This window comes from Zingiber officinale, chromosome 6B (assembly GCF_018446385.1).
Source record: "Zingiber officinale cultivar Zhangliang chromosome 6B, Zo_v1.1, whole genome shotgun sequence".
Taxonomy (NCBI): domain Eukaryota; kingdom Viridiplantae; phylum Streptophyta; class Magnoliopsida; order Zingiberales; family Zingiberaceae; genus Zingiber; species Zingiber officinale.
The window spans coordinates 122,703,420-122,775,508 of record NC_055996.1 but is presented as its reverse complement, the minus strand read 5'-3'; the positions used below and the strand labels follow the sequence as shown (position 1 = coordinate 122,775,508).

Here is a 72,089-nt window from a genome sequence, read left to right as displayed (position 1 = left end):
AAGATTGTTTATTTTATAGTCCTAAAGATCATAAGGTCATTGTTAGCACCAATGCCCGATTTTTAGAAGAGGACTATGTAATGAACCACAAGCCCATGAGTAAAATTGTTCTTGAGGAAATAAGAGAAGACACGTCTACTTTAGTACCAATGGTACAAGATGAGATACCACAAGAAACTGCAACACGTGTCACAAATGATACACAATTACAAGTAGTGCCTCGTCGTAGTGGGAGGGTCGTTAGGCAACCTGATAGATTCATATTTTTAGAAGAATCTTCGAACTTGATCCCTGGTGAACATGAATCTGATCCCTGGACATATGATAAAGCACTCCAAGATAAAGATGCAGCATCTTGGCAAAGTGCAATGAACTCTGAAATAGAATCTATGTACTCTAATCAGGTCTGGGAGCTTGTAGAACCATCAAATGGTATAAAAAGCATTGGATGTAAATGGGTCTACAAAAGAAAAAGAGGGACAGACGGGAAGGTGGAAACCTTCAAAGCAAGGCTTGTTGCAAAAGGGCATACTCAGAAAGAGGGAATCGATTATGAGGAAACCTTTTTGCCGGTAACCATGCTTAAGTCTATCCAAATTCTTTTATCTATTTTCGCTCATATGGATTATGAGATTTGGCAAATAGATGTCAAGACAGCTTTCCTTAATGGAAGTCTTAAAGAAGATATCCATATGAAGCAACCAGAGGGATTCATTGCGAAGGGTAAAGAGCATCTTGTATGTAAGCTCAATCAGTCTATCTATGGAATGAAGCAAGCTTCGAGATCTTTGAACATCCGGTTTAATGAAGTGATCCAGTCTTATAGATTTATTCAGTGTCCGGATGAGTCTTGTGTATACAAGAAGAGTGAAGGAAATGTGGTGTTATTTCTTGTACTATACGTAGATGATATTTTGCTCATTGGCAGTAATGTCAAAGTGTTGTCAGACGTAAGTGTATGGTTGTCCAAGCAGTTTGATATGAAGGATTTGGGAGAATGTGGACATATTCTTGGGATCAAAGTAATAAGGGATCGCAAGAAAAGAATGTTGTGCTTATCCCAAGCTTCATACATCGATACTATTCTAATTCGTTTTAGCATGCAAACTCTAAGAAAGGTTTTCTACCTTTTCGGCATGGAGTACCTTTATCCAAAGAGATGTCTCCTAAAACATCAAAGGAAATAGAGGACATGAAGGCAGTTCCTTATGCTTCGGTTGTAGGAAGCCTAATGTATGCGATGTTATGTACGAGACCGGATATCTGTTTTGCCTTGGGCATGGTTAGCAGATATCAAAGTAACCCAGGGCAAGGATATTGGACTATCGTAAAGCATATATTGAAGTACCTAAAAAGAACTAGAGATTATATGCTAGTTTACCAGGCAGATGATTTGCTCCCTGTGGGTTACACGGATTCAGACTTCCAATCAGATAGGGGCAATAGTAAGTCGGCCTCAGGGTATGTGTTTACTTTGGGAGGTGGAGCTATAGCATGGAGGAGTGTTAAGCAGAAATGTGTTTCGGACTCCACCATGGAAGCTGAGTATGTGGCAACCTCTGAGGCAACCAAAGAAGTTGTATGACTCAGAAACCTCTTGATGGACTTAGATGTGATTCCTGGTTTGCCCAAAATTATCATAATTTATTGTGATAATAGTGGTGCAGTAGCAAACTCGAAGGAACCACTAGCCCATAAGGCAAGTAAATACATTGAGCGCAAGTACCACCTGATATGAGACATTGTAAAGCGAGGAGAGGTTGTTATCGCCAATATTACATCAGAAGATAACTTGGCGGTTCCTTTCACTAAGGCTCTTCTAGTGAGAGCTTTTGATGGGCACGTTGAGGGGATGGGGATCAGATGTATGGCAGCATATATGCCAGCATAGTCTTTTAGTATAAGTGGGAGATTGTTAGAATATATAATAAAAGCGTATCTTTTTGTATAAACATTTATTTTAAAATGAGAATCACATTGGTCAAATGCTTGCATTTAGTTAAGTGCAGTTGTCCATTTAATTTATATTGTAGATAACATGGTGTGTGGTGTCACACAAAAGATCATGTTATCAGTTCCTTATAAATTATAAATAGAAGCTCACAACCAAAATGGATTGGGGCAAATCATTGGAATGGTTGTAGTGTAATTTGGTTCTAATTTATCTTGACTATAAAATTACACTAGTACACTATGTGTGCATAAAGCAGGACCATTTGAGGTTGTTCCTTTTATACTGACTGCATAAAAGAACAGAACCTCTGTTATTATGGTTGTACGTACTCTTAATCCCAATATAATAACAAGCATATGTATTTAGTTTTTATTTCTTTAATTTATCAAAGGGTGAGATTTATTCGTTAAATCAATAGGCCCGATAAGTTGGGAAATAATATTATTTATATGGTGTGTTGTTGATTATAAAAGGAAACTGTGTCCTTTTATTAGTTAGAGCCCTAGAGCCAATCATTTGATGATTGTATGGACTCATTGTATCATATTCTTGTATATTAATAAAAGGCATTTGTTTGGTTATTATACTTATTTGTATTAGTGCCAAATAGACTAAGTATAATAGCGTCCTTGAGTAGAAGGTTCATACCTATATCAATCGATTAGTTGAATCGATAGTGAGATGATATAGGGAATACTACTCTAAATCATTCCTAGTCGAGTATTAACATTCAGGGACAATGTTAATACAATAAGACTAGCATGTAGGTCAGCTCGATGACTTGATCTCACAAGTCATGGATATAGAGATATCAAGCTGACACATGGGTATGCATTAGAGAATGTATACTGAATGACCCGCCATGAGAAAGTATCATGGATCGTTATATGAGTGTCATATACTTTCTCATGTAGCTATTAGTATGACTATTAGTCCTTTGACCTGAAGTCACCATGGATCCCTACATAAGGAGTTATGTACTTTGGTTTCGTCAAACGTCACCCGTAACAGGGTGGACTATAAAGGCGATTACTGGGTATATAACGAATTATGCAGAGGGATGTGAGTGATGTAGATGGGATCTATCCCTCCCATATGACGGGAGTAACATCGCTATTCTTGATAGAGTGAGACCACTAAGTGCATGGTCATGCCCAAATGAGTCAACATTAGATGTTGAACTCATTTGATCGAGTGAGTTTACTTGGAGTTCAAGATTTAGATTGATTAGAGGATGACACGGTCTATGCCTCATATTGATCAATCTAGATGTCTAGGATAGAAGGACAATGTCACATGTTGTGAGGAGTCACAATTAGTAGTCACAAGGTGATGTCGGATCTCGACATTCTTGTAACTTGGGTAGTAATGATGTGTTGCTAGATACCGCTCATTACTTATGCTCCTAAATGGGTTTAGGGGCATTGCCAATGTTACAAGAACCTATAGGGTCACACACTAAGGGCAAATAGATGGAGACTAGGTTCATTTGATGAACCTAAATGATTAGGTTCATATGATGAACCAAATTGGATTAAGAGTAATCCAAAGTAGAATAATTGAGTTGGACTCAAGTTGGTTCATGTGTTAAGTGAGTCTAATTTGGACTTAGACTCATTTAATTAATTTAATTCAATGAATAGAGATTCATTAAATTAAAATTGGCTTGAACCAATGGTTAGATTAGATCAACCAAGGGATAGAAGTGGTCAAGTTTGACTTGACTTAAGTAGGAAGATGAAAAGTCATGTTTTTGACTTGACTTTGACTTGACCAATGCCACATCATCAAGGCCTCTTCATTTGGTCAAGTTTGACTTGACCAAATGTCACCTCATGGGAGTTACCAAGAGTTGTGACTCTTGATATTCCATGGGGGTTACAAGGTTTAATGTGGCCGGCCACTTTGAGTGTAAAATGAATGTTTTATTTTTCATTCAAGGCTAATTGATTTTCATCTTCTTCCTCTTGCTCACAATTCTTCTCTCCCTCTTCTCCTTCTTGCCGAGACCTTGCTTGAGTGCTAGCACACTCTAAGGTTTCTTCTCCATCTCTTGCTTGTGTGGATACAAATAGAGAAGTGTCTACTTTGACACTTTTGAGATCCGGCGAACCAAGGACAAGCGGGATTGCGAAGGGCTTCGCTACAAAGGTATAAATGGTTTATCCTTATGTAGATCTACTGTAGATTAAAGTTTTCAAACTCGTACTCGTATTTTCGTTCGGTTTTACCTTGCACGAGATCCGTGGCTTGGCCGATTCGGGGTTTCCGCGACGCGAAAAGCGGTGGTATCGAGCCACGTGCAAGGCTTGTACGAGTTTGTTTTTATTTTATGAAAAATAAAACCTTCTGTGATTTTCTGTAAAAATTAGTTTTTTATGATTTTATGGGTAATTTTTCCGTAGAAGCGAAGCACAAGTGTCTCGGCACTTGTAGGCTTCGGCTACCGGAAAGATCTTTCAAAACCGGCTTCGTTTTGCCCCAAATCCATTTGGGACAGCGGGCTTGGGTGCCATTAGATCGCAAAGGAGCAACTCACGATGGTTAGATCGTGGGTAGGGGTACTCCCCCTAACCCCGCAAGGGGATTTGCTCCGCGATCGCACCCGAAATCGCTAAAAACGAACCCGCCGGGAAGATTTTTCCGAAACGGCAATGTCTCGACCCAAATTGTTTTGGGACAACGGGTTTAGGCGCTGTTGGATCGCAAAGGAACCCTCGCGATGGTTAGATCGCGGGTAAGGGCGATGCCCCTGGGCCCCGCAAGGGGATCCGTTCCGCGATTGCGCCCGAAACCGCTAAACGGGACCGCCGGGAAATTTTATTCGTAAAAATTGTAAAAATTAATTTTAAAATTATAGAAAATTATGAAAAATATATAATTTTGAATTATATATTAATTTGTGATAGTCATGGCCCAAAGCCCAATATGATTGGTTGTGTTGTAATTCATAATACGGCCTGCGTGTCGTTGTTTGTTTGCGAGTGTTGTATTATATTCGCAACCTGCGCGTCGTGCCTTATCTTATTTTCTTGTTGTAAATTAGATCTAGACTCGAATGTAACTCAAGTTTCAAATTGTAATGTACAAATTGGAGCGGTGGAGGGTCCACACCAGACGGAGTTCCGAGGCGGGCACGAGCAACACAAGGTGGTCAAAGGGAGTAGCTTGAAGAAGCTGTTGACCCTAGGTTGACCAATTGATCTTCTCATTGGCTTGAGAAGATCGTAGTAGGGCCATGACTAAATCACAAATAGATTAATTAATTGCTTGTGTATGTGATGCATATTTAATAAGTAGTTAATTAATTAGTGTCTTATGATTAGATTAGATCTAAGTCGTGCACATGATGCACCCTTGCGATTAGATTAGATCTAAGTCGTGCACAAGATGCATCCCTTCTCGATTAGATTAGATCTCAATCGACTCAACTCTAATGCCTAACCGTGCCGTGATACCTATCACTACCTCGATCACATGTATTGTTGAATCTGCCAAAGCAGAGCAATACATATTATCTTGGTAGGGTACGGAGGGACAATCTTGGTCCCGTCTATCAACGCATGGGTGAATACAAACTCAATTAGATTGAGTATTCATAGTTACTCGGTTGGATCGAGTCAACTATAGGCATTCTTTCAATAGTTGAAGAAGATAGGTCAAAATCACATCTATATTAACTCTCGGGCGTATTAGCCAAAGCTAACTCGAGTTTTAATATAAATGCGGATATTGATTCTATAAACAAGAGTTGCATAGAGATGTAATTGGTAATCGTTACCTACCGATCATACTAAGCCTTGGGCGTATTAGCCAAAGCTAACTCAAGGGTTAGTATGATGTGGATCTTGTCCCACAAGAATTATAGAATTTAGTGGGAGCATCATTTAATTAAAGGCCTAATTAAATGATTTTTAAAGAATATGATATTTATTTCTGCAAATTTTCTGTTGTAGATAACCATGACGTCGAACACGAATTCCTTCTCCCTGCGATCTGTCCTTGAGAAGGACAAGCTCAACGGTGGACTGGTACAGGAACTTGAGAATAGTTCTCACCCAGGAGCGTAAGCTGTACGTTCTGGAGCAGCCCATTCCGGAGGCTCCTCCTGCCAATGCCCCGCGAGCCGACAAAGATGCTTACAAGAAGCATCAAGACGACGCATTAGATGTGTCCTGTCTAATGCTCGCGACCATGAACTCAGAGCTTCAGAAGCAACATGAGTTGATGGGCGCTTTTGATATGGTTGAGCATCTTCGCCAACTATATCAGGGACAAGCGAGGCATGAGAGATTTGAGATCTCGAAGGCACTGTTTCAGTGCAAGATGTCAGACGGGTCTCCTGTAGGTCCTTATGTACTCAAGATGATTGGGTACATAGAGAACCTACAAAGACTAGGGTTCCCACTTGGCCAAGAGCTGGCCACTGACTTGATCTTGCAGTCCTTGCCAGATAGCTATAGTCAATTCGTTCTCAACTATAACATGAACGAGATTGACAAGCCACTGCCCGAGCTACTTAGTATGTTACAAGCTGAGATTAACCTTAAGAAGGTTAAGCCCATTCGATGGTCCGAAGCACAAGGGCAAGGGCAAGCCCAAAGGTAAGGAAAGTCCCAAACCAAGGGCAAGGCAAGGCCTGAAGCCTAAAGGAGGGTCGCCAAGGATGCTACGCTTCCATTGCGGTCAGGCAGACCTGGAAGAGGCTGCAAGGTATACTTGGAGGATCTGAAGAAGAAGCAGTGAGACTTCCACTTTAGGTATATATGTTATAGAAGTCAATCTATCTATTTCTACATCATGGGTATTAGATATTGGATGTGCTTGTACTGATGTGCAGACGCTGAGAAATAACAGAGCATTGGCAAAGGGTGAGGTGGACCTACGAGTAGGCAATGGAGCACGGGTTGCTGCTGTTGCTGTAGGAACTTATCAGCTATCTCTGCCCTCTGGGCTTGTACTATATTTAGATGATTGTTGTTATATGCCTGCTCTTACTAAGAACATAGTTTCAGTTTCTTGTTTAGACAAGAAAGGATACTCTTTTATAATAAAAGACAAATGTTGTTCTGTATATTTAAAAGATATGTTCTATTGTAGTGCACCTCTAATAAACGGACTCTATATTCTAGACCTTGAGAGCCCCATCTATAACATTAGTACCAAGAGGTTCAAGTCAAATGACATGAACCAAACCTACCTCTGGCACTGTCGCTTAGGTCATATAAATGACAAGCGCTTATCCCAGCTCCATAAGGATGGTTTGCTGGACTCATTTGATTTTGAATCATATGAGATATGCGAGTCATGCCTACGAGGCAAGATGACCAAGACGCCCTTTAGTAGGCATAGCGAGAGAGCAACTGATTTGTTAGGACTCATACATAGTGATGTATGTGGCCCTTTCAATGTTGCTGCTAGAGGCGGTTATAGGTACTTCATCACATTTACTGATGATTTCAGTAGATACGGTTATGTGTACTTGATGACACATAAGTCTGAATTCTTTGAAAAGTTCAAAGAATTCAAGAATGAAGTACAAAACCAGCTTGGCAAGAGTATTAAGGTACTTCGATCAGATCGAGGTGGTGAATACTTAAGCCATGAGTTTCGTGACTACTTAGCTAAGTGTGGGATTTTATCTCAACTCACTCCTCCTGGAACACCACAGTGGAATGGTGTATCCGAAAGGAGGAATCGTACCTTATTAGATATGGTACGATCTATGATGAGTCACACAGATCTTCCGACATATCTATGGGGATATGCTCTAGACACGGCAGCTTTTATACTCAACCGAGTTCCATCAAAGGCCGTGATAAAGACACCATATAGGATATGGACTGGGAGAGATGCCCAGGTGTCTTTCATGAGGATTTGGGGTTGTGAGGCTTACGTACGACGTCAAGTCTCAGACAAATTAGGACCCAAATCCGACAAGTGCTATTTCATTGGATATCCCAAGGAAACTAAGGGATATTACTTCTACATTCCCAGTCAGCACAAGGTAGTTGTGGCAAGGCGGGGTCTTTCTAGAAAGGGACTTTGTTTCTAGAAAGACTAGTGGGAGCGCGTTCGATCTTGAAGAAATTCAAGATGCGAACAATAGCACTCATGCCACGATGGAAATTGAACTGGAACCACAAAGTGTTGTGGATGATGTTGTTCCACAAGGAGTTGAGGAACAACAACCGGTTCATGTAGACATACCTCTTCGCAGGTCTGATAGGGTACGTCGTCAGCCTGAGAGATACTCATTTCTCTTGTCTGACCATGATGACATTGTGCTCATAGAGGATGAGCCTACCACCTATCAAGAAGCTGTGATGAGACTAGATTCTGAGAAATGGCTAGAAGCCATGAGATCCGAGATAGAATCCATGTACACCAACCAAGTATGGACTTTGGTTGATCCACCTGAAGGGGTAAAACCCATTGGGTGCAAGTGGGTCTTTAAGAGAAAGACTGACATGGATGGACTTATCTATAAGGTTCGCTTGGTAGCTAAAGGTTTCAAGCAGATTCATGGTATTGACTATGATGAAACCTTTTCTCCAGTGGCGATGTTTAAGTCCATTCGGATCATGCTATTGCAGCCTACCATGACTATGAGATATGGCAGATAGATGTCAAAATCGCGTTTCTGAATGGAAATCTACTCGAGGATGTGTACATGACACAACCTGAGGGTTTTGTAGATCCACAGCATACTAGTAGAGTATGCAAGCTGCATAGGTCCATTTATGGACTAAAGCAAGCTTCTCGGAGCTGGAATCTTCGATTCAATGATGCGATCAAACAGTTTGGTTTCATCAAGAACGAAGATGAGCCTTGTGTCTACAAGAAGGTTGTAGGGGACATAGTTGTCTTCCTCATATTATATGTGGATGACATACTACTCATTGGGAAGGACATCCCTATGCTTCAGTCTGTCAAGACCTGGCTAGGGAGTTGCTTCTCAATGAAGGACTTAGGTGAGGCATCCCGCATTCTAGGGATACAGATCTATAGAGATAGATCTAAGAGATTGCTTGGCCTAAGTCAGAGTACATACATTGACAAGGTACTCCTTCGGTTTGCCATGCAGAACTCCAAGAAGGATTTCATCGATGTCACATGGCATGAGTCTTTCGAGACTCAAAGTCCCTCTTCTAGAGAGGAGAGACCGCATGGATCGGATCCCTTATGCCTCGACCATAGGATCGATCATATACGCCATGCTATGTACTCGACCGGATGTCTCGTATGCTTTGAGCATGACGAGAAGATACCAGATCGGTGAAAGTCATCGGATAGCGGTCAAGAATATTCTTAAGTACTTAAGAAGAACTAAAGAATATTTCTTGATATATGGAGACAATGATGAGCTAGCTGTAAAGGGTTACGGTGATGCTAGCTTCCAGACCAGATGTATAGATCATGATCGGGGTTCGTATTTTGCATTAATGGTGGTCTTGTCGGTGGAAGAGTTCAAGCAAGATCGATGGTGATTCTAGCCGAGTACATTCTTTGCATCGAGGCGAAGGAGGCGTTGGATCATGAGTTCATCATCGAACTTGGGGTGGTTCCTAACATCGGCGACCTAGTTGAGCTCTATTGTGACAACAATAGAGCTATATCACAGCAAAGGAACCTCGCTCACACCAGTGGACCAAGCACATACTACGGCGCTTTTATCTCATTCGAGATTATCGATAGAGGAGATGTGAAGATTTGCGAGTACCCATAGAGGCTAACATCGGAGATCCCTTGACCAAGGCTTTGCACGGAGGAAGCATGATGGTCACACTAGGTCATTGGGCCTTAGAGCCTGTACTGATTGGCACTAGTGCTAGGGGGAGATTGTTAGGTGGAGCCCTAGAGCCAATCATTTGATGATTGTATGGACTCATTGTATCATATTCTTGTATATTAATAAAGGCATTTGTTTGGTTATTATACTTATTTGTATTAGTGCCAAATAGACTAAGTATAATAGCGTTCTTGAGTAGAAGGTTCATACCTATATCAATCGATTAGTTGAATCGATAGTGAGATGATATAGGGAACACTACTCTAAATCATTCCTAGTCGAGTATTAACATTCAGGGACAATGTTAATACAATAAGACTAGCATGTAGGTCAGCTCGATGACTTGATCTCACAAGTCATGGATATAGAGATATCAAGCTGACACATGGGTATGCATTAGAGAATGTATACTGAATGACCCGCCATGAGAAAGTATCATGGATCGTTATATGAGTGTCATATACTTTCTCATGTGGCTATTAGTATGACTATTAGTCCTTTGACTGAAGTCACCATGGATCCCTACATAAGGAGTTATGTACTTTGGTTTCATCAAACGTCACCCGTAACAGGGTGGACTATAAAGGCGATTACTGGGTATATAACGAATTATGCAGAGGGATGTGAGTGATGTAGATGGGATCTATCCCTCCCATATGACGGGAGTGACATCGCTATTCTTGATAGAGTGAGACCACTAAGTGCATGGCCATGCCCAAATGAGTCAACATTAGATGTTGAGCTCATTTGATCGAGTGAGTCTACTTGGAGTTCAAGATTTAGATTGATTAGAGGATGACACGGTCTATGTCTCATATTGATCAATCTAGATGTCTAGGATAGAAGGACAATGTCACATGTTGTGAGGAGTCACAATTAGTAGTCACAAGGTGATGTCGGATCTCGACATTCTTGTAACTTGGGTAGTAATGATGTGTTGCTAGATACCGCTCATTACTTATGCTCCTAAATGGGTTTAGGGGCATTGCCAACGTTACAAGAACCTATAGGGTCACACACTAAGGGCAAATAGATGGAGACTAGGTTCATTTGATGAACCTAAATGATTAAGTTCATATGATGAACCAAATTGGATTAAGAGTAATCCAAAGTAGGATAATTGAGTTGGACTCAAGTTGGTTCATGTGTTAAGTGAGTCTAATTTGGACTTAGACTCATTTAATTAATTTAATTCAATGAATAGAGATTCATTAAATTAAAATTGGCTTGAACCAATGGTTAGATTAGATCAACCAAGGGATAGAAGTGGTCAAGTTTGACTTGACTTAAGTAGGAAGATGAAGAGTCATGTTTTTGACTTGACTTTGACTTGACCAATGCCACATCATCAAGGCCTCTTCATTTGGTCAAGTTTGACTTGACCAAATGCCACCTCATGGGAGTTACCAAGGGTTGTGACTCTTGATATTCCATGGGGGTTACAAGGTTTAATGTGGCCGGCCACTTTGAGTGTAAAATGAATGTTTTATTTTTCATTCAAGGCTAATTGATTTTCATCTTCTTCCTCTTGCTCACAATTCTTCTCTCCCTCTTCTCCTTCTTGCCGAGACCTTGCTTGAGTGCTAGCACACTCTAAGGTTTCTTCTCCATCTCTTGCTTGTGTGGATACAAATAGAGAAGTGTCTACTTTGACACTTTTGAGATCCGGCGAACCAAGGACAAGCGGGATTGCGAAGAGCTTCGCTACAAAGGTATAAATGGTTTATCCTTATGTAGATCTACTGTAGATTAAAGTTTTCAAACTCGTACTCGTATTTTCATTCGGTTTTACCTTGCACGAGATTCGTGGCTTGGGCGATTCGGGGTTTCCGTGACGCGAAAAGCGGTTTTCGCGGCCCGAAAAATTCAACACCTATTTATTAGGATGATGATGTCCCCTTGAGGATCTCATAAGGATTGTCATGTAAACCATATAGGTGGACTTAGTTCCGACATGACAATGAAGTTGAGTGGTACTACTCTTGGAGCTAGATGTTAATTAAGTGAGTTGTCAGTAACTCATTTAATTAATGGGCTTTCGATATCTTAAACACAGAGAAATTAAAGCACTCATGATAAGAAGGAGCCCATAATGTAATATGGGATTGGTGCAGTAGTTCAATAATAACTCTTTAGTGGTATGAGTTATTATTGATAAACTTGAGTTGAGTGTTCGGGTCGAACACAGAAAGCTTAAGCACATCAGGAGGCCAAAATCAATTCCTCCTCTAGGTCCCTGTTGTAGCCTCTATGTATAAAGTCTCGCATCCACCCAAGTCATCCTTATGGTCGGCCACATCCTTGCTTGGTGCCCAAGCAAGGGACCAGCCAAGATGGGTTTAAAAGTGAGGCTTTAATTTTTTAAATCTTTCTTTTTGTAACCATCTACAATATTTTAAAAGAGAGATTTTAAATTTTAAAAACTTTTCTTTTTTTGAAGCCATCCACATGGTTTTAAAAGAGAGTTTTAAATTTAAAAAATCTTTCCTTTTGTAGACATCTACAATGGTTTAAAAGAGAGATTTTATTTTTGTTAAAACTTTTCTTTTTTGTAACCATGATTTAAAAAAAAGGTTTTAATTTTAAAAATCTTTCCTTTTTGTAGCCATCTACAATGTTTAAAAGAGGGATTTTTAATTTTAAAACTTTCCTTTTGTAGTCATCTATAATAGGAAATTTAAAAGAGAGATTTTAATTGTTGTTAAAATCTTTCCTTTTTAGCCATTACCAAGGATTATAAAAGAGGATAGATGGTGCCTTAGAGGAAATAGTCATCTACACTATTTCTATTCCTCTTCTATTCTCCTTGTGGCCGGCCCCCTCATATTCTTATTCTCCCTTTTCTTTCTCACCTAAGGCCGGCGGCATCAAGAGGCTTCAACCATCTTGTGGCCGGCGGGTTGCAAGGAAGAAAGAAGAACAAGAGGTGGTGTTCCTAGCTTTGATCCCTTGGTGGACGAAAGTCTTGGAAGATAGAAGGACTTGGGTGGTTTTTACGTCTTGGTAGATCGTCGCCCACACAACATCCAAGAGGAGGAGAGGAATACAGCAGAAGATCAAGAGGTCTTTAAGCTACAAAGAAAGGTATAACTAGTTAATTGTTTCTACTGTGTACTAGTTTATTTTTCCTTTGTATGGATCCTGAAGTACCAACACAAGAGGCTAGCGATCTTGTACTTTGATTGAGGTCTTTGTAGTTTAACCTAGGGTTTACTGTAAGGAGTTTAAATATTCAATTTCTTTGAAAAACTTTGCCTAGGAAGTGGTGGATGATCTCATACCCAAGAAGGTCGAGTGTCTCGCCAACGACCTGGAAACCAATCCTTGAAATAGATATTTAATCAATTTCTATAATATGGTTTAACTTCTGATGAACACATGGGTTGAACTTGAATTAATAATGTTAAGTTTTGTTTGCAATCCAAGTTTAACTTCTGAAAAGCACATGGGTTGCTAGGAAAAGTTCTGTGTTTGTACAAATTTTTGTACAGAGGAAACAGAACGGAATTCCAAGTAGCGCCAACAGGCACTTGGCATATCACTTAGACACAAAAGAGGAAAGGTCAAAGGGTCCTAGATAAGCCTAATAGATATTCAAGTGACACAGCTTGCTAATAGCAGGTCCACTGACACAACATGCACAATAACTACAGTTCCTATATTCATAAGAGGGTTTAGGACATTATGTCAGTATTTCAACAAGAGAAGAAAGCTATAGGATGCTCTAAGTTACTCAAAAATAGGAAAAGCTTCTTTGGAGAGCTCATTGAGCAGGCAGGTATGATCCAAGAAGTCTTCAAGAGGAATTGATCTTAACAGACCCTTTTCTTGCAGTTGGACCAGAGCCCCTTCATCACCATAGCAAAGCATCTGGTCAATTAGGTGACCTACCTTAGCCCTGAAGTCCTTGGAAGCTAAGAAGGAAGTCTTGTAAGCTACAAGGCGAGAGTTTTCCCCTACCCGGTACTCCAACTCTTCCTAGAGTTTGTTCAGATCAGCTCATACCCTGGTTAGCTCCTGGCGTGTAGTCGTTGCCTCAGTCTTGGTCGCCGAAAGTTCCGCTATTAGAGACTTGATGGTGGCCCGAGCCGCATCCATTTGTTTCTAAAGGGCAGCTTCTTGATTGGTGACGACAGATAGGTCAGCTGTTCTAGCAGCTAGGTCTATTCGTAGGGAGGCGTGGGCCACTTGGAGGTCATGTAGTTGCAAGGAGAGCTTCCCAACCTCTATGCCCTTCGCCACCAACTCGGTTAGGATTTTGATGCGCCTTAGGTCCTCAGACTTGAGCTTAGCCGTGTTAGTTTTTAAGGCAGCCTCCAGTGACTTCACCTTGTCGGACTCGACACGAGCCAGGTGCTGGGCGGTGCGAGTTTAGTCCTCCACCATTTGTAGGTGGGATAATAGTAAGCCGTCTGGGGTCGTTAGAACAAAAATCTAACTTGCAGTCACAGGAGACGCCGGTTCTTGAATATGAACTCTTAGAGACTCATTTTCCAGATGAAGACCAGCCACAAACTGAGAGATACTCAACCCCATGACACAGGTCTATAGAGAGGGCAAGGTTAGTAGTGCTTCGAGGATATAAAGAGAGAACAGCTAGGACTTACCGATACCATCTGTTGAGAGAACTTGTCGGGCAGGTCCAACTGAGGGCATTCAATTATTTGAGTGGTCGTGTTCCTCCATGAGTCGGCCAAGGCGCCATGTAGCTAGACTTGGCCACAGTTGGAGGAGGCATTAGATGAAGGGGCCAGACCCAGCACCTAAAGGGACAGTAGTTGAAAAGAAGAAGTGAATGTGTACCATCCCTTGGAGCAGTCCTTAGAGTGAGAAGGAGCATGAGCTTTTGAAGATGGCTGAGCCGAAGATGTGGGAGGCAAAGATGGTGTAGAACTCATGGATTTGTCCTTCGGTCAGGGTGTCTATTCCTTAACCCGGATAGGGGCTGAATTTACTATTCAGTCGATAATTACCGACTGAAATCATGATTCAATCAGTAATTATCGACTGAAATCATGATTTAGTCGATAATTACTGACTAAAATCATGATTCAATCGGTATTTACTCACAGAATTATAATTTTTACCGGTAATTACTGACTGAATCGTGATTTCAGTCGGGATTTTATCAATAAATTACTATACATATTCGATATTTTTCTGACGGAATCATGCTTTTTGTCGAAAATTACCGACGGAAATCACAATTCCGTCGATAAATTTTAATAAAAATTCAACAGCCCTTCTTTTGTTTAGAATCTATTCTGTATACAATTTTCATATCAATAAAACCATCACAAACGATGGCAACACAAACACAAACCACACATAAATCACACTTCGTTACTACCAATTGTGTGCTGGGCTTGCGCCTGCGCCAGTTGGTATTCTCCGACGGAATACAAATTTTCGTCAGTAAAGTTTAACGATAGAAAATTGTCCCGTCGGTATATAGGAGACGGAAGATAACAAAATTTATCGGCTGAATCGAGATTTTCGTCAATAAATATACCGGCTGAATTTACTATTCAATCGACAATTACCGACTGAAATCACGATTTAGTCGGTAATTACCGACTGAAATCATGATTCAATCGGTATTTACTGACAGAATTATAATTTCCGTCGATAATTACTGACTGAATCATGATTTCAATCGGGATTTTATCGATAAATCACTGTACATATTCGATATTTTTCCGACAGAATCGTGCTTTTTGTCGAAAATTACCTACGGAAATCATATTCCGTCGATAAATTTTAATAAAAATTCAGTAGCCCCTCTTTTGTTTAGATCCTATTCTGTGTACAATTTTCATATCAATAAAAATCATCACAAACAATGACAACACAAACACAAACCACACATAAATCACAATTCCTACAACATACTCACAATATACAAACAATCAAAATATCCAAAATTCAATATGAAACACAATCATAACTGTCCAAATCTCTAAAATTCAATACAAAACACAAGCATAAGTATCCAAATACAAAATACTCACAATCATAACTATCCAAAGTGAATAACAAGCAAAAGGCAAATGTAAAATATCTAAAATACTTACCATGATACATCTCCTACATATATCCAAATATAATCTTGTGAAAGTCAAATACAAGAGATTATGATTAGAACGAATCGATACAAATGTAATATATAACTCAAAAATTATAATATATAACTAATTTTACATGTAAAAAAATACCTGGATTATATTTCATATATGCAATGATGGTGATGGTGAATGTATCAATACGGACTCCTGAAAAAATGTAATACAATTTAAGATAAATATCTAATAATATCTAAATAGAAGAAATATATTTTACTTAATGTATGATAAATTTTAAAAAAAAAAATCAAGTTATAGTTGAACATACCTCAAAAAATCTAATCATCAGCAGGGTCTGATGGGTCTCGAGTCTCCTGTGACTCAATATCATGTTGTGACTGGGGTTGTTGTGACTGGTCCCATCTAGCAATGACTGCTCGCATCTGAGCTAATGCCTGCTCCTCAGCAGCCCACCTCTAATCCATCGTAGTCATTTGAGTCTTCAATTCTTGATTTTCTTTTCTTAATGACTCTACCTCAGAAGAAGAAGAAGAAGAAGAAGAACTAGCACAACCCCTAGGAGTCCTCAAGCAATCAAATACCACCTTAGCCTGGGAGCCAAGGTCGTAGAGGGAAGATTTCTTTGTTCTTCCACCCATAACATCATAATAAATATCATTTATTTGCTGGGTGGATAGATTATATGACTCCCCTCCCTCTACTGGTGGCTGAGATGCCTGAGCCACGCTACTCATCATTTCCTCCTGTGTAGAAAAAAAATATACGATTTATATCTTGTACACAATTACTAAACTAATTAATCATTATTAATGATTAAATATAATAAAGTTAATAATTCAAACCCCAATATTCTTGGATCAAACATCAACATATGTGTCATCCTTTCTCTAGTGAGTCTTGAGAAAGATCTCTAGGCAAGTGGGTTGTCTCTCTAAAGAACGCTCCTGCATATACAAATAAGTAGGGCCAAAATTATACAAGTTTGTTAATAAATAAAAATTTGATTTATATAACTTAAAATTAAACTCACTCGATCCATAGCATGCTCAACAATGGATCGAGATCCTGATGTATGCCGAGTGGATCCGGTACTCAGGCTTTTAGAGCCTTTGTCTGTTATCTCTCTACAAATCAAGTGGTCGTCCATGCACCCCCAGATCTCATCGGATATATAAGCTAGCCTTGTGCAATTTTTTCTCATATAATATAAGAGGTATTTGTACAATTTGGCACAATAAATATTCCAAGTCATTGCAAATTCTGCCTCATGTTCATCCTCCACGTATATTTTTTCTGTAATTAAAAATTAAAAATTTAGTATATTAAAGGATAAGTATATTGTACAATTCAATTTGCTTACCACAAATTCATTATAATAAAAATCTTTTATCTCTTGGTCTACATGTCTCCATATAGTACCAAAAATGCAGACTCTTTCTTTAAATTTCCTACTAATATATGTCGCTACTCAATGACCATCAGGAGTAAACCTGCATATAAAAAATATTAAGATATAAGATGTATATTATAAATAAATAACTTGAATTACTAATAATAAAAAAATACTTACGACTCTCCAACAACCCTAAGCATTGTAAATCCATAGAGTGGTGCTGGATGGTCTGCCATGATATATAATATCTACAAAATAACATTACAACACATCATAATAAAGTTTACTAACATGATAATTAAGCAACAAAACATGATTGAAGCATAACTTACTTGATAAACAATAATGCTAAAATTTAATAAATGTTAAACTCTTGAAGCATTTCTACTCAACATTAACAGTTTCTAAGTTGTCGTCGCTAGACTCTGATAGTTCAATAAGATTCTCACTGTTGGATATCTCTCCATCATCTATCTCCTTGTAAGTGGCATTAACATCTACAAGTAATTGTGATGTGATTCGAGTTGTGAATCAATTGAATGTCTCTCTACTTCGTCATTCTGAAATGCATCATGGTTTTGAGCAGTGATGGTTTTCAACATTTCTATAGTCGAACGAGGCTTCATTCGACAACAACCATTCACTAAAGCTTCTTCTCTTCATAGGATATTCAAGATAAAAAAATTGACTCGCTTGTACCCAAAAAATGAAATGTTCAAACTTATTGAATCTTTTCTTTGCATTAACCTCAACTAAATTATAATTTGGATGTATTCTGATACATGTTCTTGGGGTCGGATCATACCATGAACATTTGAACAACACACACCTTTTCATAGGTAATGCAAGATATTCAACCTCTATGATTTCTTCAAGTCTACTATAGTAATCAAACTCAGTGTTATTGTTGTCGATAGATCCTTTAACGCAAATATCATAATTATAAGTTAATCTCTGTGAATCTCGTTGTGTCACATGGAATTTGAGACCATTAACATAGTAACCAGAGTAGACCATTATTTGACAGAGGAATCCTGATGCAAGATTCAATATTCTATCATCTTGCACATTTGATATTCTACGATCTTTCACGTATCAAAATAGTTATGATATAAATTAAGATCGAACTTAATTTAATGAAGAATTATGAAAAAATTTCTGACTACAACATTCTTTAGAAAATTTTTCTTATTTCGCCTAAAAGGGTGACCAACTCGTAAAAATTTATGATGATTATCAAACTAAGATACCTTTCCACTGCAAGGTAATGAAAATGCATCAGACTCTGTCATGCAATGTGGCCATGCTAAGTTACCAGTCGTGCTTCATTCCGACAACATTGAGTATGCTGCAAAATCACTTATCGCCCATAATAAGGCAGCATGCAATGTAAAATTAGTTTTACTTGCAACATCATAAGTCATCGACTCTACATTCCATAATTCATTCAACTCAGCCATCAGAGGTTGCAAGAAAATATCTATCTTATCTTTAAGATTGGTTGGACCAGGAATAAGCACAGTAAGGAACATAAATTCATCTTTCATGCACATCCATGGCGGTAAATTGTACGGTGTTAATATGACTGGCCAAGATGAATATTGTTGTCTTGACTGACCAAATGATTGAAATCCATCTACAGAAAGTCTCAATCTCATATTAAGTGGTTCCATTGCAAAGGAGGAAAATACAGTATCAAGATGTTTCCATGCAGGAGAATCACAAGGATGACACATTATACCTCCTTCGTGCTCATGCTCATGATGCCACATCATGTGGCTTGCTATAGTAGCAGATGCATACAAGCATTAAAGTCTAGCAGTTAATGGAAAATAATACATCACTTTCCAAGCAATATTTTTCTTCTTCTTCTTCCCTGGTATGCGAATACGATGCTTAAAACGAGGGTGAGTACAAATTTTACATTTATTCAAATCGCTGTCTTCATTCCAAAATATCATGCAGTTCTTTATACAACAATCAATCTTCTCTATAGGTAAACTTAAACCTCTTATCAATTTCTTTGTTTCATAGAAGCTATCAATCATTATGTTATCAGTAGGGAGCAACTCTGACATCAATTGACAGATGTTATCATAACATCTTTCAGAAAAATGATGTTCTACTTTCATATTCAATAACCTTGTGGTAGCTGATAGTTGAGAATGACCAGAAGGAATATCTTCCCATACTTCTCTTTCACTTGCCTTTAACATTTCATATAATTGCTTATATTCAGGTGTTAGTATTTCATCTATATTAGAATAATCAACTGCATTCATTGCATCGTGAACCATTGATTGCATTGCAATATCAATATTAGTTGATGCTTTAGGAGCTGTAATAGTTGTCCCAGATGACGAACCACCAAGAGGCCCAATTGGTTCATATAAATAAGGCTCTCCGTGACGGTACCAATTGTAGTAATTTAGCACAAAATCATTTCTACATATATGCATTTTTACAGTATCATCATCACAAAAAAACCCTATTTTGATATTTTTTATGATTGCACGGACACCGTAACTCGACATCATTTATACATTCTGGATGACTTTTAGCAAAGTTCACAAACTGTTCAACTTCAATAATAAAATTATCTCTGATAAATCCATTTTCTAATCAATTATACATCCACACTTTATTTATATATATTGTTACCTAATGAAATATGAAGCATTATTAAACTTGTATCATTTGAAATAAGCTTAAATAAAGCCTCATGAGCTCAATTTCATCTCATGATCTTTGTATCATATTATCGAAAATCCCATCTATACGAAAGCAAATGAATGATAAAGTTAAAATATAATGGTATTGCTTAGGGTATCATTACAAACTTAGAATTTCGTATTATTACTTAGGAAATCATTATAAACTTAGAATTTCTAATAAACCCATGAATTTCATGTTAGGGTATTGCCTCTCACAAGGAATGTAACAGTAGAGTGATAAACCTAGGATCAAATGTTATTGCTTTTGGATTTTTGATATGAAAATGGGAGATTTGGGTTTGAGTACTAAAACTATAAAATGAAATAGCAATGCATGTAATGGAATCAAATCCTAATAAATGAAAGACAATGCAAGATAAGGAAATTTAATCTAACCTAAACTATGATTGTAAGGAAATTAAAGGCAACAAAAAGTAAGGCATTCAACGAAATTAAGCATGGATCAAAACCTATAACATTAAAGAAACCTAATCTAATCTAACCTAATTACATTTGAATAAAGACATAGACATAAAAGAATATAAGCAAAGGGTGAGCAGATTAAATTGATTACAAGCATTCAACATTGCAGTTAACAATTAACAAAAATTAACAATCACACAAGAAGAGACGAACCATGTGTTGGTTGATACTCAGAATATTGTACTGGTTCCCCTGTACAAAAATTTTGTACAAGTCCCGAACCATTCCTAACAACCTATTGTGTTCTTTAGAAATTAAATTTGGAATCACAAACAGAACTTAACATTATTGATTCCAAATTCAACTTATCTATTCTTAGAGGTTTAGACTTAGATCTCAAATAATGCTTAACATTATTAATCCAAATCCACCTATGTTACAAATTTGATTAAATATTTATTTCAGAGATCGGCTTCCAGATTAAACATGGCGAGGCACTAGGCCTTCTTGGGTATGAGCTCATTCACCACTTCCTAGACAAAGCCTTTCAACGAAATTCAATATTTAATCTCCTTATAGTAACCCTAGGTTTAACCATTAAGAACAATCGAATCACAAGATCGAAAAACAAAAGAAACACAAAGTCGAATCATAAATCCGAAACCTAGAATCGCTAGCCTCTTGTGTTTGGTATTTCAAGATCTAAACAAAAGAATAAACTAGTTATGATGCGGAAACTAATAACTAGTTATACCTTTTGTAGCTTATAGACCTCACGATCTTCTATCGTATTCCTCTTCTTATCTCGGACGTCGTGCGGGCAACGATCTACCGAGATGAGAATCCACCCAAGCCTCCTTCTTCTCTTTGCAAGTTTCGGCCACCAACAATCTCCTTGAGATGAAGAACTTTGGCCACCAACCAAGCTCCAAGGGATGCTAAGAAACAAAGCCTCCTTTCTCTACTTCTTCTCCAAGCAAAATCCGGCCACCAACCAAGCTCCAAGGGTTGATGTCGCCGGCCACCAAAGAAGAAGAAAAGGAAGAGAGGAAGGATGAGGGCCGGCCACCACCAAGGAAGAGAGGAGAGGAATAATAGATATGTTGTAAGGTGAGGCACCTCTACCCTCTCTTTTATATTCCTTGGTCTTGGAAAATAGGGAAAGTTTTAATGAAAACTTCCTTAATTTTCTTGCCAATGAAAGGAAATTTTAATAAAAAAAACTTCCTTTTATTCTATTAATGGTCGGCCCCCTCAAATCCTCAAACAAGGAAAGTGTAACGACCCGGCCCTTTGGCCTCTTGGGCGGCCCTTGCGGCGGCCCACTGGCGGCCCCTTATATCGTCGGCCCATTTGGTGACCTCTAATGTCGTCGACCGACGACCCTTTGCCGTGCCATTACTCACTAGGACTTTCCACCCCTGGCAGTGGATTTTTGCCTCCCCCAAGATTCTAACTCTAAACCTCCATGCTTAAGTACTAGAGTTTATGAATCCTGGTAGCCAAGTGAGCGCCGCTCACTTGGCTACCAGGATTCATAAACTCTAGTATTTAAGCCTGAAGGTTTAGAGTTCGAATCGAACAGCCGCCAACATTTCAGAAATTGTATTGATTGCTGCATAGCCAGATTTTAGTTTAAACTCTTGGTCTTCCTTTACTTTTCTCATCTACACTTAGTACTCCTCTCTTGATTAGCTAAAACATACTCCCATATTTTATATTTGAAAATAACAGATTTGATCCCAAGAAATTCTACACCAAACTGTCTCAACCTATTCTTTCAATTTCTTCCTTCACTGTTATGGTATCAAGTATCTGAAAATCATCCTCATTTCTTCAGAACTAATGCCCCAATCTGACTGCTTCATAAATGAAATGGTATTTCAAACTTTGAATTTCGAATTTTGCTCCATAGTAATCAGATTCCAGTTTTCTTGCTATTTGTTTCATGTTTCTGCATTCCCAGTTTTCATGTTCTGCTTTTCTGTTTTCTTTCAATTCAATCATCCTTTAACAATGTTTGAACAACAGCTGAAAATAATGCTTCATAAATGAAATGATGTCCTCCAATTCAATTCAAATTCTTCTTTCCATAGCAGATTTTCTGCTATTACATTCATCATATACAAATAGCTCCCCATTTTCCATTTAAACCTTTTGATACTTTCAAAATTCTATTCAAAGCAATATGGAAAAGCATAAATCAGAGCTAAGAATTACTAACTACATTACAAGAGCCTACAACTATCAGCATTAGTAGCAGAATAAACCTAACAGCACTAAGGTCAATATCAATATCAGTATCAGGTCAATAATCTGGGTTTGAAAGCAAGAATTTGGAATCAAAAACATAAAATCTCAACAGAAATTGAAATTGCAAAGGTAAGTATCAGATCTGAAGATCTGAGCAAAGTTTGAACACAATTCAAAGACAAGATAAAGAAAAACAAAACCTAAACATTCCACAAACCAAATCGAAACAAATCTTCTCCACTTTGCCGAAACAAAGGTGCTCTCGGAAACCTCCCCTCAAACACCCAACAAGCAATCTCCAAGCGCTCTACTATCACCAGATAATGTTCATAGCTATTGGAAACCTCCCCTCAAGCTCGCATCTGACTGGTATCACCATCAACCGAAGAAAACAGAGCTTGACTCTGTGAATGCGCAAATCAGATCGATCGGCCAAATCTATCCAATGTAGTTGCGAAATGAAATGTGGAAAAGGTACAGAAACTCCAAGAAACCTCCCTCGAAGCTCTGGTGGATGCGGAAATCACTGATCGGAAACCTCCCCGATCGGCGCAATCGGGTCTAGTTGCCGCATCTATCTTACTTCTTTTTCCGCTGCACCTCTAGTCCTCAAATAGCACCACGCCTTGCTAGGAAACGATCCGCGATAAAAATAGAATTTTACATTTATCGATCCTATATTCCACGAAGGAATATACATGTAATCTAGATCGAACAAAAATTAAAATCCTAAAACTAATACAGCTCCTGCTGTATTTAATACATACAATCATGCACACACATAAAATGTCCTCGACATGTCCGAGGGTCCAATCACACACAATCACAATAGGCCATAATAGTTGGAGCCTACAACCACAGAGTTAATCTATTTGCACATCTTACTATTATCCTGCCTAAAATATGCATGGCATGTGTATAATTAAACTAAAACCAAACACACAGAGGTTAAAACCTAGCTCTGATACTAATTGTTGGTTGCTACTCGGAATATCATCCTAGTTCCCTGTACAAAAATTTGTATAAGCATAGAACTATCCTAGATACCCATGTGTTCTACTAAAGTTAAATTTGGATTGCAAACGATGCTTAACATTATTAATCCAAATTTTTCCTTTAGAAGTTAAACTTGAATTGGGAATGAAACTTAACATTTTTACTTCAAGTTCAACCGATGTGATCTTCCTAAGTTAAACCATATTACAGAAGTTGATCAAATATCTATTTCAAGGATCGGCTTCCAGGTCAAACATGGCGAGGCACTAGGCCTTCTTGGGTATGAGATCATCCACCACTGCCTAGACAAAGCCTTTCAAAGAAATCAGATATTTAAACTTCTCACAATAAACAAGGTTTAACAATAGAGACCTCAATAGAAACACATTATCGAAACATGAAATCGAAACAAAAATCGATAACAAAAATGATAATTAAAATTGATAACCTCTTGTGTTTGGTTTTCAAGATCTATACAAAAGATGAACTAGTTATGATGCGGAAACTAATAACTAGTTATACCTCTTGTAACTTATAGACCTCTTGATCTTCTATTGTATTCCTCTTCTTATCTCGGATGTCGTGTGAACGACAATCTACCAAGACGAGAATCCACCCAAGCCTTCTTCTTCCTTTCAAGTTTCGACCACCAACTTTCTCTAAGAGATGATGAAGTCCGGCCACCAACTTTCCTCCAAGGGATGCTAGACAAGAGAACCTCCTTCTCTTCTTCTTCTCCTTCAAGCAACTGGCCATCAATGGATCTCCACACCAATATGCCGCCGGCCACCAAGAGGGAAAACAAAGGAGAAGAGAGAAAGAGTAAGGGTCGGCCACCACCAAGGAAGAGAGGAGAGAAATAGAAGATGTATTGTTGTGAGGTGAGGCACCTCTACCCTCTCTTTTATATTCCTTGGTCTTGGTAAATAAGGAAAGTTTTAATATAATTAAAACTTCCTTATATTCCTTGCCAATGACTAAAAAGGAAAGTTTTAAAACAAAAAATTAAAACTTCTTTTTCTTCTTGTCATGGCCGGCCACATGCTTGTTCTCCAAGCAAGAAAAGATTTTAAACAAAAATTAAAATCTCTCTTTTAAAAATCCCTTTTGTGGATAGTTCTAAAAAGAATGTTTTATAAATTAAAATCTCTCTTTTAAATCCTTTTATGGATATCTATAAAAGATAAGAATTAAAATAAAACATGGTTTCAAGAAAGGAAAGTTTTTATCAAAAAATTAAAATCTTTCTTTCACATTATAGATAACTGCAAATAAGGAAAGATTTCAAATCTCTATTTTATTCCTTTGTAGAAAGCTATAAAAGGAAAGATTTTAAAATTTAAAACTCTCTTTTAAAATCAACATAAAAGGAAAGTTTTCAACAAAATAAAAACTTCCTTTTATTTCCTTTTATGACCGATCTAAAAAAGGAAAGTTTTATATTAAAATCATCCTTTTAAATCCTTTTAATAGATCTCTATAAAAGGAAAGATTTTACAAAATAAAACTTCCTTTTGAATTCAATGTGGTCGGCCACCCTTGCTTGGGCTCCAAGCTAGGGTCAACCACAACTTAAACCCATCTAACCTTGGTTTGGCCGGCCCTAACTTGGGCTCCAAGCTTGGCTTGGCCGGCCACCTTAAGGTGGGTAAGAAGTTGGGTTTGGTGGATATAAGATTTTATAAATAAGATGCTACAATAGGGACCGAGAGGAGGAATTGGTTTTGGTCTCCCGATGAGCTTGAGCTTCCCGTGTTCGCCCCAACCACTCAACTCAAGTTCATTAATAATATCTCATTCCACTAAAGAGTTATTATTGCACTACCGCACCAATCTCATATTACAATATGAGCTCATTCTTATCATGAGTATGTTAGTCTCCCTGTGTTTAAGATATTGAATGTCCACTAATTAAATGAGTTACTGACAACTCACTTAATTAATATCTAGCTCCAAGAGTAGTACCACTTAACCTTATCGTCATGTCGGACTAAGTCCACCTGTAGGATTTACATGGCAATCCTTATGAGCTCCTCAAGGGGACATCATCAACCTAGATTACTAGGACATAGTTTCATTCTATAATCAACAACACACCATATAAATATTATCATTTCCCAACTTATCAGGCCTATTGATTTAACGAGTTAAATCGCACCCTTTGATAAATCAAAGAACTAAATACTAAGTATATGTGCTTGTTATTATATCATGATTAAGAGTACACACTTCCATAATAACAGAGGTATTGTTCTTTTATATAGTCAGTATAAAAAGATACTACCTCAATTGGTCCTGCTCAATACACTCATAGTGTACTAGTGTAATTTATTAGTTAAGATAAACTAATACCTTATTACACTATAACCACTCCAATGGTTTGTCTCATTCCATCTTGGTTGTGAGCAAATGTTTATAATTTATAAGGATCTGATAACATGATCTTCTGTGTGTCTCCTCACACCATGTTATCTACAATATAAATTAAATGGACTGTTAGGACCAAAAGTAGCTAGAGGGGGGGTGAATAGCTCGTCGCGTTCGCTCGGTGCTCGGCGTTGCTTGTTTCTTCAAAGATATGGCAGCGGAAAATACACAAACAATCACACAACGCTAACACGGTTGGTTTACTTGGTATCCACCTCACAAGAGGTGACTAATCCAAGGATCCACACCAACACACACACCCTCCACTAATAAAACTCTCCTTTATGGTAACTACCAAGGGCGGAGAAGCCCTACAAGACTCAATACAAGAAGAGAGGGAAAAGATACAAGAAATACAAGCTTACAAGCTTACAATGAGTATAAACCCTAACCCTAGCTTCTCTTCTTGGCTTTGATCCGCCTCTTGACTTGGAGAACTTCCAAGATCCTTCAAGAACTGGCGATCTGAGCTTTGTGAATGCTGTGGAGGAGCTGGCGAGAGATCTGGAGTGAATCGGTGAAGAGATGTCGAAGGAATCGTGCGCCTGCGGCCTTTATCGATGTTAACGGTCGGATCCCGATCGATTCGAATGTTCCCAATCGATCGGGGAGGCTTTGGATCGATCCACGGATCGATCCAGAGCGCCTCTGTGCTCTGGAGTAACGCCTGGATCGATCCACGGATCGATCCAGCGCTTATCGCGCGAAGCAGCATCGTCCCGATCGATTCACTGATCGATTGGGACATCTGGATCGATCCACGGATCGATCCAGAGGCTCTCTGTTCGCTAGAAAAGGCCTGGATCGATCCACTGATCGATCCAGCTCCTGGATCGATCCACTGATCGATCCAACACTTGGTTTTTGCCCAAAACCAAGTTCCAAGCCTCTCAAACCAACATCCGGTCAACCTTGACCTGTTGGTACATCATGCCTAGCATCTGGTCACTCCTTTGACCTGCTAGGACTTCCCACCAAGTGTCTGGTCAATCCCTTTGACCCACTTGGACTTTTCTATTCATGCCAAGTATCTGGTCACTCCCTTGACCTACTTGGACTTCCACCAGATGTCCGGTCAATCCCTTTGACCTATCTGTATTTCCTCGTGCCAAGTATCCAGTCAATCCTTTGACCTACTTGGACTTCCCAACACCAGATGTCCGATCATCCTTGATCCATCTGGATTTTCCCTTGCCTGGCTTCACTCACCAGGACTTTCACCTAGCTTCACTCACTAGGGTTTTCAATCTGCCTAGCTTCACTCACTAGGACTTTCCTTCTGCCTGGCTTCACTCACCAGGACTTCCATTCTACCTAACATCCCAGTTAGGACTTCCCAGTCAAGTATCCGGTCAACCTTGACCTACTTGACTCTTCTTCAATCAATTTCTTATTGTCAAACATCTAAACTCAAACCAAGACTCAGCTTGGTCAACCAGGTCAACCTTGACCTGAGGGATGTTGCACCAACAATCTCCCCCTTTTTGATGTTTGACAATACCACAATAACACTTACAATACCACATGTAAGTTAGGCTAATCCTATAGCCTCAATCTTCATGCCACTAGGTAATGAACACATAAATTAAGCTCTTCATTCTCCCCCTAAGAGGGCACACTCCCTCTAGGTAATGAAAGCCTAACTTACACTCATTCACAGGTCCTTTCATTCTCCCCCTATTGGCACACATCAACCCATCTTTGGGCACACATCAACCCATGCCCCAATTTTGGGTACACATCAACAAATCCATTTGTTGACGACTCTCCCCCTGAAGAGTTGCTCATCGTTGTTCACAACATCACTCGTTGTGATCAATACGATAATGACGGTCTCATACCCTTCATTCATCCTTAACTTCTCCCTCAATGTAGACAAATACCCAACCTTGAGCATTTTCTAACCACTTGAGTTCCCACTTGAAATAATGAGAATATCCACTCCCCATTTCAAGTTCAAAAACTCATACATGAGCATTTTCTTTAAAGAAGGTTAACCACCTTCCAAGGTTCATGAAAAATAATTTTTCATGTCTTTAAAGAGTCTCTCCCCCTAAAGACATGGTGGTAACTTCTGTCATTGCACCAACAATGACTTGGAATCCCTAAACCTTTAGGAAACCCAAATTTAGAAGTTTTGAGGTTCAAATACTCAAAATTTGAAACAAACCTCAACAAAAACTTCAATGAAGCCTTCCTTAACCAATCTATCCTTGTTTTCACATGAAAACACCCTTTGTATGTATACAAATATATTTTAGGCGTTTGGAATGGTTACCTAGACTCAAGGAGGTTCAAAGATGCTGAAATCAGGCCTTCCCAGCCAAAATCAGCAACTTGGATCGATTGGAGTTGGGTTCCAATCGATTGAACCTTTCTGAATCGATCTACTGATCGATTCAGACTACCTGGATCGATCGGCTGATCGATCCAGCGAGCTTCTGCTCGCGGGAGACTTGCCTTCTGAATCGATCCACGGATCGATTCAGGCACTCCAATCGATCCATGGATCGATCGGAGCTCTGATATTTGCTAAAATTTCATTTCAGTCAACTTCAGAAACCCATAGAAAATTCTACAAAAATCCAAAAATCATGAAATTTCGTGTAGACATTATTTAGGGCATACTTAATCATGAAAAAATAGTTTTCTATGAAAATACATCATATTTTCAAAGATTGACACAAGCTTGAAAACTTGCTAAAACTTTAGCGTTTTCTTCAAGTTTGTGTCTAACTATTCAATGGTGATTACTATCAAAAGATAGCCCTCACCAAGGTTTTCCAAAAATATTTTCAAAACCAATATCCCCTCATGTTCCTTGGGCATAATGCACATGACTTGTACATTAGCTTTCCCAATGATAGGAAAACACATAACTATGTGTTTTGATGAACCTAAAAACTCAAAAGAATGCACTAAATCAGCATTTTGAGCTTTGTTCATCATCCTAACATCTCACTTGAATCTAATGTGCACTAAAGCACATACAAGTCACCTTATAGTCTTTGTGAGATGTAGATTTTGGTTCTGTCCTTAGTCTAGGGATCATGCATATCTATCTAGGCATTTTGGAGATATTAGACACCCACCTAGGATGTCACTTGTTAATAAGTGTTGTTAAATGCCTTTTGTCCTTAATTACAAGGAATTAAACTTAATGCATGATAATGTTATGGCATACATCAAAAAGAAATAATTTTCAAAAGAAAATATCCTATAACTACATGATGTATGAATGTCATGACATGGTATTTTTGGATTTTTCATAATAAAACATGAATGCAAAAATAGACATGATGTCATGGCATATGATGGGCAAACAATCATGGCAAGATTTAGCATAAATAAAATATACCTAGATTAACTATCTAAGTATCCTTAAAACCTTAGCTAAACTTACAACTTAAACCTAGATTGCCCTAAAGTGCTTCAAGAAAATGCCAAAGCCTAAATTGGCATTTCTAATTCCCTTGATTAATTTATGCCAGTCGAAAATAAGCATATCCTCAAATGTTGGCATATTTCATTTTTCACAAAAGTAGCACTTTTAAATTAAGGCCCGGATTGCCTTAAATTTCCTAAGAACATACCAAAATCCCAACTTAGTAGTTCTTATGAATTTCCCAATATGTGCCATTTAAGATTAAAATCAATTCTTCCACCATTAGGCACATTTTACTCTTTCAAGGAGTAAATAATAATTCCATTTCATTTTCAAAGGTTAACAAAACCTTGAAAATGCTCCTTGAGTGTCAATTTCCTCAAAGTTGGGTTAACTACCCTTCTAATCGGAGTTGACACTCTCCAACCCATTTATGGGGTAGAGAAAATGCTCCTAGGAACCCAACACCTATTGGTGCTCCTTGGATGCTCTAGGTACTCACTAGGGATAACTTCCCTAGATACCTTCCTAGTGACCTTGTTGGGCTTCTTAGAAGCCTTGGTCACATTTTCTAGGTCAACTCTAGGAATAGCCTCCCTTGTGACCTTGTTAGTGACTTTCTTAGACTTCTTAGAAGTCTTAGTCACTTTGGTTGCAAAGATACTTCTAGGAATATCTTCCCTTGTATCTTTGACTTGACCTCTAGACTTAGGGTTTGTTCCATAGCTATATGGAACCCTATGATAACTAGGCACATCCTTTTTTGCTTTGGGTTTGTATCCCAAACCTCTATGGTCATTGGATGGCTTTTGTACCCCTAAACCTAGGTTATGCTCATTTTGCCCTTTTAGGATATTTTCCATCCTTTTTAGGGTCTTTTCCATTTTATCAAGTCTTGATCTCAAGACTTGATTTTCTATCATTAAATCCTTAGATTTTGGTTTTTCATTACACCCATGAGCATTTTTGTTTTTGGGCTTGTATCTATTATCCTTAGTGTTCTTGCCCAAGTGTCCATCCACCTTCCTAACCTTAGGTTGAGTAGTTTTGGCATGTAGGGCCACATGTTTTTCCTTAAAGCCCTCATGCTTCCTATTCTTATGGTAAATCGCATTAAAATGATAAAAATTAGAACTATCATGCTTTTTACCATAATGTAAAGAGGTAGGCTCAATAAAAGATACCTTCTTCTTTACCTTGGAGGCTCCCCCTTGACTAGTGCCTCCTTGAGCCTTGACCACCTTCTTCCCCTTGGGGCATTGACTTCGGTAATGCCCCTTTTGATTGCAAGAGAAGCATATAATATGATCCTTGCTCTTCTTTGTGTTGGGGATGATCTCCTTGGGCTTCACCTTGCCTTTTTGTGCCACTTGGCCCTTCTTCTTGGCCAATTTAGGGCACTTGCTCTTGTAGTGCCCATGTTCCCTACACTCAAAGCATATAATATGATTTTTATTATTAATTGAAATATTTATACCTTTGCTTGTAGGGGTGGCATCTTTTCCTTTGGATCCGGAGGTAGAAGCTTCCTCTTGATCGGACCTTGATTCTCCTCCATTTGATTTTTCTTGACTTGTGGAGGTAGAATCTTCTTCCTCCTCTTCGTCTCTTGACCCGAATGTAGAAACTTCTCCTTCTTCTTGATCCGGCGTCACCAAGGATTGCTCCCCCTCAATCCTAGAGGTGGAGGCTTCATCATCTTGAATATGAAACAAGGAGTATGCTCCCTCCTTGTTCCCTTCGTTGCATTCCTTTGAGGATGAAGCTTCTTGGATTTCCTCTTCTTCGGAGGTTGAGCATCTCTCAACCTCGGAGTCCTCCTCTTGGTCTTGCTCCAAAGAGTCACCCTCTCTGGATACTTCTTGCTCTTGTACAGTGGAGGGGATCTCTTCATGAAGCTTGGCCAATTTTCTCCATAATTCCTTTGCATCTTCAAATTCTCCAATTTTGCAAAGGATGGTGCTTGGCAATAAATTGACCAAAAGCTTGGTCACTTTGTCATTTGCATCGCACCTTTGGACTTGCTCCGAGCTCCATTTGCTTTTCTTGAGAAGCTTGCCCTTGGAGTTTGTTGGAGCTTCAAATCCTTCCATTAGAGCAAACCATTGCTCTATCTCCATCATAAGAAATTTTCGATTCTTGATTTCCAAGAATCGAAGCTCGTGGAAGTGTACGGTGGAGCCACCCTTGTGTCAAATCCAAGTCCATCTTGGAATTGCATCTTGAAGTTGAGCTTCTTGAAATCTTTGACTTTTGATGAATTTACTTCAACTTCTTCACCCTCTAGCTTTTCTTGTTATGCTTGACCCTTCCGGCGATGATTCCGGTGAAGAGCGGCCTTGCTCTGATACCACTTGTTAGGACCAAAAGTAGCTAGAGGGGGGTGAATAGCTCATCGCGTTCGCTCGGTGCTCGGCGTTGCTTGTTTCTTCAAAGATATGGCAGCGGAAAATACACAAACAATCACACAACGCTAACACGGTTGGTTTACTTGGTATCCACCTCACAAGAGGTGACTAATCCAAGGATCCACACCAACACACACACCCTCCACTAATGAAACTCTCCTTTATGGTAACTACCAAGGGCAGAGAAGCCCTACAAGACTCAATACAAGAAGAGAGGGAAAGGATACAAGAAATACAAGCTTACAAGCTTACAATGAGTATAAACCCTAACCCTAGCTTCTCTTCTTGGCTTTGATCCGCCTCTTGACTTGGAGAACTTCCAAGATCCTTCAAGAACTGGCGATCTGAGCTTTGTGAATGCTGTGGAGGAGCTGGCGAGAGATCTGGAGTGAATCGGTGAAGCGATACCGAAGGAATCGTGCGCCTGCGGCCTTTATCGACGCTAACGGTCGGATCCCGATCGATTCGAATGTTCCCAATCGATCGGGGAGGCTTTGGATCGATCCAGAGCGCCTCTATGCTCTGGAATAACGCCTGGATCGATCCACGGATCGATCCAGCGCTTATCGCGTGAAGCAGCATCGTCCCGATCGATTCACTGATCGATTGGGACATCTGGATCGATCCACGGATCGATCCAGAGGCTCTCTGTTCGCTAGAAAAGGCCTGGATCGATCCACTGATCGATCCAACACTTGGTTTTTGCCAAAAACCAAGTTCTAAGCCTCTCAAACCAACATCCGGTCAACCTTGACCTGTTGGTACATCATGCCTAGCATCTGGTCACTCCTTTGACCTGCTAGGACTTCCCACCAAGTGTCTGGTCAATCCCTTTGACCCACTTGGACTTTTCTATTCATGCCAAGTATCTGGTCACTCCCTTGACCTACTTGGACTTCCACCAGATGTCCGGTCAATCCCTTTGACCTATCTGTATTTCCTCGTGCCAAGTATCCAGTCAATCCTTTGACCTACTTGGACTTCCCAACACCAGATGTCCTATCATCCTTGATCCATCTGGATTTTCCCTTGCCTGGCTTCACTCACCAGGACTTTCACCTAGCTTCACTCACTAGGGTTTTCCATCTGCCTAGCTTCACTCACTAGGGCTTTCCTTCTGCCTGGCTTCACTCACCAGGACTTCCATTCTACCTAACATCCCAGTTAGGACTTCCCAGTCAAGTATCCGGTCAACCTTGACCTACTTGACTCTTCTTCAATTAATTTCTTATTGTCAAACATCTAAACTCAAACCAAGACTCAGCTTGGTCAACCAGGTCAACCTTGACCTGAGGGATGTTGCACCAACATGGACAACTACACTTAGCATAAATGTAGGCATTTGACCAATGTGATTCTTATAAATGTTTACAAAGAACTAGACTTTTAGTATACACTCTAACAGGAAGAACGATCACAGAATCGGAAAGCTCTTCATGGTTCACAAACCAAATCCCTCTTGCAAGATTGGACAAACCAATCTTGAATGTTCTTCTATCCTCTTATAATCTTATGCATATAGATGAACCTTGCACCGAGACTTTTCATATGGGACGAACCCATTCTCTTTGACTTTGCCCAAAAACTCGCGCATAGCAAGTCCCCTCTTCCTTTCTCTCTTGTGCTCATCTCATTTTTTTCCGCTTTCACCAATTGTCTTGGATGCCTATTATATAGAGGAAGATGACTCTTCATCTTCCTCTACCTCCATTAATAGAGAAATATAAAGGGTTGAAAGGTGAAAGGGAAGAAGCACCCTTTCACCTTCTTAACACCAGCATAAACTTCAGCCTAAAACAAGGTCTTCTGGACTTTAAAATAATGAGATTGATGTTATAAGGGCATCCACATCTGTATTAATATCTGTATTATAATATTTAAATGGTGTTATAAATCAATGTAAATGATTATTATAACACTCACATATTGTTAATGAGTAGATTTTTTATAAAAAATTTAAAAATTAAGTAAATAAATTTTGAATATAAAAAGTAAAAAATAAAAAATAAATAAATAGATAGTGGGACCCATACATAATTGTTAATGTTAAAATGAAGATAAGTGTATGTTAATAAAAAGGAAGATATTAATATGATAACACGTGGTATTGTATTTAAAGAGATGTCGTATATTAATATTGAATGCCCTTAAATGTAAAAGATGAACGTTTACGGTAGTTTTGAAATTAAACTACCTATATTAAATATTTGGATATTGCTAAATAGTCAGAATTTGGCCAGAATATATATATACATGTATATGCATGGATATTTTAGTAATTTCATATGGCCACATTACTTATATGTATGTCTATACATGCATTTTAATTGGGAGATAGAGATTTCTAGCTGGCCAGATTCTGACCAGCAAGATTTACTCTAAATATTTTCAGATGGATAAACACAAATTTAGAAGGATTTTTTTGTTTGACCCAACTAATTAATGCTATATTATCCATTACACAACAAGATTTGCAGCATTTTCTTCTTTGTAATTAATGATCTATTTATCAATCTAACATGTTAATTAGTTTACTTTTAATTATTTCATTTGGCTTACTCATTTGTAGTACACATATGACATAAAGAGTTATTGCTTCAAACTTAATCCAAAATCAAATATTAATATTATGGATGAGAATTTTTAAGAAAAAAATATCTTTAACCAATTAAACTACCAATTCTTAATCTTGCTAAATCTAAAGAATATTAATTATAATCAATATCACGTTAATATATATACATAAATTTTCCTCATTCTCACTCTTTCCTTTCCACCGTTTTTGTCACTTATTGTTATTGCCGGCAAGCAAAGCAAAGGCGCTGGTGGCAGTAGAGAATAAACTTTTAATTAATTTAAATCCAACTCAATCTATTGAAATAAAAATATAGTTACGTTGATTGAAAGCATTCCGACTCTCAGTTTGTAGTAAATTTTTTAGTTGATTCAACCATTCAGTCAACTGAGACTCACCCGATTGAATCTGCTAAGTATCCAATTGACATATTATTTCTTCATCAAAATTTCTTACACGCCATCACGGCGTCATCTCTTGATGTTGTTTCTTGAAAAATGAAATCCCCAAAGATTACATTTAATTATAAATCTCTCACCTATCTTTTGATCTTCAACCCTTGAGTCTACATCGATGTAGACTCGTGATATCACGAGGCCTTTAGTCTCTCATATGCATCGAGTCTTCCAAGTTTAATTCACGTCATCCTTTGTCTTAGCTTGCTTTCGAGCCCTCAGTCTTATGTTTCAAAGCCACTCAACTAACAATCACTCTATGTTTCACATCCAGAATTTTTCCTTGCTAGAAATTTCCAACCTGCATGCATTATATTATCCAAGCTTGCTCTCTATCTAGGGATGGCAATGAGACGGGGCGAGAACGAGTTTGTCATTCTCATCCCCGTCCCGTTCTCATTTTTTTAGATTCGGGGATTCCCCGAACCCGAATCCACGGGTTCGAGGATTCTCCATCCTCGCCCCATTTCTAAATTTAATTTTTATTATTATTATTATTATTTAATAATAATTATTAATGATAATATTAATATTAATATCAATATCAATAATATTATTATTAATAATATTTTCAAAAAATTTAATATTAATATTAACACTATTATTAATATTTTTTTAAAAAATCATATTATTATTTATTATTAATAATAATAATAATATTCGGGACGGGTTCGGGGATGGGGATAGTATTCCCATACCCACCCCAGACCCGCCCCATCCCCAAAAAATCGGGGATCCCCATCCCCATTTCAAATTTTTCCCGCGGGGCCCCAAACCCACAGGAAAAATTATCATCCCTATCTCTATCTTCTTCATCGATCACCTCAAAGTCCACCTCATTCCCGACCTTTCAGCCATCGAGCACCTCTAACTAGATCGTGCGACCCGAATCAACTCAAAGTCCACCTGATTCCTGACCTTTAAGCCATCGAGCACCGCTAACTAGACGGTATGAAGTAATCAACACAACTCAACCCCACTTAATCACAATTTCCATGCAACCGACCCTCTTAATCAAACTTAACCACTTGAAGTATCATTGCAAAAACAATTTTACTCGTATGAGTTTGTTGAGCTCTACATGCAACCTATTAACCTCCTACACACTCGATGCACATATTAAGAATGCAAAATGAATATGTTTTTATAGTTTACTATTTCTATTACCTCTTGTAAATTTAATAGAAAACATTAGATGAACAAATTTTTATTTACAATATCAATTCCACACAGTTTTAAACATCATTATTTTTGTTAACTTTGTTTGGGAAAAAAATAACAAATTGTCTTTGGACATTCTTGGAATAAGATACATGCGATTCTTAAAAAAAATAATGGCATTCAATATTTGTGGAAAACGTGCTAAAACTATTTCAAAACTTAAAACATGTGCATATTATTGCTGCAAATGAACGTGAAATTTTGTTGAACTGTCAAAAGTTGATGTTATAACTTTCTTACTGAAAGATAAAAATAAGTTATTAACAGCCAAGTCCATAAAAGTTGTACAATGTTCATGTTTTACATGCAAACTAGTGATTAAAATATCTTTTTTTCCTATTGTAAACATATATATAGATACTGCACTCATAATCCTTCATCCGTCTCACAATTCAGAAACACAGCAATTGTACATCCCAACCGATGCAGTCTCAGTGTAATAAATCAAAATGTTGGACAATGTGGGGGATCAGCCTTTATACAAATAGCCTAACTATATGCACAAGTTGAGTTCCAAGCTTCCACTTTTCCAAACGTTGCTTGCCCTTTTACTCTTCCTAATAAATAAATTGCATCCTCAATATAATCACTGCATCAATCTGCAACTCCACTAAAAACGCCGACAATTAGGTGTTCAACGCACAAATGCTAACAAGAAAATTTTCAGTAACAAGCTTAATAGAAGGTGGGAAAAAGTACCACATTATGATGAAATAAAGATTATTTACCAGTATGAAACTTGACAGAGCATTGTAGGTTGGAACTTGAATCCCCTGCCCAGGTCTCCAAAGAACAAAGAATGATTGTAGAGTTGCAACTAACATACTTAGCAAATAAATTAGTTTTGGATGAAATTGGGACTGATAAAGCATGCCAGAACCAACACAAAAAAAAAACGATCTGGCTGATCGTTTCTGTCAGTCATGTAGCATTTGCAGAGTCAGGAGTCTGGAAGACCTGAACTGGGATTTTGTGAAGGTTTAAGCTTCCTTTGATCTCTCAAGGACTGAGGTGGCAGACGATCAGATTGCTTCTTATGAAGATCCCGTAAATTGCCGTGTCTCAGCCTACCAAACTGAGTGCTGAGTATGTCAGTTTTTGATGTCTTTCTTTCCCAAACTTTCAGTGAGCCTTGCTGCATTCCAGCTAAAAGATTGAGCTTTTGTTCATGGTAGGTAGTCCCGCTGAGATATAAATCAGTTTTGCATTTTGACAAACTAGTGAAACCATCAGGATCACTAACATGCTGCGTTGCTTGGCTGAATGGAATAGCACCATTGCCACCAGTCAGAGGCGTAGATGCACCTGAGGTGGCTATAGGACTTGAAATAGGAGATGGAGACATCCTTCCCCTCGCATGGCATGGAGATCTGGAATTCAAGTGAGGGCTTCCCATTGGAGAGACAGGACAAGATAAGTATCTGATAGGAACATCACTGCAAATCGAAAAGATAATCAGTCAGATAGTTAAAGAAAAAACTGGTTCCCATTGGGCTGCAATTTTGTTAGACACTGCATGTGATTGATAGGGACAAGGACCAGAGTGCTAAAAGTATGCTTAACCACGTGTAGTGGTGTATTGGCCAAAAAAAGTCTTAACAATATTGCATATGCATTTCAATAAATGCATTATTAGAAAGTTTTAAAATGTTTAATTTGTAAGATCAGGTCCAACAAAGTAACTGATAGCTCATTTGGGCGTATAGATGCTATTCTTTTAGCTGATTTTGGTTGTTCATAATAAGATGAGATGAGAGGTAAAACATTGCATATTTTCTCAAGAAAAAAAAGCATAACCCATTTTGCAATATTCCAACAGTAAAAGAATGAGGATGCTATAGAAATTGAAACAGTTTCAAACATAACATTTCATGTTTATCTCCAAATCATGTCCAAAGTTGAACCACACAGAATGCTGACCAAGCCATTCGTGTATTACATTGATAAGAGGAAACAACAAACAGATAAATAAAACCATAACTCTACAAAGGCAAAAAGAAAAAGTGATTTACCTTGTTGCTATAGTAGGTATTCCACCTCTTATGTGATTGATTGACATTCCTTCCATGTCCAGAGAAGACAAATTTTTCACATGGCCAGTTATCTGAAGTTTTATTAATAGCAGCATGAAAATTAAAGCACATAATAAGCATCAGAAAATATCAGGATCAAAGCAGATGAAAAATGAAGTAATAAAAGAGAAATATGGAGAAGAAAGCACAACAGGCTTAAAATAATTCCTATAAAAGCTACAAAGATTATATAACTAGACCTAGATTTTAGATTCATTATCTTTCAAGTTCTATAGATGTGCATCGCTTTCTGGAATATCAACATGTATTTAACCAAGTGTTTCTTAGTTCTCAGAGATGTGAGATTGGTTTGATTTACAAATATACAAAGCTTTGCAGCCATCAAATGCAGACACATTCATTATCCACAAATAGACAGGTTTCAAGTGAAGCCACATAGGTTAGGCTTAGTTAATTATAACAGCATTTCTAATCCTCATTTTGTTCCAGTCATAGTTTCAAATTTCAGACCAGATGAGGAACAGATCGAACTCCAAGATGCTGGTTCACTGGTTAGGCTTGCTGTTCAACTAGATAGATCGCATATCTGCACTATATATTTCCTATATAGGAGATATAGACATGAATGAGAAAATATAAAATATTACATATAATTATTAGCCGATAAATTTACATGATAGATAAGCATTTACAATGTAAAATGTGTGTGCATGTGTGTGAGAGAGAATGTAAACATCAAAAATTTAGAAAATAAAATATCATCCCAGTTTGGGCCCAAGTGAACTTGGTCCACTCAGTTGATGGGTAAATCAAGTCAACCAGAGTAACTTGGATGAACATGGAGAGGTGGACTGAAATGGCCAGACTCCAATTCCCAAGTTTCTCAATCAGATCAGGTTTTTGGTTAAGGACAAGCAGAAGTTTGAAATAAAGAATTAGAGATAAATAATGAACCAGCCTAGCAACTCATAAACTTTCAGGCAAACTTTGTTGCTTCTGTGCAAAACCTTGAACTGAGATTTCCTTTTCATTTATTATTTCATGTCTGGACAAAAATGGAAGTTCATCATTTAACTAATGCATAAAAAATTGAAACTTGAAATTCCACAGGAAAAGTAGACAAACTAATGCAGCTTTATAAAGTTGCACATATTTATGTGGAGCTATAATTCTTCCTAGTCTATTGACATGTCAATAGTTCAAGATAGAACCATGTGCCTCAATTGATCATTTGGTCTTATGGGGTTGTATGCCTTAGTCAGTGATCCCATGAGAGGAGAAAGATAGAGCAAAAAACTTATTATTGTGGATGATTAGGGAAATATAATGAGGTTTCTTTTTTAAGCTTTTACAATAACCTGGTCATATTACGTCTTGGAAAAATAGATTAGGCATATTTTAAATATTAAAAGTAGAAACAAAAAATGTGAAGTTTTGACATGTTAAAATTTGAACTAATTTTACTGAGCTAGTTTAATTTTTACCGGTTCAACTTTATTAGCATCACATTTATTAATAAAGGAAAAAAACACTGCAAATAAACCACTCTCAGAAAGCAATTCACCTTTATATTTGCTCCACTTGAAATGCCATCCAGCCATTCTAAAGGTTCAGAACAAATTGGGGATTTCTCAATTGATGATGCATTTTTCACAAATGGATGCTGCAGAAGCTCAGAAGCTGTAGGACGGTTAGATGGCTCACGCTGAAGACAATGCCTTATAAAATCCTTGCCATCATCAGAGAGGTGATCAGGGATTCTTGGGAGCTCTTTACTGTTTCCAATTTTGAACATTGCTGCAATCTATAAAACAAACAAGTGATAAATATTGCAAAGAAAAAAAAACAGAATCAATACTTGGCCATGCATTATAAATGAATAAAATCTTTATATAATTACATAACTCATATCAAGTGCATCTCAAGGAAACTATTCTCAAATTAGTACAAGCTAAGGGCGAGGTCACCCAAGAAAATTAATTACTGTAACGGACTTCCTGTTATGTTAGTTGCCGCTGGGTTCAGTGATTAGTGTAACTGGTGATACCATGTTGAGCAAATAACTAACTCCTTTCAAAGATGTGGAACAAACTAAGATTGACAGACAACTCAACCACAAATGGATATGAATCAAGAGCATTGGGATGTCATGCAAAAGGTCAATTAGTTATTCACCCAAGGTTTTAAATTTCATTAATTGGGTTCAGTTCCCTGGCCAGAACGAACAATGAGGAAGGAATTGAAGAGAAGAAGAAGAAGATCGGGGGAAGATTGGGGAAGGAGAAGAAAGAAGACAAGAGCTAGCAGTATCCAACCATGATCTCATTGCAGCCGCCTCATGGAAGCTCATGCCTCGTTGCTGTCAATTGGAGCAAGTTTCATTATCTCAGACAGGTTCTGCATGTTGAATGGCGGCAGAATAAGATGTTCAGCATGTGCCAAATTGCACAAAAAAAATTATAAACCATGCGATCAACCATCACAAATTTTCTCAAAATTAATGTGTTGATAGAGAGTAATTAGATCTATGGTCCTCACTTTAAAAAAGTATGACAGTGACTTATTTGTGTATGGTCTTAAATATAAAAAGTTCATGCAAGGAAACTAGTAATAGATATGCTTTCTGGATTTCATATCAGTGCATTAGAAATATCCAAGCATCAATCTAAACAAGTTACATGCTCTCAAAGATCAGGTAACAACCCCTTCATATTGACTCCAAGGTGGTTTTGATGTAGCCATCTCCAAGACAGTACACCCTAGACTCCAAATATCCACCGCAAGGTTACATCCATTTGAATTCTTGATGACCTAACCGAACAATCATAATACGAATTAATTTAGATGTATGATTGAAAAAAAATATATATTGGAGAAAATAATACCTCTGGAGCCATCCAATATGGGCTTCCCTTGAATGATAAGGGACATGATTGTCCAGTAATCTGACAAGCACGACATTAGGTGATCAATATTGGGTTCAAACAGAGAAAAAGCCTTATTTTTCTGATTTCAGAATAGATTTTAGGAAATAGTTTTATGTACTAAGCCATGTACAAAATAATTTAAATATCAAATTCACAAAAGCATTGGAAAAATGAGAATACATTTCAAATTTGGTGTAATGATCTTGTGGAATTCTAGTGAACTGATGAAAATAAAGGTTGACGCATATTCTTATCTTACGGTATACCAAAATTCAGTTGCAGTTGACTTGATCAAACCATTGTACTCTGATAGCAGACTTTCAAAATATACATAGACATACTTATTATCTCTGGAAAAAGAATACTAATCATGAATTATTAAACAATCTTAGTTTCGTATAGTTATAAGTTGGGTCAACAACAATAACAACTAAGCAATTATCTCACTAAGTGAAGTCGACTATATGAATTTTTCTATGTTATTAGATTCATCTACTATATTATCATCTATATTTAAATAAATTTTATTTTATCTTATCGTTGTTAACCAAGTTTTTTTTTATTCTCTTCCTCGATTAATGTGTATTTGACATGGTCTAACATTGTTTAGCTAGGGCATTTATTGATCGTTTAAATGCATTTTCATACCATCTTAAATGCGAGTCTCTCTCATAGTTTTTCCTCAATAGACACAACCTTAACTTTCTTTATGCTCTCATTTCTTATCCTATCAGTTTTTATATATTCACACATCCACCTTAACATCCTCATTTCTACGATTCTCATCTTTTGCTTGTGTGCTCAATTCATAGCTCAACATTCAACTGCATATAAAATAGTAAATCTAACCGTCGTTTTAGAGATTTAGAGGGTATATTACGATCATAAAAAAAAGCCTAATGTCCTTTATTTCAACCAACTTGCATGTATCCTACGTAAAATATCACTAACAACCTCTCCAACCTTTGCAAAAATAAACCTACATACTTAAAACTCTCAGTTACCTGTGACGAGGTAACTTGTCATTTCCTATTTTAATAATTGCCTCACTTCATCTACTACTACTAAATTTAAATTTCATATGTTGTCTTTACACTACCAAGTCAAAACCTTTTAGTATTAGTATTTCCTATCAAGATTTGAGCTTAGTATTTACTTCTTCACATGTCACATCGACCAAAATAATATCATCTGCAAAAATATGCACTATGCACTATGATAACACGTCTTAGATATGTTCAATAAGTTTATTCATGACCAATGTAAAAAGATAAGGACTTAGAATTGATTATTGATATAGCATTAACTTTATAGGAAATATTTTGATTAATCAGAGTATTCACTCTTATAATTCATACATATTCTTAATTATATTTCTTTCCTAGAATTCTTCACATAATTTCCCTCGGGACTGTCATAAATTTTCTAGGTCAATAAATATCACGTGTAAATCTTGTTTCTTTTCTTGATACTCTTTGAGAAGATATATAACTTTTATCGTCGACCTTTCGGACATTAATCCAAATTGATTTTGATCAGCTTGATCTCCTTTTTAATCATTTCATTATTTCCTAAAGTTTTATAGTATGCGCCATTAGCTTAATGTCATTATAATTCACATAATTTTTACATTTCCTTAGTTTTTATACAAAGAACTAGAGTACTTACCATCTACTAATCAAGCATTTTCTTCATTTTTAATATTAGGTTGAATAATTCGTAATACGTTGCTTCCATAAGCACTTCCATATCTTTATTAGAAAATCATCCATTACAACATACTATTTTTACATTTTGTATCCCATTAACGTCTATTCTACTTTTGGAATAAAAATTTAAATTTTTATACTCCTTTAACCTACTTAAATTTCGCAAGCTAAGTTAGTCACCTAAACCTACAGTAAAAAGATGATGAAAATATAATTTCCATCGCTCCCTTTATTTCCTCATCCTCCAACTAATACCCTATTTGATTCATCTTTAATGCATCTTATTTAGGTAATATCCTTTCTTTTCTCTTGCTTTAGCTATTTTATAGCTATCGTTTACCCTTTCTTTTATGTCAAGATGTTGATACAAGCATTTGAAAGCTTTATTATTGACTTTACTCACTACCTTTTTTCTCTTACTATTGTATATGTTTTAAAGTTTTATTTGTTCTTGCAAATGCACAATAACTTATAGGCTATTCATTTTTTTTATCACTTTCTCCTATACTTTTTCATTTCACCACCAAGATTCTTTATTTAGTGATGTGCATCCTCTTGACTTGTCAAGTACACTCTTGGCCACCGTTTTCAAATTTGAAGTCATCATATTTAAATCATCATATAATTCTCCTAAAATTTGTGGAGAATCAGTATATTCACATTATTCCAAGGTTAAAAATTTCAATCCGATTCAAAATTTCACCAGAGACCGCAATACTATTTCAGAACAATATCATTCTATTTCAGTTATGTGTTAATGACTCCAAAAAGGAGGTGGAGGAAGAGTACAAGGTAGAGGAGGCAGGTGAGGTAGAGTAAGAGGAAGAAGAAGTGCATCAGAACCCAATTTTCTTCAGCGGAGTCCTCATGATGTCTTCGTGGTCACCAAAAAAGAACACAGAAACACAATGTTATTGGGGCATCACTCACAGAAGAGATGTACCAAAAGGTCTTAAACCCTAGTTTGCTTTAACAAAGTGCTTCTCATAGCCTCTAGCATCGCGCCACTTGCGAAGGAAGAAGGCAGAGAAGCAAAGTGTTGTCGGGGCATCGCTCATAAAGAAAGAAGGGTACTATAATCCTAGTGGTTTCAGCGGTGTGTTTCTCATAGATACAGTGTTGACAGGAGGTATCATCCATTCTCGTATATTAGTTGGCGAGCAAAATGAAAATTTTCACCTGTGCTATAAAACTATTTTCATAGGGCAAAGGATGTAAGAAACAAATTCAACTAGGCGAACTAGCACGGAGGACCATTAAATAATTTAATTTCCATAGCATGTACAATAAGTTCCAAAGCTGAGAAAGATTGATACATATGAATCACACATGATACCCATAAGCTTAATCTTTAGAAGATTATTCTCCACTAACCTGCTCAGTAAATTGTCTCAGAAGTACTATTCTAATATTTAGTCTGGTAAATCATATGAACGAAAATAAGTGGCATCAATAGCGTATAGAAAAGCCCTACAGGAACAACTAAAAGAGCTAAAACAGCACTGAATTGTGAAATAAAGAAAGTGTACACAGTTAGTTTGAAAAAAGCATGCTAGATATGTGAGATAAGCATGATAAAATTGTCCAAACAAATTTTCCAAATCACATTATATGAATTGTGAACTGTAAACATAAACACTGTGTATACAGTTTCACTATAAAATAATATGAAAGATGTGTGGTATGAGCATGACAACATTTCAAACAAACTGATTTTTAAGCACATATTGTGTTGGAATGACTAGTCAAGTAATATGAATAAACATATACTATTCCTAGAACCGTAATCTTTGAAGATGTTTCTCTCCACTCACCCACTCAATATTTTATTCTAATGTATTATTTACAATTTAATCTCACAAATCATTCGGATCAAACCAAGTGGCACTTGTGAGTAAATTGCCAAAATACCACCCTAAAGGAACAACTCGTAGCTAAAAAACCTAGAATTTTTCAGTAAAAAAGAAGTATGATACATTTAATTTCACAAGAAAAACATGCAAGAATATTGAGATTGGACAACTTTTCTCCCAAATACAAATTCTGAAGCCCATATTGCACTAGAAAGACTAGTCATAGTATGCCAGGGTACAAGGATATAATTGCCCAAAAAGTGCTTGCTTTGTTTTAATAGAGATAAAAGCATACATGTTTTGCCATTCCAAAATCTGCAAGCTTAACACGGCCATTAGGATCTACCAATATATTTGCACCTTTAATGTCCCTGCAGAAAGAAATCCAGGTTTACACATCATTTCCTAAGAGTCAGATCACTCAAAAGAAATACTTCTTTGTAATACCTATGAACAGTATTTTTAGCATGCAAATATGCTAGTCCAGAAAGAATTTGCTGAGTATAGCTCCGAATTGCTGGCTCGCCAAATTGGCCATAATCCTGAAGGAGTTTATGTATTGAACCGCCGGAAACATATTCGAGGTAAATGTAAAGTTTGTCATCAATCTGTTTGAAGAAAATATATAAATATATATAAGAATCAAACCACAGATATATGACAGAAATATATTGTTGCTTACTAGGAATAGTGGAGAGAAACACAAAATACTATAGATAGTTATTGTTGACAGTATTAAGGAATATTCTGATTTGATTTGACAACATTAAAGAATATTCTGATCTGATTTGATTTGATATGATTAAGGAAATGACATAGAAGGAAAGGAATTAATTTGATATGATTAAGGAAATGACATAGAAGGAAAGGAATTAAATCTGTGATTGAGAGAGATTTTTATTTTGTAATCTTCCTTTCTAATGTCTCTTGCATCCTCCTATTTTAGTCGGACTCCTTGTAAATTATACAATAATGAAAAAGAGTTATGTTCTTTTTCTCTTCATACAATTCCACATGGTATCAGAGCAATAGGATGTAAGGATGAATTTTAAGGCAGCCATGGTTGACTTTGGTCAGCATCCGAAGATGCTGGGAGTGAGATGATGCCTTTGGAGGCAAAAGCCCAAGCAAATGCTCAACCGATGGCGGGTTTTCTTCCTGACAACTTTGATCTCTCCAGATTACTCTTCATAAACTGAATGGAAAAAAATATCTTGAGGGGTCTCAAACAGTACGATTGGCAATAGACGGCAAAGGAAAACTTGGGTATCTCAATGGTGAAATCAAACCTCCAACCACAAAGGATCCAAGATTCGAGCAGTGGCGGTCTCAAAATTCTATGGTCACTGCTTGGTTAATAAACTCTATGGATCCTGTGATTGGAAAGCCATTTATATTTCTACCCACAGCTCGAGATGTGTGGGAAGCTGTTAGAGAAACGTATTCAGATTTGGACAATCATTCTCAATTGTTCGAATTAAACACTCGACGATGGAAAATGGAGCAAGGAGATCGTGAGGTAACAGCTTATTATAATGAGATGATGATTGTTTGGCAGGAGTTGGATTTGTTTGAAGAAGAAGATTGGGAAAATCCAAATGATAGTGCTCGCTATAAAAAGAAGATAGAAAGAGGCCGGGTATTTGTGTTCCTGGCTAGTTTGAACAAGGAACTCGATGAGGTTCGAGGGTATATCCTGGGACGAAAGCTTTTGCCTCCTCTAAGAGAAGTTTTCTCAGAAATACATAGGGAAGAAGCAAGACTATATGTGATGCTAAAAAATATTCCTGAATCAAAACCAGAAATGGAAGGGTCCGCTCTTGCAATTCGTGGTGCAGAATTTGAAGGAAATAGACAAAGAAGAAAAGGCCTTGGTGTGACTATTGCAGAAAATCGTGGCACACTCGTGAAAACCGCTGGAAGTTGTATGGAAAACCAGCATATGGGAAGAGGAAACAGGGCAGTGATAACAAGTTAGGGGGAGCACATGAAAGTCGTGCCCTTCATGTGAACCATTCAGATTCAAAGCAGCAATCTTCCTCATAATCTTTTCCCTTCACTAAGGAACAAATGGAGCACTTACAAAAACTATTTCAGTCTCAATCCTTAGGAAATTCTAATTCTTCATGTGCCCTTGCTGATTCAGGTATTATTCCCATCGGTACCCTTGCATGTACCAAATCTAATGGCTTCTGAATCTTAGATTCAAGTGCTACTGATCATATGACTGGTATTTCACAATATTTCGCTTCTTATACACCAAGTGCAGGGAATCAAAAGATCAAAATTGCATATGGTTCCTTTGCTACTGTTGTAGGAAAAGGACCAGTACCTATTTCTAAATCTATAACATTGAAAGATGTTCTACATGTTCCCACCCTTTCCTACAATCTTCTATCCATCAATAAATTCACCCATGATCATAATTGTAGAGCTAATTTTTGTTCCTCGCATTGTGAATTTCAAGATTTAACCTCGGGGAAGATGATTGGGGATGCTAAACAGGATGGTGGGCTTTACCCCTTTAATGAAAGGTCAGACCATAAAACTTGTTTCAGCTCTATTTCTGTTCCAAATAATAGTGAAATTTTGTTATGGCATTATAGATTGGGTCATCCTAGTTTTCAATATTTAAAGTTGTTGGTTCCCAAGCTCTTTATTAATAAAGAGCAGTCAGTTTTTCAATGTGAATCATGTGAATTAGCAAAACATCATCGATCTGTTTTTCAACCTCAACCATACAAAAAATCAGCACCTTTTACTATGATTCATAGTGATATTTGGGGTCCTTCTAGGGTGACCACTCTTTCTGGAAAACGATGGTACATTACTTTCATTGACGAAAATACTAGGGTCACATGGGTTTTTTTGGTAAAAGAAAAATCTGAGGCTGCAATGATGTTCAAAATTTTTTATAACATGGTTCAAACTCAATTTCAGACTTAGATTAAAATTTTTCAAAGTGATAATGGAATGGAATTCTTTAACAATATGTTGGGAAATTTTTTTTATGAGAAAGGAATTGTGCACCAAAGTTCATGTAATTATACACCCCAACAAAATGGGATTGCTGAAAGGAAAAACAAACATCTCCTTGAAGTTGCTAGAGCCTTGAGTTTTACAACTAAGGTTCCTAAGTATCTTTGGGGAGAAGCAGTTCTAACAACAACCTATTTGATTAATCAAATGCCAACCCGAAATTTGTCGTTTAGAACTCTAATCCAGGTTTTCACAGAAAGCTTTCCTGATTCTCTGTTAGTGACAAACATCCCTTTAAAAAATTTTGGAAGTGTTGAATTTGTTCATAATTTTGATCCTAGAAAATCAAAACTTGATCCAAAAGCACATAAATGCATATTTGTAGGATACCCCAACAAGCAAAAGGGTTACAAATGCTTTGATCCAATTTCGAAAAAAATATTTGTCTCTATGGATGTCACTTTTCTTGAGGGAACTTCATACCAGAACACTCATCTTCAAGGGGAGAACAAACCTAATGAAGATGAATGTGTTGATAAATCTGACTTAACCTTTGCGCTTGTTCCTAATGATGCTCTATCACTAAAAGTAAAAGAGGTAGAAAATGGGAAAAATATTGAGTCTACCGACAAACAAGAACACTCTGTGATAATGCCATCTCAAAATGAACAAAATGAAATAACAAAAATGGATGGGAAATGGTATAAAGGTATGGTCTATTCAAAGAAAAAGGAAGACCCTAGTTCCCAGCATCCTCAAGTATCCAATCAGAGGTTCAATCATGAAATTCATGATTCACAAGGACCCAATCTTCCAAGTAATCCTGAGTTTTCTAGTCAACTAGATCTTCCCATTGCTCTTAGGAAAGGTGTTAGATCTTGTACAAAATATCCCCTTTTGTAGTCAACTGGATCTTCCCATTGCTCTTAGGAAAGGTGTTAGATCTTGTACAAAATATCCCCTGTCAAACTTTGTGTCTTATGAAAATATTTCACCTTCCTATTGTACATTTATTTCACAATTGTCTAGTGTATCCATTCCTAACAGCATCCAGGAAGCCCTGAATGTTCCTGAGTGGAGAGAAGCTATTCTTGAGGAGATGAAAGCTTTGGAGAAGAACTCTACTTGGGAGAAAGTGGATTTTCCTAATGGGAAGCCAGTTGTTGGTTGTAAATGGGTATTTACTGTGAAATACAACTCAGATGGATCCTTGGAGAGGTACAAGGCCCGCCTGGTAGCTAAAGGGTTCACTCAGACTTATGGAGTAGACTACTCCGAGACTTTTTCTCCGGTTGCTAAATTAAACACAGTACGAATACTTCTATCTATAGCTGCTAACCTTGATTGGCCATTGAATCAGCTAGATGTGAAGAATGCATTCTTAAATGGGAACCTAGAAGAGGAGGTTTATATGGAACCTCCACCTGGATTCACTGAGAAATTTGGGGATAAAGTGTGCAAGTTGAGAAAGTCTATATATGGACTCAAACAGTCCCCCAGAGCTTGGTTTGACAGGTTTACAAGGTTTGTTAAAGGCCAAGGATATACTCAGGGTCAATCTGATCATACTCTATTTACTAAAAGATCCACCAAAAATAAGATTTTAGTGGTGATTGTTTACGTGGACGACATAATATTGACTGGTGATGATGCTGAAGAAATGAGCAAATTGAAGCAAAGCTTAGCAAAAGAATTTGAGATTAAAGACTTGGGCCAACTAAAATATTTTTTGGGAATGGAAGTTGCAAGATCCAAGAAGGGCATAGTGGTTACCCAACGGAAGTATATTCTGGATCTTTTAAAAGAAACTGGATTGAATGACTGCAGACCATCAGAAACGCTTAGTGTTAAGCTTGGAGAAGTCAAACAGGGAACTCCTGCAGATGTAGGAAGATACCAAAGACTGGTTGGAAGGTTGATTTACTTGTCACACACACGTCCTGATATTGCCTTTGCTGTGAGTATGGTAAGTCAATTTATGCATTCTCCATTTAAAGAGCACCTTGAATGCATATCGAATTCTCAGATATTTGAAAGGGACTCCAGGAAAAGGACTCTTCTTTAGGAAAATTGATAAGAGAGGGATTGAGGTGTATACTGATGCTGATTGGGCAGGATCAATCACTGATAGGAGGTCAACTTCAGGGTACTGCACATTTCTTTGGGGTAACTTAGTTTCTTGGAGAAGCAAAAAACAAAGTGTAGTTGCAAGAAGCAGTGCCGAGGCAGAATTTAGATCTATGGCTCAAGAGATCTGTGAGGTTCTTTGGATTAAGAAGGTCCTAGAAGATCTTACTAAGGAAATTAATCTTCCTATGAAACTGTACTGTGATAACAAGGCAGCGATCAACATTGCTCAAAATCCAGTTCAACATGACAGAACAAAGCATGTTGAGATTGACCGACACTTTATAAAGGAAAAACTCGATGAAGGGATAATTTGCACGCCATTTGTGCCAACTTCACAGCAAGTGGCAGATGTGTTGACTAAGGGCTTGTTGAAACAAGCATTTGAATTTCAAGTCAACAAGTTGGGCATGATAGATATCTTTGCACCAACTTAAGGGGGAGTGTTGACAGTATTAAGGAATATTCTGATTTGATTTGACAACATTAAAGAATATTCTGATTTGATTTGATTTGATATGATTAAGGAAATGACATAGAAGGAAAGGAATTAATTTGATATGATTAAGGAAATGACATAGAAGGAAAGGAATTAAATCTGTGATTGAGAGAGATTTTTATTTTGTAATCTTCCTTTCTAATATCTCTTGCATCCTCCTATTTTAGTCCAACTTCACAGCAAGTGGCAGATGTGTTGACTAAGGGCTTGTTGAAACAAGCATTTAAATTTCAAGTCAACAAGTTGGGCATGATAGATATCTTTGCACCAACTTGAGGGGGAGTGTTGACAGTATTAAGAAATATTCTGATTTGATTTGACAACATTAAAGAATATTCTGATCTGATTTGATTTGATATGATTAAGGAAATGACATAGAAGGAAAGGAATTAATTTGATATGATTAAGGAAATGACATAGAAGGAAAGGAATTAAATATGTGATTGAGAGAGATTTTTATTTTGTAATCTTCCTTTCTAAACAGCAGTAGCCATAGTATATTTCTTCATCAATAGTGTACGTAGGTTACCTTCATCTACATGTGAATATAACCAATGTAGATATATTAATGTGCCTTTCCCAATGAATTGCAAGCCAAGAGATGGGATATAAATATCAACAAGTCCATGGTGACTACCAAACTTCTAAACTGGATCTTTAGCAAGCAATTCAAAGTAGATCTAGGGGGTTATAAAGCTTCCTAAAAAAACAAATAATATACAAGTATTGTGTAGCTTCTTGGGGTAAGACTTTCTAGGTATCTTCAGGACAGAGACATTTGTGTCAAATCAATTTTGTTCTCCAAAATGAAAGTAGTTTAGATTGTTAGGCATGCAAGCATACTCATATTCACTATTCTTTAAAATTTAAAAGAAAAGCATGTTTAACCATAAAGTTTAGGTATCACTGAAAGCAATGAAAATTGATATCTCACTGAGATATGTTTATTAAATATTTGGTTGTTAATGGTCAGATAAGAAATCATTTATATCTATAGACTAAACTAGTAGTATCGACAAGCCAAGCCACATGTGGCATGGCCTGCCCCATCACATTATTAGTCGTGGCTAGTGACAATAAATTGAACAAGACATGTTAATCAAGATCTCAGATCAGGTTGGGCAGCGGGGGCTTGACCTACAGGCCATGCTTGGCACAGCCCAGTGTCACAGTCTATAATTCCCGAGAGGTTTCATAGCATTCCAAGCAGCATCTCTATCATTCTAGCATTTTCTAAAATACCCAAAAATTCTTCTCTAATCTTGTAAAATACTCTAAATAAGTGCAATATGAGAGCTTCTAGGATTCTCCATTAAAAATTCCTTCCAAAATGTTCTAGAGACTTAATCTCTACCGTAGGCTGCTTTAAATTTTAGTTGTTCATTCTTAGATTAAACAGTATAATCAGATTAGCTATCTTTATTTGTACATCATCTAAATACCTTTCCTTCCCAAAATTTTCTGAGTTCTTTGCTTGTTTGAGTTAGGCTTATTTAGTAGCATACAAGGAAGAGCATCTAAGTGATGCACAATGCTAGTATCTAAGGATTCAGCACATGATAAGTGGTATCATAGCCAAGTTATCGTCATGTCAAGCGTCGCTGAGCAATCAAAGAGTTGCAAGGAAGACAACTCCTAGCAATCAAAGAACTGCAAGGACAAGTCATGACGCATTATCACTGTCTCTAATGCCCATCTAGCTAAGTTGGAGTTGGCCTTTGGTGACTTCCAGAAGAAGTAACTTGACCCCACGGCAATTCAGGAGGAAATAAGTGGGGAGCTACAGGGGGCTCTTAGTGCTACTCCAGAAAAGTTGCATAAGTGGGACTGTGCTTTAGAAGCCATGATTGAAGCATTGAGGTTTTAAGTGTGTAAACTCGAGGGGTAAGTTTAGATTTAAGTGTGTGAACTCAAGGGGTAAGTTTAGAGCATGTCAGGCAAACATGGAACAAGGAGGGACCATTGCCCAAACACTGGCAAGGGTGGACTTGCCAAAGCCGATGGTCTATGTCAGCAGGAAGCATGTTGCCAAAGACATCGATAACTTCCTTTCGGGCATTGAGCAATACTTGGGAGCACAAGGAGGTTGGATGACCCCACTAAGGTACACACTGCAACAACGTATAAAAGTGTCATTGCAATGACATAGTAGAGGTGAAGGTGTGATGATGTAAGGCATGGGGGCACCAACATCAATACTTAGAGGGACTTTGTGACGGAGGTCAAACAATAGTTCTACTCGAGTATGCTAAGGATGAGGCACGGGCAAAGTTACGTCACCTCACTCATAAGGGGGAAGTATGCACTACCAAGAGTTTCAAGAGCCAATGCTTAATGTGCCTCAAATGAATGACAAAGATGCCTTATTCGCCTTCATGGACAAGCTGAAGGCGTGGGCCAAAATAGAGTTGCAACATAGGAGAGTGAAAACTCTTTCTCAAGCCATTGTCGCCACCGAGTCACTCATCGAGTTCAAGAAAGTCGACTTCTTAAAATTCAACAACCAATCTGGAAAGAATCAAATACCTAATGAGGATAGTTCCAAAAAGTCACACTTCAAGGGCAATCTATCTAAAAAAAATTGACAAACAAAGCATTAAGTGCTTCCTTTATGAGGGACCACATTTGGCAAGGGAGTGCCCAAAACGATGTCAACTCTCAGCCATCATTTAAAAAGAAGAAGAACATGGGAATAAGACATTACAATTGGGGGCTCTCTGCCAATTGAGTGTCATCAAAATCGAAGCCTTTGACCAACACGAAGGAATGATATTTGTGGAAGCTGAAATATTAGGGCATAGACTCATTACCTTAGTTGACACAGGGCCATCTGAGATATTCCTCACCAAGGATGTAGCAGACAAATTAAGCCTAAAACCACACAAAGAGGGGATGCTTGAAAACAATTAATTCAAAAAAGTCACAATCATTGTGTGGTGTCAAGGTAAGGAGACTTGTTCTCATGCACGATTATGAAATGGTTATTGGAGTTTTCTTCTTAGAGTGCCCGAGCCAAAACATCAATGTGCAGTGCCAATCAAGTGACAGATTGGCCCTGCTATAAAGTTATCATGTAACTTATAAAAGGATTGCAGAATAGTGAAGTTACCTTTGTGGCTACACTCAAAACTCATGATATGGACCCAGCAATATCTCATTCACCAAGAGGTGTGCAGTGCAGAAGAATTTAAGGACATCATACCTCTAGAATTACCAAGAAACTACTCTCAAAGAATGAAGTGGGCATGCCATTGAAGTCATTCCAAAAGCTAAGCCGCTAACCCAAGCTCCATATCGAATGCCATCCCCAAAACTTAAAGAAATGCGAGGGCAATTGAAAGATGCGAGCTTCATCAGAGCATCCAAGGCATCCTATGGAACATCAGTGCTACTCCAAAGGAAATCTGATGGATCGCTTCATAGACTATCAGACTCTTAACAAGCTAAAAGTCAAGAACAACTACTGTATCCTACTCATTGCAAACTTGTTTGATCAACTTAGCTCTAGAACTTACTTCTCAGAACTGGACTTGAGGTCGGGAAATTTGCAAGTGTGGATAGTTGAGGAGGACATTGCGAAAACAGAATGTAGTACCTGCTATGGTTCTTTCAAATTCTTGGTGATGTCCTTTAGCCTCACCAATGCCCTCAAATTCTTGTGGTTGTATGCCTTGATGATATTGTTAAATATAATCACATGCTCAAAGAACATGTACATCATCTCTCTAGTCCTTAGAGGTATTTTAGCCAATGGACTATATGTGAAGGAAAAGTGTGCATTCACACAACTATAGGTATCCTTTTGGGAGTTGGGCAAGGTTGCATCTGCATGGATGAAAGCAAAGTGCGAGCCATCCGACAATAAGAGCCCAAAAAATCACTAAGTTGTGGTCTTTCTTGGGGCTAACTAACTTCTATCGACACTTTGTCAAAGGATATTCTCATATGACTACTCTTTTTACCTGACTTATTTAAGAAGGGCAAAGTTTAGGATGGGGATAAGCCTTCAAAAACTTAAAGAATGTCATGACAAAGGAATTTGGTCTTCACACTTCTAGTTTATACCAAGCCATTTAAAGTGCAAACCGATGCATTGCACTAAACCATTGACAGAGTACTCATTCAAGAGGGGCATCCTATAGCTTTTGAAAGTCCAAAGCTAAATGACACCAAAAGACAATACACCATTCAAGAAAAGGATAAGACAGTTGTAGTCCATTGTTTGCAACTTTAAAAGCATTATTTACGTGGGTCAAAATTTGTGATCATCGAATAATGTAGCCATGAGCTATTTTCAAACTCAAAAGAAATTATCACCCAAGCAAGCAAGATGGCAGTATTTCCTTGTTGAATTCAATTATGAGATCCAGTACAACCCGCCAGGATAGGTTAACTTAGTGGCAAATGCACTATGTAGGAAGGTTGAACTTGTTGTCATCTCACATGCTCAAGGAATTCTAGTGGATCGCATCAAGAAAGAAATGACTCATGACCCTCAAGCTACAACCATCCTAGCCAAAGTAAGTCACATACATGTGCCCACTCATGAGGGATTGTGACAAGAAATACTTGAAGGTTATCACGACTCCATGTGCATGAGGCATCCTTGTGTTTAGCGCATACTCTCACTCTTGGAAAAGCACTACTATTGGCCACATCAACAGAAAGATGTGGAGTCTTTTGAAAAGGCATGTCTTGTGTGCCAACAAGATAAAGGAGAACCATATGCACTAAAGGGACTTCTCCAACACCTTGGCAAAGCATCTCAATAGAAGTCATCATTGGGCTTCCTCCATCAGATGGGCGCGGGAGTATTATTGTCATGTTAGATAGGTTTTCAGAGTACGAAACTTTCAACCAAACACCAAAGAATTGCACAGTCAAGACTCTTGCTTACAACAAATTTTGAACTGAACAATATAGCTCCTTAGATCAAACTTGAGTTTCTCGACAAATATGCACCACCAGACAAATGGACAAGCAGGCAAACAGGCAAATATCTTACTCGAGGCATACCTTCGGCACTTCATAAGCATCAACCAATGAGATTGGGTGAAACTCCTTGACATTGCCCAATTCTCCTTCAACTTGCAAGTAAAATGAGTCAACAAGGAGCTCATTCGAGCTTATCTCGAGCCACCAACCCACAACACCACAAGGCAATGCCGCCAGATATTTTAAATTTGCTAAGAGATAGTAAGAACAAGTGGGCATCGAAAACTTATATTTGCATAAGGCAACAAAATACATGAAGAAGTGGGCTAGAGGAGGATTCCGACAAGTTCAGAGTTGGAGACCTTGAGTTAGTCAAGATATACAATCAACAAAAACACAAGGGACACCACAAAGGTATAATTTGAAGATACGAGGGATCATTATGCATTGTGGGACAAGTGGGCAAAATGGCATACAAACTTGAGTTGCCACCAAAACTTAAGAATTCCACCCAGTTTTCTATGTAAGTCCTTAAGCCATATCATGAAGACATGGAGAACCAAACAGAAACATATCGAAAATAGCGCCTTTAAGAGTGAAGATATCACACAACCAAGAGGTGCAAATCATCTCAGGCGATCAGGTTATCCGAAGGAAACATCACTTACAAGCCAACAATATCTTATAAAGTGAAGAGGATTTCTAGATAGCGAAGCTAGTTGGACACTCCAAAGGACTTTGACAATTCAAGGACCAGATTGATCTATTCTATAAGAGCAATGAGGATATTTCAAGCATAGGTGTGGAAGGATGGCACAGTCCGTGATCTCCAAGATGTTTTGGAACATTCCAAGTTGTATTTCCATCATTTTAGAATTTTCTATAATACCAAAAGATTCTTCTCTAATCTTATAAAATACTCTAGATAAGTGTAGGAGAGTTTCTAGATTTCTCATTAGAAACAGCTTCAAGTGTTTTGGAGACTTAATTTCCATTATAGGATTCCTTAAATCTTGTCATTCATTCCTAGATGGAATTTAAGTAAAATACCTTTCCTCCCTTCCCAAGCTTTTTTAGGTCTTTTGCTTGTTTGAGTTAGGCTTACATAGCATCATACAAGAAGAGTGTCTAAGTATTACACAGCGCTAGTATCTAAAGATTTCAGCATATGACACCAAGCTTGGCCATGCTAAGCATGGCACGAACTTGAGATCGGCATGAAATTTGCAAAAATACCGCTTGATCTTTCAAAAACCAACTAATTTGGGGCATTTAGTCAAATTAAAACTCAAATTACTAGATTAACCTAACAATTTCTAAGAAAAATAAATTTTCCTTAAATAACCCAATCTCACTCCTTATCCCTCATCAAAACAACTAAGATTCCGATTCTCATTCTCTCAATTTCCATTCTCTTGTTACAAATTTGATATGTAATATTCTTGTATAAATTTGAGATATAATATTTATGTTGTAATAAATTGAATGTATTATATTAAAGTGAAGATATAATCTTGTAATTATGTAGATAATAAATTTTTAATAAATAATTTTTCTATATTAAAAAGTCATAATGTTTACTTTTTGTTTGTATTATTATTTTCTCTTTTTTTTTATAGAATTTTTAGTTAAAAATAATTTAATAATATATTCATACTATGAGCACGCATCAACACGAGCAAGGGTTGCTAGAAATTTCATGGGCCTCGTGGGCCGATATGAATATGTGCATAACCCATTATAGTTAGACTAGAGATATCCAATCAGTCCAATTTAAAATGGCAAATAAAGTTGATTTAAATTGATAAGAAAATTGGGAATATTTAGTCTAATGGTCAAAATCTCAATTTAAACATCAACTTCAAAGAAGACACTAACAAAGTGTTGCATAATGTGATGGGAAAATTTCATTTTACTCTATATCTTGTAAATTTTCAAAACATCTCCAAGATTTACAAAATTATAAAATGCACCCCCAATCCACCACCACTACACATAAACACAGTATCCAATCTCATCTCATCATTTTAGCCCTCAATCACAACCATTGCCAATTAAGTTAATAGAATAACATATGTATTTTCAACCCAAATGAAGTGATGTGTTTGCCATGGCATGATTCATTAAATGACAGTTTTAATATCAAAAATAAAACACAATGTATTGCTTATTCTACTCAATGTATTGAATATACTTGCTTATTCTACTAAATAGGCTGAATAATGTTGCACCTACCGCTACTGATCATGCTATTTAGCTCGTTTGTCACAATTAAGTTGCTATTGCTTTAGCTATGAATCCTATCTTTCACACCAGTTGGGTAAGTAAAAATTCGGTTAAACAGAACAAACAATTTAAAATTCAGTTCAGTTTATTCAAAAATTCGGTTTTTTCCCTTAAAAAAATTGGTTAATTCAGTTCAGTTTTAAATTTTCTTATTTGGTTAAACCGAATAGACCGAATTAACTAAATTTTTAGACCAAACTAAATTTTTAGACCCTATTTTTTTAAGACTGAAACCGAATTTTATTTTTAAAAAACTTTTGATTTTCAACCAAATTAACTGATATTTTATCAGTTCGGTTTGTTCGGCTTTTTTAAAAAATTTGGTTTGTTCAAAAAAAACAATTGATTTGGTTTAGTTCAATTCAATTTTAACCGAATACTCACCCGTACACACAAGGACAAAGCAAATCATGATTAAGTATCATATTATCAGACTTGGAGACAAAGATGGTAAGATTGTATTGGAGAAAATAGTTCTGCAGAAAATCTTGTTGATATATTCACCAAAGGATTGCAGAAGGCAGGATACTTGAAAGAAAGACTTGTAATGTGAAACATCGTTGCCAAGGAGGAGTGGCAAAATTATGACAACAATGATGCACAAATTTAAGGATTTATATGATTTAATAATACAGTAGTCTAATGTTGATTTTTCTTGGTGGTTGATAGTTACTAGTATTGGAAGGTAGTTTCTTAACTACCCAAACTTTTTATACTCTTCTTCAATGAATTGGCTGATAGTTTTGGTTGATCTTTTTTTTTTTTTTTGCTTCTGTTCTTCTTATCCTTCATAAAGTTTGACAATAATTATAATAACCTAATGACTCTAGCGGCATGAATCCTTATTAACTTCTCATCGTTTGTACCAGTTCTAAATGGCCATACAGGGACAGACCTACTTGGCTGATATTTGATAGATGTTTATTTTGCTAAGTCTCCCAGTGTAGCTTATAAAGAGCCTTAGGAGAATGTAAAATACAAAACAAACAAGAAATGATGGGAAACTACCATGATGGAGATAATGTCTTGTAATGATGTACCAAGAAAATTTATCACTACCAGCAATCATCAGTAATCAACTAAGTAATAGAATGTTCCCATTGTGTATTCAAGAAAGCAAGCAATACCATCTCACTACCATAATACTGCACTATATTTGGATGCTGCAACCGACTCAGAAGAGATATTTCCTGTCAAAAGAAAGCAACACAAAAGAGATGATTGAAAATGAAAGAACACTAATAGACACACTGGGAGGATGGGAATTTTAATATAAAAAAGGTGTTCACCTGCCCTAAGTGTTTTGCGCTTTCTTTTGACTTGGCATCATCCATGAAGAGGGTAACCTCCTTCATTGCACACATTTCACCACTCTCACTATAAACAGGACATAAAAAAAGTTTAAAAAAAACATGGAAAATAAAACAAGCCCATAGAAGTATGCGGAATTAGTAAAATTAATATACAAGGTGAAGCTAGTAAACCAACAAAAAATTTAGGATTGTTGATAAATTATGTGGATTTACAAAATGAAACTATTTTTTACCATGAAATAATTCCAAGGTGTTTCCATTGGCTATATGAGTTCAAGCTTACACGCAAAGTTATCCATATCCTTCATCAGACTAGTGGTTGATATTCATGAATGATCACCAAACACAAATATAAAGGCTTCCCTCAGTTTCAAGGTTGTGACCTTAACCCATATCCCTGACCCTTGTGGTAGCACTCCCCTTTGACTCAAATAGACTACTTGATTAGGATAGACTTGCTTTAAGAAGGTAATGGCTAAGTTCCTTCCATATTCAATTCCATTGCATCCTCTGATATGGGGCTACCCATAGATTCGCAAGGATGATTGTATGAGCATCAGATTGTGAATGCATGTGGAAGTGTTTATTTAATAGACATGGGAAGAAATAGAGACTAAAAGGGACAGTAAATGAAGCTCATCTCTCAATGTCTATCTAGTACAGAAGTATGCTAATCTGTAATTGACAATAAAGGAATTAGCTGCTCACATAGATCTCTGAGCTTATTGAACACTAGATGCCTATGATCTCAAACCAAATTGTTCACTAAATGTCATTGCCAAAAATGTTGCTAATGTAGTCTAAACCTTGACCTCTGCTGAGAAAATATGTTGTATTTCAAACTGAGATCTAACTTTGAAGTTCCTTAATAATGACTAATTAATGGTACCTTTATGCAAGTAAACAATTTAACTTCAATCCAAACTCAACAATAATATAGCTCAAATATAGAAATGTCAACCAAATAATCATCCATCAGCAAGTATCATATGAAAGAACTTTTTGATAAGCCTAATCATGGATGATGGCAGGTCTAATCAGAAGAATTTTAATAACGTACAACAAGTCGAAACTTATACCTTAGTTAATAGAAGGATATTACCTATTAAAACCGGCATAAACATGTCCAAATGTACCACAACCAATCAATTTTCCCTTCTTCCACCGTGATCCTGGACTTGCAGGATTTTCTGTCTTTCCAGGACTACGAGATATTGGCGTAGTAACAGCTGAATTACTTGGAGAGAAAGGAGAATTGCGAGAAACATTTATTGGTGGGAGAGGCAATCTATGACGTTGTTTTTTTCCATCATCATTTCGACCTGTAGGTGATTCTGGTGCAGTTCCTCCTGCCCGTGGATGAAGTGGAGAGACAGTTCCACTATGTATCCTAGAACTCGGACCAGGACTTGTCATTCTTGGGCTAGGTATGGGAGAACATTCTGGACTACCTCTACTATGTTGCCAAAACTGCCCCAGCATATCTACACCTACAGAATTATGCCCAGATGTCTGTCCTGAGCCTGGGCTTGAGCACTGGCCAGATCCATTGAATGTTACATCATTAACAGTCTTTGTCGGTAAATATGCTGATATTGGAACCTGCTCAGGACATAAAACCCTCATAGGACTTCTTGAAGGACTTGACATAGAACTATCTGGGGCACTTCCTATAGCACTGTTATGAGAAATTTGCATATTAGACCGATAACTATTTGGAACACCCCACATGAGTGAAGATGTTGTTTGGTTTCCAAATATAAAATTTGTTGGCTTAGCAATCTCTCTTGGGCACTTTTTCCTTGGAGAAAACTGATCCTTTTGCAGCAAACTTCAAAAAGATAAGCAACATTAGGTTGCAAAGAAGTTGAAATAACATTAGCTAACAATGAAAATCAAAATGCAGATATAATACCACACCTGAAATGATTATCTACAATATTTTTGTTGGAATTTTCAAGGTCATTGCCTACAGGACTTTGAAGTTGAGAATCACATCGATCATCGCTATCAATCGAGCAATTACTAGAAGCCGAAGCAGTAGCCAATTCTCCATCAAAATCATCAAGTCCTTTTGGAATGCGATGAGGCTTTGGAAGTGGTAAACACAATGGTGGTTTTCCACGTTTTTCCAATATTGGCCTTGGATTATGAACTTCAGAGGGTGTGCGAGTAATGCCTGACTTTATATCTGGAAGAGGGAGTGGTAGGGCATTTGGCCTACCAGCAAAACTCTGACAACGAGACACTTGTGAAGAGGGTGATGTAGATTGTGATTTTGAACTGGATCTGCAGTTCTTCTCTGAAATTGCATGGCTGCTATGCCGTTCAATCCTTCTTGAGCCTTCTTTATGCTCAGCTGGACTTATAAAACGATGCAATGTATCAATGAAATTTTCTTTCACCGTCTTCTTTTTCGCATCTTTAGATGAAAATTTCCCCCACAACGTAGGCATTTTGATTGAAATCCCTCGTTTGCTTGAGGATTACAAAATAGAGGCCACTATAGCAGAAAATTCCAAGTCATTAGTAGGAGCTTGGCTTGCCTCACATAAAAGCCTCAATCTAATTGGTAGAATTCAGAAGAGATGGGCTTCTAGTTGAAGGAGGCTGGCAAGAGAAGTTTACTCAGGGATCAATACTAACTTTAAATAGAATCAACAACGTCAACTACTACAATAATAAATCTATGTCCCGTTTAAACAAAAAATGAAATTTCAATACTGGAAACTTATAACCAAGTGAGAAAAACAAGAATTGCATTTGAAAAAGTTGCGTCCAGGTTGATGGGGACAATGTTCTTTAGCCATTTCAGGCATACAAACACATGAATTGGATTCTAGATTCATTGGTAAGTTGTGCCAAAGAGACAGTATCAGAAGATAGCTTTAATATCAGTCCAAACTAAAAGAGAAATTACAATAAAATGAAAGAGAAACTTTAGGAAAAGCATGCCTGCTCCAATGAAACATGTGTTAGTGACCACAACAGCCTAGGTAAAATGATACTCCCAGGACAACCCGACCCAACTGTGCAACCCACAATGTGGAGAGGAATCCAAAAGGAATTAGAACAAATCAAGTAGGATTATCATAGCTAATCAGGTATGAGGATCCAAGTGAATCAAGTAGGAGTTTAAGAATAATATCCCATCTTTAACATTGCCCTATCTTCAGTTTGCATTGAGCATGGATGACGACTGTTAGACACTAAATGTTTTCAAATTACTGAACCAAGATCAAATAGCACACTTGGCCTAGAATGATCTACAAGCTTAGGGATCATGAGATATCTATGACATGTCCATGGACCCTGAATTATCACCAATGTCGATCAAATGATCTATATGCTTCACAGATGATCGGCGCATATGATAATAGGATAAAAGGATAACAAAGGATTTTCCAGATGATGCAGGCAGTGGATATAGACTAATGCTTTAATTTAACAAAGAGCAATGTCAAGATTTTAGTGATCTAGGGAGTCTCCAAGGTTGCAATGTCAACTGCAAGGGAAACAGAATACATGACCATGCATGGCAAGAGTGATGATAAGGGATACAAGATCATGCATGGCAAGAGTAGCCTCGGGCTCAATGCGAGCAACCAGTGGTTTTGTAATGAAAGAGTGCACCAAAGAGAATATTGAAGAAGCCTAAGTGGGCGGTTGTAATGGTGTCAAAAGGGAAGGGAGCTGGTGTTGATGACTTCCTCTCGATGTCAATCTCTTGATAAAATTAGATGAGAGTCAGTAAATAACTATTGTATTGAAATGTTATGATGATAATATATAATTCTTCTTTTATATAGATGATAACATAATTATATGATTAGTAATTAACATAAATGGATAATATATGGATGGTATTGTATTACAGCAAATAAAAAAAAAATATGATCAGGAAACATTTGAAGACAAATCCAGTAGCGATCACATAGAATCAGGTAGTAGGATTGGAGGGAGTGGAGTAGAAGATTAATAATAATCTTCTTTCTCTTAGTGCATTCACCTCCATCAAATTAGTAGGGTTGGAGAGAATGGAGTAGAAGATTAATAATAATCTTCTTTCTTTTACAGCATTCACCTCCATCAAATTAGTAGGGTTGGAGAGATTGGAGTAGAAGATTAATAATAATCTTCTTTCTTTTACAGAATTCACCTCCATCAAATTAGTTAACTAGAGAAGAGGATGCTTGTTCCTTAAGCAACAGTAAAATTTATACAAATGACTTACAGCAACAGCCAAACCTGAATCCAATATCAAAAATATTTACACAAATGCAAAAGATGGCAAGAATAACACTCAAATTAAGGAATTTCACTAATTTTATTTAATATAATTTCAAAATAGCTCACACAAACTAATATAATGTATGATGCAAAGAATTAAAGTAAGGTTAAAAATCGGCAACAAAAAAAAATCAGTGAAATCAGTATCTATACTAAAAATGTAAAATCAACAACTTACCCTAAATTCAGGATCAGTGAGTTAGATAGCTGCAATTTAAATACGACAACAATTATATTAGTTCCTTACGAAACCAAAGCACAACTTTCAAACCCCTATACGATCTAAAAGCTCGGTTTTCCACTATAATCCAGAAACCCCCGAAAACCTAAAACACCTAGATTCTCACCACAAAAGAATTATCTTACTCCAGTAGCTGAACGGATCCTGTTCGAACGAGATCCTCTGGCATTTATCCAGTCAAGATATTTTATACGAAGCAGCCGGAGCTTTTGGACTTTCAATGAAACAATTCTGCCGAGGATTCGTCGCTCACTTCGCCTCGATCTCACTCTGTAAGCTCGAGCTCACGCTGGATATGAGCCAGCTCGGAGGACACTGGAAACCCTAACAAAGGACCAGAGATCGCACCCAGGGAAAGAAGAGGAGAACCAGAATCGGACGACGAGGGCAGAGACGAAGAGGAATCGAGATCAAAAAGCAAGGCGATGAAATGCCGAAAATAAGAAGGGGTTTGCACTATGCAGTGGTAGCTCCTCCTCTCACTGGAATTTAACAATAATAATGAAGCATCTAATTTATGATTTGAAAATCATTGAAGCGACGCAAAACTAAACTAGATAAAATCAGTTCGATCTAAATTTGATTCAATAAATTGAGTTTCATCGTATTCCAACAAAAAAAATCTTAACCAATTTAATAGTAAAAAATAAAAAATTTAACATTTTTTACTTTGTGCACATGTCATATTTAGATGTAGGCATCTCTGGTTTACTTGTGATAATACTAATAATTTTCCAATAATCTTACAATTTTGTCCGTAATAAAATTTTTAAATTTCAAAAATATTTAAATCATTCATGAATTTTGATAAAAATTTATTAATGGACCTAGACAAAAATTTAGTCTCAATCTTATCCAATAGATTTATTTTACTCTCATGAATCTCACGATAATTAAAAACTCTTCATTTATATCTCTATCGGTTTATATATATATATATATATAGCACAGTATGATATTTGAATTAAGATATTTTTTATTTTCTCTAAGATAACACTAATAACTAATATCGTCGGGTTAAAGTTTCAAGATTTTAGAAATATTTAAGTCAACAATGAGTCTGGACTAAACCTCATTGAGACCTAGACATGTCAATTGCAATCCAAATTTTATTCAAAAGGTTTGATTCATAATCTCTATCAATTTAGAGAAATCAATTTTCTTTACTTTCAATATCATGTCATATCGGGACATAAACATCTTTGATTTACTAAAGACAATATCAATTTTCTTGTACTTTTTTATCTTGTGCATACTAAAATATCAGAATTTTAGAAGTATTTAAGTTATTTATGAGTTTTTAATCAAAACTTATTAATAAAGTCAAAAAGGAAAGAAGACTCATTTTTTAAATAATTTCTCTAAATTGACAGAGGTCACGAGTTTAAACTTTGGGATAATAGACTTAAGATAATGGAAGAAACATCTTAGGTTAGGTTTAGACTAAATATGACTTTTTAAAGTTATCAATGAATTTGTTATACTCATTGATAGCATAAATACTTCTAAAACACATTTTAGGATGGACAAAATAAAAAGAGTGTAAGAAAACTATTGATATCATCATAGAGTAAATCAAAAGTGTATAGATCCAGATATGACATTATGTCAAAAATAAGGAAGATTGAATTTTTTAAATATTTTTTCTAAACTAATAAAGGTCATGAATCAAGAGTTTTTTAATATAGTGAGAGTTATGAGAGTGGAAGAAATCTATTGAATAAAGTTTGGATTAAAATTTACTTATCTAGATCACAACTTATTGATGGCTTAGATGCTTATGAAATCTTAAAATTTAAGTATAGACATAATCAGAAGAGTACAAGGGAACTATTAATGTTGTCTTAGAGTAAATCAGATGTGTTGAAATCCAGATATGATATTGTACCAAAAGTAAAGAAAACTATTTTTTTTAAATAATTTATCTAAACTGATCTAGGTCATGAATCAAAAGTTTTGGAGCATTGTAAGACTTGGCAGAGTGAAAAAAAACTTATCTAGGTCCATCAATAAATTTTGATCAAAACTCATTAATGACTTAAATATTTTTAAAAAAAATATTTTAATTATTTTTTTATCATTTTGCGACGAATCCATGGTAAAAAATTAAAATGTTTTATGTGTGTATTTCCTTTTATATTATATTTTTTGCAACTAATGATATTGGTCACGTTGATCATACCAGTGAGAATGCAACAAATTAATTAAAGTAGTGAGAGCTAATTTGGTTAAATGAATCATGTATACTAGAAAAGCCAATAAGGTCAAATGTGTTCAATGATTTAGTCATGTTGAGAATGAGGTGGATGAGTGGATCAATTTAGATTTGTTGAAAATGAGTTGATTGTTCCACGAAGTTTGATAATATTTATTAATTTTATATTTTTACCATCCTTCAACAAATCTATGGATTCGTAACTAATTCTGATAGGAATTCATAGATTCATCACCAATTCTACAACAAATCTATAGATTCGTCCCAATATTTTTAGCAATGAATCCATGGATTCATCATAGATTGGTTAAAAAAATAATTAAAAATCCTAAAAATATTTTAATTATTTTTTTACCATTATGCGATGAATCAATGGATTCATCATAGATTTACGACGGATTTGACGACGAAATGTTTTCATCGCCAAAAAATCCTAAAAACACTCATTCACTCGATTCTGATATCCCCTACCCTAACCCTCTTTTCTCCTTGGTGATGGCAGCGACAACACGGTGGCAACAGTGATTATACTCCCACAATGACGATCTCTGGCTAGTAAGCTCCCCTTACCCTTTTCTCTCCTCTTCAACGGACAATCAGCTGCGGCTCGCCTTGGACGACACGAGCGACCACGGCTTGCCTTGGATGGCCACGGATGTGGCTTGCCTTGGATGGTCGCGGTTGCCCTTAGTTGGCCACGAGTGGTCTCCTCTCTGATGGGTAGCCAACCTTGGCTAGATGCGGGTAGCCGCTGTTAGGATCCTACGTACTCGGCTAGAGAGGGGGGGTGTGAATAGCCGCCCCAAATCACTCGTTTCTTCCTACAATTCGTTAGCGCAGCGGAAAAATAAACTAGAAACGAAAGGAAGAATATCAAACCTTAACACAGCGATGTACGAGGTTCGGAGATGATGCTCCTACTCCTCGGCGTGTCCGTAAGGTGGACGAGCCCTATCAATCCGTCGGTGGATGAGTCCCCGGAGAACCGGCTAATATAAACTCCTTCGGGGTGGAGAAACCTCACCACAATCTTTGCAACAGCAATAAGGAGTACAAGAAGAACAAGAACACAAGAACAACAGAAATGTAAAAACACTTGCTTGCCTCTTGTTGTCGATTGGAACCCAGATGAAACAACAGCTTCTAGGATCCAAACTCAGCTAGAAAATCAGCAGGAAACTCACACAGAGCTTCAACACAATGAGAGCTCAGCAAAGCTCTAATCGCAGTAATCAGGAAGAAGAAGAAGTTCCACCAAAGCCTTGATCTCCTTTTATAACCTGCGAACCTGCACAGCGAAGACAGAAGCCAGGCGAGCATGCAACTATTTGATGTGACAGGCTAGAATAGTCTAAAATACGATTTGTAGGCTGGACATGCTTTGATGTTAGTGACATAAACTTTCAAAAGAGTCCAATGACATGTATGGGTCTCGCTTTTCGATCGGTCGTGGACCGATCGGAGGATGCCTGATCGGTCCATGGGATCCCACCTATTCGGTGCTCACTCGACACATTCCTGAACAGAGTGGAGGAAATTGAGCTCGATTGACCTTGAGCTCCGAACATTTGTCATCGATCGGTCACCGGATCGATCGAGATACACAACGTATGGATCGGTCTACGATCGATCCGAGCTAATTTTGCCCAAACCAAGTCCCAAACCTTCAAACCAATATTGGTCAACCTTGACCTATTGGTACATCATGCTTAGCATCCGGTCACTCCCTTGACCTGCTAAGACTCCCCACCAAGTGTCCGGTCAATCCCTTTGACCCACTTGGACTTTCCTCTTCGTGCAAGTATCCGGTCACTCCATGACCTACTTGGACTTCCATCACCGGATGTCCGATCACCCTTGATCCATCCGGATTTTCCCCCGGCTTCACTCACGGGACTTTCACCTAGCTTCACTCACTAGGGTTTTCACACCGCCTAACATCCCGTTAGGACTTTCCCCCGGCTTCACTCACGGGACTTTCCAACCGCCTAACATCCAGTTAGGACTTTCCCACCGCCTGGCTTCACTCACGGACTTTCCAACCGCCTAACATCCGTTAGGACTTTCCCTTGCCGCTTCACTCACGGGACTTTCCACACTGCCTAACATCCCAGTTAGGACTTTTCCGTGCCAAGTCTCCATACTTGGACTTTTCCAGTGCCAAGTCTCCATACTTGGACTTTTCCCGTGCCAAGTCTCCATACTTGGACTTTTCGCGTGCCAAGCTCCCTGCTTGGACTTTTCCAGTACCAAGTCTCCAAACTTGGACTTTTCTAGTGCCAAGCTCCCTGCTTGGACTTTTCGTTTGCCAAGTCTCCATACTTGGACTTTTTCCCGAATCAGGTCAACCAAGTCAACCTTGACCTACGGTTGCCCCAATAATCTCCCAAACATCTATTCTTGTCCCATATCAAGAATACAACTCTTCCACGAGTGTCAAACATCAACATGCAACTCAACTAGGTCAACCTTGACCTAAGGTTGCACCGACAATCTTCCTAAGTCAAACATCAAAATACAACTCGAGTCAGGTTAACTCGAGTCAGGTCAACCAGGTCAACCTTGACCTAAGGTTGCACCAACAATCTCCCCCTTTTTGATGTTTGACAAAACCCATAATCAAGTTAGGTTAACCCGATAACCTAACTTAGGTTTTCCAACCATCTTCTACTGTCCAATGTTCCAATGTTCTTTCTTTGAACATTCTCTGAACATTCTCCCCTTAGGTTAACCCGATAACCTAACTTGGGTTCTCCAATAATTCTCCCCCTTTTTGACACACATCAAAAAGAATGCCAATGTTCTTCCTCGAACATTCCTTGACATTCTTCCCTAGCTTAGGTTAACCCGATAACCTAACTTGGGTTCTCCAATGAACACTCTCCTCTTTTTGACACACATCAAAAAGAAAAAGGAGGGTATCAAGGTCAAAAGTTTCTTCCTAATGAAAGTCTCATACCTTTCATTGAAACTCTTAATTTTCCCCTTGACACTAGAGTTAATAATTAACTTAGTGATAATCCCATATCACTCAAGTTTTTTAGGAGTAAAAACTCCCCCTAAAAGTCAACTCCCCCTTGACTAATAGGTAAAACTCCCCCTAAAGGTTAACTCCCCCTTGACCATTGCACCAACAATGTCTTGGTGAGTTTCAAACCTTTAGAAATCCAAAACACCAACTCCCAGCTGAAATTTCAGATAAAACAGTCGAAAAATCAGCATTTGGCACGCCCTGATCGGTCACAGTGACCGATCCAGCACCCCCTGGACCGATCAGGCTACCTCCTGATCGGTCCACAAGTCTGATATCAGATTTTTGATTTCTTCTCCCGAAATTCAGAAACCTCTAGAAAATCACAGAAAATTTCAAAAATTATAAAATTTTGAGGATACATTCCTCATAACATACACTATCAAGGAAAAATAGTTTTCTATAAAAATAACTTCCATTTTTCAATCTTGATACAAAGTTCAAAAACTTTGAAATAGTTCAAGTTTAACTCAACTTTGTATCACAATGTTCAATGATGAATGCTATCACTAGGAAAGCTTCATCAAGGTTTTTCAAATCAATTTTAAAATGCTTTTAAAACCATTTGAATTTAGGACCATAATCTTAGGGCTAGATGTACATGACTTGTACACAAGCTTTCCCTATGATCCTTAATTTCTTGAATTAGGGTCATCTAGGTACAAGGACAATGCACCTTGATCCTAACTCATGATCCTAATATCTCACACACATCTAAGGTGTATCAAACCACATTCAAGTCAATTTGATGTGAGATATGGGTTAAGGTCAACTTAGGCTAAGTTCTCATGCATTTTCTAAACACCAATTTGATCTCAATATCAAATTATATGTTTGTCCTTAAATCAATTTCATTGATTATAATGCAAGAGATGATGACATGGCATATAATGATATCATAAGTAAAAATATGTGCCAATGTCATGATGTCATGGCATAAAGTTTGAAAACTTAAATAAAGCATGACATATAAACTAGCCTAAGCATTATCATGACATTTCAAATGATAATAAACTAAATATGATGTCATGGCATGACATATGGCAACCAATCATGGCAAGTTAGCACAAATAAAATACCTAAATTCCCTATCTAAGTATCCTTAGCCTTAGCTAACTTAAAATCTAACCCTAGATTGCCCATATATCCCTAAGAGAAAACCAAAATCCCAATTATGGTATTTCTCTAGGTTTTCTTGAATTGTGCCAAATAAGATTAAAATAGATATTTTTCAAATATGGCACAGTTTACTCTTCAAGGAGTAAATAATAATTCTTTTTCATTTTCAAAGGTTATCAAAACCTTGAAAATGCTCCTTGAGTGTCAATTTCCTCAAAGTTGGGTTAACTACCCTTCTAATTGGAGTTGACACTCTCTAACCCATCTATGGGATAGAGAAGATGCTCCTAGGAACCCAATACCTATTAGAGCTCATTGGGTTCACTAAATATTCACTAGGGATGACTTCCCTAGCAACCCTCCTAATGCCCTCTTAGGCTTTGAAGTCTTGGTCATTTGGGACTCATCAAGATCAACTCTAGGGGTGACTCCCCTTGTGACCTTGGTGGTGGTCTTCCTAGCCCTAGGTTTTGTTCCATAATCGAATGGAACACTATGATAAGTGGGCTTGACCACTTGGGACTTAGGTTTGTGACCCAAACCTTTCTTGTCCTTGGACTTGGGTTTTTGACTCTTAAACCCTAGAGATGACTTCTCCATGTTTTTAAGAGCCTTTTCTAAATTATCAAGTCTTGACCTCAAGACTTGATTTTCCCTCTCTAATACCTCAAGTGTTAACTTGTCATTTTCTCTTGAGATATTCCTAGGCATGTGTCTAGTCTTCTTGGGATTTCTACCTAGGTTTTCCTTAACTTTAGAAGCGTTAATCCTAGGATTGGTATTTCTAGTGTTATCCTTACCTAGGCTAACATGTTTAGCTCCTAAGCACATGTATTGGTTCCTAAAGTTAACATGCTTATCATTATTAACAATTGCAACAAAACTACTAGCATGAGTTTTATTAAAATTGCAATAATGAACCTTAGAGATTACTTTAGGGTTTGCCTTAGCCCCCCCTATTGATGTGCTTGGTTTCTTGTCCTTGTGAGGTTGCCTCCCCCTCGGACATTGGCTCCTATAGTGTCCCCTTCGCTTGCATTGGAAGCACACCACGTGCTCCTTGCCTTTGCGTATCGGGCCTCCGGCTTCCTTGATCTTTGGCGCCGGTGGAGTCTTCTTAATCTTCTTTGGACATTTACTCTTGTAATGTCCAAATTCCCTACACTCAAAACACATTATATGCAATTTACTTGAACTTAAAGTGTTTGAGTTACCTAGGGTTGAGGATGGAGATGAGCTTTCTTCTTCATCCCTCCCGGAGGTAGAAGCTTCTTCTTCGTGCTTCGATCTTGAAGAAGAACTCACCTCCTCTTCTTCTTTAGATGTTGAGTAGCCCTCAACTTCTAATTCCTCACCTCCACGATGTGAGCTACTTGGCTCACTAGGCTCCTTTTCATGGAATTTTGCCAAATTGTTCCACAATTCCTTGGCGTTGTTGTACCTATCTATCTTGCACAAAACATTATTAGGTAAAGCAAATTCAATAATTTTTGTTACCTCGTCATTGATTTCGGATTGTCGGATTTGCTCTTTCGTCCACTCCTTCTTCTTGATAGATTTTCCTTCCTCATCCATCGGAGGGGAAAACCCTTCTTGTACACAAAACCAATTTAACATATTAGTCCTAAGAAAATACGTCATCCTTACCTTCCAATATGTGAAGTTGTCGTGAGACTCGTAGAAGGGTTGAATCGTGACATCTTCTCCATAGAGATCCATCTCTAGCCCGTGCTCCCCCGGGTGTTGATCCGTCGAAGAGCGGCCTCACTCTGATACCACTTGTTAGGATCCTACGTACTCGGCTAGAGAGGGGGGGTGTGAATAGCCACCCCAAATCACTCGTTTCTTCCTACAATTCGTTAGCGCAGCGGAAAAATAAACTAGAAACGAAAGGAAGAATATCAAACCTTAACACAGCGATGTACGAGGTTCGGAGATGATGCTCCTACTCCTCGGCGTGTCCGTAAGGTGGACGAGCCCTATCAATCCGTCGGTGGATGAGTTCCCGGAGAACCGGCTAATATAAACTCCTTCGGGGTGGAGAAACCTCACCACAATCTTTGCAACAGCAATAAGGAGTACAAGAAGAACAAGAACACAAGAACAACAGAAATGTAAAAACACTTGCTTGCCTCTTGTTGTCGATTGGAACCCAGATGAAACAGCAGCTTCTAGGATCCAAACTCAGCTAGAAAATCAGCAGGAAACTCACACAGAGCTTCAGCACAATGAGAGCTCAGCAAAGCTCTAATCGCAGTAATAAGGAAGAAGAAGAAGTTCCACCAAAGCCTTGATCTCCTTTTATAACCTGCGAACCTGCACAGCGAAGACAGAAGCCAGCGGAGAAGACGGAGCGACCCGTTGTGACTCAACGATCGAGTCGTGGACCGATTAGGCTCCACCCTGATCGGTCCAGGACCCTTCTGATCGGTCTCAGGGACCGATCAGGCTCT

The 72,089-nt window shown here is 37.5% G+C and overlaps 1 protein-coding gene across 3 annotated transcripts; it reads right to left on the bottom strand.

Annotated features, from left to right (window-relative positions):
- Positions 1-36,311: 36,311 nt before the first annotated feature.
- LOC121989314 (mitogen-activated protein kinase kinase kinase YODA-like) lies at positions 36,312-63,793 on the bottom strand. Of its 3 annotated transcripts, none has more exons than XM_042543279.1 (13): positions 63,378-63,793; positions 60,661-61,350; positions 59,843-60,571; positions 58,717-58,804; positions 58,555-58,617; positions 45,049-45,209; positions 44,897-44,972; positions 40,998-41,057; positions 40,816-40,923; positions 39,677-39,916; positions 38,092-38,183; positions 36,808-37,515; positions 36,312-36,678 (listed from the first exon to the last, which is right to left on the bottom strand). In XM_042543279.1, the coding sequence occupies exons 2-12, from the start codon at positions 61,194-61,196 to the stop codon at positions 37,020-37,022; spliced, it is 2,649 nt and encodes an 882-aa protein (XP_042399213.1). In that variant the 5' UTR covers positions 61,197-61,350; positions 63,378-63,793; the 3' UTR covers positions 36,312-36,678; positions 36,808-37,019. The 3 variants fall into 3 exon arrangements, with proteins under 3 accessions (XP_042399213.1, XP_042399214.1, XP_042399212.1); XM_042543280.1 differs by having other exon boundaries at positions 36,312-36,689; positions 63,397-63,793; XM_042543278.1 differs by having other exon boundaries at positions 63,397-63,793.
- Between the last annotated feature and the right edge of the window lie 8,296 nt (positions 63,794-72,089).

What these genes read in the sequence shown, in the direction of transcription:
- LOC121989314 (XM_042543279.1), bottom strand. Translation starts at nt 61,196, where the DNA reads ATGCCTACGTTGTGGGGGAAATTTTCATCTAAAGATGCGAAAAAGAAG. An exon ending in ATTGTAGATAATCATTTCAG is followed by an intron (nt 60,572 to 60,660) that starts GTGTGGTATTAT and finishes ATCTTTTTGAAG; the next exon opens with TTTGCTGCAAAAGGATCAGT. An exon ending in CAAGTGGAGCAAATATAAAG is followed by an intron (nt 38,184 to 39,676) that starts GTGAATTGCTTT and finishes ATAAAACTTCAG; the next exon opens with ATAACTGGCCATGTGAAAAA.